Below are 61991 nucleotides of genomic sequence, written 5' to 3'. Positions count from 1 at the left end.
CTCCTCTTCTCTCCTCTTCTCTCCTCTTCTCTCCTCTTTCCTTTCTTCTCACTTCAACTCTCTCCTCTTCTCTACTCTTTCCTCACTTCGCTCTTCACTTCTCTTTGCTTCTACTCTCCACGCCTCTCCTCTCTTCTCCTCCAGAACAGTAAGTGCCTATTTGAACCATATTGAATGATTTCTCACTCTGTGTTGCTGATTAAATGAATTAGCATAGTCTACTGTACATTGACAACTGCCTAAAGCACCAGGAAGCGGAGCAGTAAGTGCCCATTGCCCAACAAACACAGGGTTAGAGGCTGACAATTAGCTTGATTCTTAGGGTAAATCAAAATATGGTAACTAATGGTTAATTTAAAAATAATTCTGTCCCAAACCAGGAGGCAGATAGCCTCAGTATTTTTGTATTTACTAGGGATCCCCGTTAGTTCCTGCCCAGGCAGCACCTACTCTTCCTCGGCTCCAAACACATTAAGGCACTTACATTACCCATAAAACAAAATATAAAATAGTACAGCATAAAACTTTATTACACCACTACATATCTACAATGCAAAATGTATAATACCACCATATAACAATATTACAATGTAATGTGTGTGTAGAGTGCATGTGCTAGCGTTTGTTTGCGTATGCATGTGTCTGTATCTGTGTGTGTCTCTTCACAGTGTAATGAATACTCAGGGAGAAAAAGGTGTAGATTCACATGCAGAGCACGGCAGGTGTTTATTTCGCCTTCGCAGAAGGCAGGAATCAGGGTCACAAACAGGCAATGTTCATACACAGGTAGACAAACAGGCAGGTGAATCAAAACTAGGACTGAAGGCTATTACTGGTTCTCACAAACGAGATAGGAAAAGGCTTGGTAGAGTCAAATTGAACAATACCTCATAAAGGCCCAAACAGAATGAACTGAACTAAATAAGGAGCTGATGAGATAGGTGAGTGTCACGCCCTGGCCTTAGTATTCTGTGTTTTCTTTATTATGTTGGTTAGGCCAGGGTATGACATGGGTGATTTATGTGTCTTGTTTTGTCTAGGGGTTTTTGTAGCCTATGGGGTTGTGTTCTAGGTAAGTCTATGGTTGCCTGGAGTGGTTCTCAATCAGAGGCAAGTGTTTATCGTTGTCTCTGATTGGGAACCATATTTAGGCAGCCATATTCTTTAGGTATCTTGTGGGTGATTGTTCCTGTCTCTGTGTTTTTGTTCACGTTTTCATCTTTCATTAAAGATGTTTATAAATAACCACGCTGCATTTTGGTCCTCCTCTCCTTCCCAGGAGGAAAGCCAGTGAGTAACCAACGCAGGTGACATCAATGAACAAAAATGAAAGACAGGGCTACATTCAAGAACACAACGAAACAGAACACAAGGTTGACTAAGAAAATAAATACAAAACCTTACACACAGAGCTCGCTGTTCCATAAGATGCATTTTTATCAGTTTTTAAAAAATCTGATTCTTCTGCTTGCATCAGTTACCAGATGTGGAATAGAGTTCTATGTTGTCATGGCTCTTTGTAGTACTGTGCGCCTCCCATTGTCTGTTCTGGACTTGGGGATTGTGAAGAGACCTCTGGTGGCATGTCTTGTGGGGTATGCATGGTTGGCCAAGCTGTGTGCTAGCAGTTTAAACACACAGCTCGGTTTTTTCCAACAGTTTACTAAGGGTTGGTAACAGACTGATTGGTCAGCTATTTTAGCCAGTAAAGGGGGTTTTACTATTCGTAGGTACCGGAATGACTTCTGCTTCCCTCCAGGCTTGAGGGCACACACTTTCTAGTAGGTGTAAATTGAAGATATGGCAAATAGGAGTGGCAATATCGTCCGCTATTATCCTCAGTCATTTTCCATCCAAATTGTCAGTGCCAGTCTGTTTGTGCCATCATGCCAAATCCTTGTCCCTCATTGTCATGCCAATGTTTGGTTTGACAATGACGGCAGTCGAGTTGGCAAGAGTACAAACAGATCTGTGGCACAGCTGTTTACCATTTAAAGACAAAATGCCCTGGTCTCAGCAATTACTATAGAACCAAATCACAATCAGTGAGTAACTCTTAAACTGTTTAGTAAGTAGACTAAAATTAGACTAAATACCCAGAAGGGACCAGAACAAAAACTAACTGTCCCAAAAACATTCTTGTCCCACAGGCATTGTTTGCTGTGACAAGATGTGACGCATTGTTTGCTGTGACAAGATGTGATGCACTCATTGTTGAACCAGACCAGTTCAGACCTCTCTTGTGGGGGAGGGAGGGCAGGCGGGCAGGCAGGGGTGGCTGTAGGAACAGTTCTGTCTAGGGTGTTCTCTTCTAGTTTCCTCATCTTCCTGAACGCCCCCTCCTCATCCCCCTTCTCTTCCCCGTTCCCACCCCATTTATGTCCAAATCAGGTCAAGTTACCAGACACATGAGACACACACAAACCCTGCCCCTTGTGCACACAGACTTCAGTAAACAGAATGGTTAACTTGGAGCACTGAATCACTGAACTTTATCATCTCAAGTGTCTGGAAGAGATTATACTGACAACTCAATATAACACTGGTTTTCTCAGATTGAGGATTAGCTCTCTATATAGTGACGGTCGTGAGTTCAGGGTGTCCCACACAGCAGGCCTGCAGGGAAATCACTGCTTCCTGTTTGTGTCACATTCATATGCCCCATGCACCTGCAGCAAGGCACATGGCCCTGGCCGTGGCTGAAAACACTTTCAGCCCAATTACTTTCTACCAGGCAGAGAGAGAAAACAAAGCAGCACATGTTGTGAAACAGTAGCATGGTGTAAAACACTCCTTGCCACTGGAGTAAATATAGTTCAACTAAACCCCATTGTACAACGCTTACAGACTGGTCCTGGTTTAATAAAAGAACGCAATGATAGTTTGTTGTGGATGGACATAAAGTACTAGGTATTTTCCACTAAAACTATAGTCTTGAGTAGCTGGCCAATGGATGCCAATATCCCTAAAACTAGGAGAGCCACATCTGTAGACTGCAGCAGCTACAAGCATAGTTTACAGTAAACTGCAATAAATCCTTGTATAGCTTACAGTAAATCACCTTCACAGACGTGAATGTAGACCCAATAGACCATTCCTATTGGGCCATCTCCAAATATACACATGGCTTCTCAGTTCTAAGCCAATTAAACACAGCTATCTTCTTGAGTTTCTATCACAATATTCTCCAACGAATATGTCTGCATGTGACATGGAAGTAACGGTGCATGATCTCCGGGAAACAGGGGCTCTCCTCCACTGGCACCTTCCATTTACCAGAAGTCCTCATTGAAAACAGACAGGAGGGGGAAACAGAGGGTGGAGGAGGTGGGCATAGTGTGTGGGGGCGTATAAAACAACCAGATTCTGCCAAAAGAGTGTATAACTTCTGGCTAGTAACTCGGTCCCTTGTCACTCTGACACAGAAAGAGCTCTGTAATCATCCATAGTGCTGTGTATGTGTGTATATATATATGTATATATATCATTATTGTCTAAAGGGAAGCTGGTTTGATGTTGATTTGTTTTCCCGTGTGCCAAATACGGCAGATATTGTTGTTGTGGGGGAAGGCCGGGGGGAGGTGCTCCTTTTGGAAGTGGGCTGTTCAATTGACAGCTCCATGGAGCAGGCCTTTGCCAAGAAGCTGCTTAAATACCAGCCCCTCGTGGCACGCTGGGATGCCTCGGGTGTAGGTGCAAGCTGGTGGCGCTGATATTTGGCAGTCTCGGCCAGGTACACAGGCTTGCAGGGCGTGGCCTCCAGTATGCGGGCCTGACAAAAAACTAGGGCAAAGCAATTGTCTAGGTACTGCTCTGTTTCAGCTGTCGTGGGCAGCCTAGCTGTTTGGACAAGGAGATTCTTTCTGTACCCTTGAGTGCCACGCATACAGGGACCTTTGAAATGTTTGGATCATTTTCTTGTCTGTGTGCATGTGTGTGTGTGTGTGTGTGTGTGTGTGTGTGTGTGTGTGTGTGTGTGTGTGTGTGTGTGTGTGTGTGTGTGTGTGTGTGTGTGTGTGAGTGTCATTCATACCAGTGTTGCATGCAGAGTGAATGTGTCAGTTGACACCCATTAGGCCTTCCGTCAGACAGTGGCTGGAGACAGAATACTTTGCAGGGTCGTTAAGTCTAACTTGTCTAACAGAGAAAGCTCCATGTTGGACCTAGTCGGGTAAAATGGGAGAGATCGGCTGCTGACTCACAGGCCACTGGGGAACTATAGGACTTACTGAAAGATTTCTGAGTCAGATAGGCACCCCTCCCTCATATCCACCAGTCTCCCCCCTCTACCCCAACTCTGATCTCACAAAGTGGTCCGTCTGTAATCCCACTTAGACAATAACAAAGCCATGCTACGCTGATGTTTGGTGACCTCGTGTTTTCTACAGTTTTTTTTTTTTTACAACAAACAAAAACATACATCAACAAAAACAATACACAACATCACATCAATGGAGGACCATCCTCAGTGAATTTCATAAAAAAAAAAAAGTAAAACATTAAAAAAAGTTATCCTTTTTAGATTAAACTTAACTAAATATAATCACGTCACCAAATAATTGATTAAACACACTATTTTGCAAAGGTCTACAGTAGCCACAACAGCACTCTGTGGGGTAGCACCATTGTGTAGCCAGAGGACAGCTAGCTTCCATCCTCCTCTGGGTACATTGACTTCAATACAAAACTTAGGAGGCTCATGGTTCTCACCTCCTTCCATAGACTTACACAGTAATTATGACAACTTCCGGAGGACATCCTCCAACCTATCAGAGCTCTTGCAGCATGAACTGACATGTTGTCCACCCAATCAATGGATCAGAGAATTAATATAGTACTGAAAGCATAAGCTACAGCTAGCTAGCACTGCAGTGTATAAAATGTGGTGAGTAGATGGCTCAAAGAGAGAGAAAGACAATAGCTAATTCATTTCTTCCAAAATGAAGGAGAAGCAAGAGAGAAATATATATATATATGAGAGAGTGATTATCATTTTTTTCACTATCAGTTTCACTTAATTAGCTAGCAAATGCAGCTAGCTAGTTTAGCCTACTGAAACACCCTGCTCAAAGAGAGGGATGCTATGTTACCTAGCTGGCTATGACTTTCCAACACAACACTGAAACTCTTCCAAGTCAATGTAAACTTTTGCATTTGCTCATTTATTGCCACTGGGGCCCACCGGTGTAACTGCTTACTGACTATACACTGTAATGTTACTGCAGGATTGTAGAAGTTTTACTAATGCGTTAGTTCTATTAGCTATGCTGACTATGACGTTACTTTAGCTAATATGGTGACAACGATGTAGGCTGTGTGTAGTGGTTAGTGGTTTTCTCACCTGGTCACAAACAGCTGATGTGTTGTGCATTGAAGTCCACAAGTGAAGGGAAGAGGTGAGAAGAGTGCATGGATGCGAGAAGGAATACAACATGGCTGTGTGTTTACGCATGATCAGGGGTGTATTCATTCCGCCGATTCTGCTTAAAAACTTTTCTTAAACGGAAGCAAACAGAACAAAACGAGGATAAACATACTTGAATAGAAACTCTCGTTTGCAACTGTTGGACAAATGATTACATCCTAGATCAGCTAGATGCAGACAAGAGTGTGCAAGGCCGTATTGAATGTGTCACTGTCTGTCCATGTGTCACTGTTTGTCACCTCAAATTTGTCTCTCGACCTGTGTGCACCTATGTTGTAAACTTTCATTCATAAGCTAGGTTGTAGAAAATTCTAGTTTCATGCAGTAGCCTAAACCTATTGCTGTTACATTGAACTGGGTGAATGGAATATGAATGATAGTCATCCACTATGCTGTAATAGAAATAAGACCATGCTAATTAAACAAAAATCCTCAGCCCTCATTTTAAACGGCACTGATCGCCACTGCATCACATATACATAAATACATTTCCACAAACATTAATGACATCACACTTGCTCAGACTTACATGCTCCCACCGCGTCCACATCCAACGCTGTTTCTAATACTTGTAAGACTCTGCCTCATATGACTTCAAAATGTATTATGTTGTTTCTGCCTGTAGACAGATATTTTTCAATATTTAAATAATAAAGCATTTTATTCTTCCATTCTCTTAATGTTGGAGAATCATGTGTTTTTTTCCCCCTGTACATTATTATTGTTATTAGGGCACATGGTTATTAACGCAATATTGTAAGTGATAATGAACAATGCAATGAGAGTTGGTGTTATGTTGGTACTATGAAGTCAGACTAATAGAGGTACAATACCATAAATTATGTGTTTCTTACTGTAAAACAAAACTTTATAAGACATTTAAAACATCAACTACAAAACATCCTGGATTCTACACTAAACCAAACAATTCAACTCCTCCAGATTTATTTTCAACCAACAGAACACAGTAAACAACATCCCTTCATCACGTAACTGAACATCAAGCATCATCAGTAATAGAAGAGGTCCATTGTGAAGTGATGAGTCCTGCCTGGGTTTCACCTGAGAGGAGAGATAGGGGGGGAAGAGAGAGAGAGGGGGGGGGAGAGAGAGATGAGAGAGAGGGGATGAAGAGAGGAAAGAGAGAGAGAGAGAGAGAGAGAGGGGATAAAGAGAGGAAAGAGAGAGAGAGAGAGAGGATAAAGAGAGGAAATAGAGAGAGAGGGGGGGGATAAAGAGAGGAAAGAGAGAGAGAGAGAGAGAGAGAGAGGGGGGATAAAGAGAGGAAAGAGAGAGAGAGGGGATAAAGAGAGGAAAGAGAGAGAGAGAGAGGGGGGGATAAAGAGAGGAAAGAGAGAGAGAGAGGGGATAAAGAGAGGAAAGAGAGAGAGAGAGGGAGAGAAAGATGAGAGAGAGAGTGGATAAAGAGAGGAAAGAGAGAGAGAGAGAGAGAGAGAGAGAGAGAGAGAGAGAGAGGGGGGATAAAGAGAGGAAAGAGAGAGAGACAGAGAGAGAGGGGATAAAGAGAGGAAAGAGAGAGAGAGAGGGGGGATAAAGAGAGGAGAGAGAGAGCGAGAGAGAGAGGGGATAAAGAGAGGAGAGAGAGAGAGAGGGGATAAAGAGAGGAAAGAGAGAGAGAGAGAGAGGGGGATAAAGAGAGGAAAGAGAGAGAGAGAGAGAGAGAGGGGATAAAGAGAGGAAAGAGAGAGAGAGATAGAGAGGGGATAAAGAGAGGAAAGAGAGAGAGAGAGGGGATGAAGAGAGGAAAGAGAGAGAGAGAGGGGGGGATAAAGAGAGGAAAGAGAGAGAGAGAGAGAGGATAAAGAGAGGAAAGAGTGAGAGAGAGAGGGGGGATAAAGAGAGGAAAGAGAGAGAGAGAGGGGATAAAGAGAGGCGAGAGAGAGAGAGGGGATAAAAAAGAGGAAACAGAGAGAGGGAGAGAGAGAGAGAGAGAGAGAGAGAGAGAGAGAGAGAGAGATGGGATAAAGAGAGGAAAGAGAGAGAGAGAGAGGGGGGATAAAGAGAGGAAAGAGAGAGAGAGGGGGGATAAAGAGAGGAAAAAGAGAGAGAGAGAGAGGGGATAAAGAGAGGAAAGAGAGAGAGAGAGAGGGAGAGAGAGAGAGAGAGAGGGGGGGATAAAGAGAGGAGAGAGAGAGGGGGGGGGATAAAGAGAGGAAAGAGAGAGAGAGAGAGAGAGAGAGAGGGGATGAAGAGAGGAAAGAGAGAGAAAGAGAGGGGATAAAGAGAGGAAAGAGAGAGAGAGAGAGAGAGATGAGAGACAGAGAGGGGATAAAGAGAGGAAAGAGAGAGAGAGAGAGAGAGAGAGAGGGGGGGGATAAAGAGAGGAAAGAGAGAGAGAGAGAGAGAGGGGGGATAAAGAGAGGAAAGAGAGAGAGAGAGAGAGAGAGAGAGAGGGGATAAAGAGAGGAAAGAGAGAGCGAGAGAGAGAGAGAGAGAGGGGATAAAGAGAGGAAAGAGAGAGAGATGAGAGAGGGAGGGGATAAAGAGAGGAAAGAGAGAGAGAGAGGGAGAGAGAGAGAGAGAGAGAGTGAGAGAGAGAGAGGGGATAAAGAGAGGAAAGAGAGAGAGAGAGAGAGAGAGAGGGGGGGGATAATGAGAGGAAAGAGAGAGAGAGATGAGAGAGAGAGGGGATAAAGAGAGGAAAGAGAGAGTGAGAGAGATGAGAGAGAGAGAGGGGATAAAGAGAGGAAAGAGAGAGAGAGAGATGAGAGAGAGAGAGGGGATAAAGAGAGGAAAGAGAGAGAGAGAGAGAGAGGGGGGATAAAGAGAGGAAAGAGAGAGAGAGATGAGAGAGAGGGGATAAAGAGAGGAAAGAGAGAGAGAGAGAGAGAGTGGGGATAAAGAGAGGAGAGAGAGAGAGAGATGAGAGACAGAGAGGGGATAAAGAGAGGAAAGAGAGAGAGAGAGAGAGAGGGGGGGGATAAAGAGAGGAAAGAGAGAGAGAGAGAGAGAGAGGGGATAAAGAGAGGAAAGAGAGAGAGAGAGAGAGAGAGAGAGAGAGAGAGAGAGAGAGAGAGAGAGAGGGGATAAAGAGAGGAAAGAGAGAGCGAGAGAGAGAGAGAGAGAGGGGATAAAGAGAGGAAAGAGAGAGAGATGAGAGAGGGAGGGGATAAAGAGAGGAAAGAGAGAGAGAGAGGGAGAGAGAGAGAGAGAGAGAGTGAGAGAGAGAGAGGGGATAAAGAGAGGAAAGAGAGAGAGAGAGAGAGGGGGGGGGATAATGAGAGGAAAGAGAGAGAGAGATGAGAGAGAGAGAGGGGATAAAGAGAGGAAAGAGAGAGTGAGAGAGATGAGAGAGAGAGAGGGGATAAAGAGAGGAAAGAGAGAGAGAGAGATGAGAGAGAGAGAGGGGATAAAGAGAGGAAAGAGAGAGAGAGAGAGAGAGGGGGGATAAAGAGAGGAAAGAGAGAGAGAGATGAGAGAGAGGGGATAAAGAGAGGAAAAAGAGAGAGAGAGAGAGTGGGGATAAAGAGAGGAGAGAGAGAGAGGTGAGAGGGGATAAAGAGGAAAGAGAGAGGGAAGAGAGATATGGGAGAGAGAGGGGAGAGGAGAGAGTGAGGGGATAAAGAGAGGAGATGGGATAAAGAGAGGGAAGGGAGATGAGAGATGGGGGAGAGGAGTGAGAGGAGAGAGAGGGGCGAGATTAGAGAGGGAGGAGAGAAGGGTGAGGGGATAAAGAGAGGGGCGAGAGGAGGGAGGAGAGAGCGGGAGAAGAGAGAAGGGTGAGAGGAGAGAGGGGATAAAGAGAGGAAAGAGGGAGGGGAGAGATTGGAGTGAGGGGATAAAGAGAGGAGAGAGGGGATAAATAGGAAAGAGAGTGGGAAGAGATATGGGAGAGAGAGGGGAGGAGTGAGAGGAGAGAGTGAGGGGATAAAGAGAGGAGAGGGGATAAAGAGAGGGAAGGGAGATGAGAGATGAGAGAGGGGGAGAGGAGCGAGAAGAGAGAGAGGGGGAGAGAGAGGCAGAGAGGGGGAGAGAGAGGAGAGAGAGAGAGAGGGAAGAGAGGGGAGAGATATGGGAGATATGAGAGAGAAGAGAGGAGAGAGAGAGAGAGAGAGAGGGAAGAGAGAGGGGAGAGATATGGGAGATATGGGAGAGAAGAGAGGCGAGAGAGAGAGAGAGAGAGAGAGAGAGAGAGAGAAATAGAGAGAGAGAGAGGGGGGGATAAAGGGAGGAGAGAGAGAGGGGGGGGAGAGAGGGAAGAGGGAAGAGGGGAGAGGTGGGAGAGAGAGGGGAGAGAGTGAGGGGATAAAGAGAGGAGAGAGGGGATAAAGGGAGGAAAGAGGGAGAGATGGGAGAGATAGGGAAGTGATGGGAGAGAGAGGGGCGAGGGGAGAGAGGGGCGAGAGAGAAGAGAGAGAAGGGTGAGAGGAGAGAGTGAGGGGATAAAGAGAGGAGAGAGGGGATAAAGAGAGAGGGGAGATAAGGGAGAGAGGGGAGTGATAGGGGAGAGATGGGAGAGAGGAGTGAGAGGAGAGAGAGAGGAGAGAGAGGGGAGAAAGAGGGGAGAGAGGAGAAGGAGAGAGAGGAGAGATAGAGGGGGAGAGAGGAGAGGGAGGGGATACAGGGAGGAGAGAGAGAGAGGAGTGTGTGGGTGGAAGCTCAATCTGAGTGTTTATGGAAGGCAGGAGTCAGTCAGTCCACTAGCTTATGATGTCAGTGTGTGTGTGTGTGTGTGTGTGTCAGTCGAGTTATATACTGCCTCTCTTTGAGGGAAGCTGTGGCCCCCGTGCCCTAGCACTGTGGGTTGAATCTAATCGAAAGGCTCCACAAGGGCCCTCACCAAGCTGAAGCCAAGCCGGAAGCCATCTCCAGCTAGCAGTGCTTTCAGGTGGCTGGCGTGAGTGTAGGTGCAGTAGAATAGAACATAGCCTATAGGCATTGCAGGCTTTGGCTATTCCTGCATGAACAATGATGTAAGACTATGATTGAGAGGCTGTAAATGAATACCACCCACAACCTGGGGCCCACACTCTGTTCTCTGTAAATCATGAAACCATCCTTATGTAATATGACTCAAATCAAATTGTATTCGTCACATGCTTTGTAAACAACAGGTCTTGACTAACGGTGAAATGCTTCCTTACCCTTCCCAACAATGCAGAGAGAGAGAAAATAGAGAAATATTAGTAAAAGTCAAAGAAGATCAGCTCCTTTGTCTTGCTGATGTTGAGGATATAGTTTGTTGTCCTGGCAACACACTGCCAGGTCTCTGACCTCCGCCCTATAGGCTCCAATTTTAAGAGGACACGCCCACTGTTGATGGAAGCGGGGAATTGCTACTAAAACATCTGTAGCTATCAGGAAAGATGTTTGTTTCTCAAGTTCCGTTGATCAACTTTCAATGGTCATGATTTATGGTGAATTTGGCATTTCAATTGATTTATGTCCAAATGATGTATCATTTTTTTATTACCAATACATTGGTAACATTTATAAACTTTCAGTTAACTTTCAGTTAATAGATTATAAAGTAAAACTAATAATCAGTAATGAAACACAAGTTGAAAATGTGTGATTGTTCATTTGGTTCTTGCCAAAATTTGTAATAATTGCATGACTGTAGTGCTTTAGTGTCCCGATCGTTTGTAGAAACGGACCAAGGCCCAGCGGATGTTGAGTTCCACATCATTTTAATGATAAAGTGAAACGTACAAAGACAAAAACAAATAAACAATAAACTAACAACGAACTGTGACTACAGAGATGCTACGTGCACTAACTCAAAACAATATCCCATAAACACAGGTGGGAAAAACAGCTACTTAAATATGATCCCCAATTAGAGACAACGATTACCTGCTGCCTCTAATTGGGAATCATACACAATCACCAACATGGAAAAACAAACATAGAACCCCACATATAAAGAACTAGACTACCCCCCCAGTCACGCCCTGATCCACTATACCATAGAAAATAAGGACTCTTTATGGTCAGGACATGACATTTTGTATTCTTTATTCTTACTGTAAAGTATTTAATGTAAAACCACAAGGTCTGAGACAATTTAGACCTACAGTACCAGTCAAACGTTTGGACACCTACTCATTCAAGGGTTTTTCTTTATTTTTACTATTTTCTACATTGTAGAATAATAGTGAAGACATAAAAACTATGAAATAACACATATAGAATTATGTAGTAACCAAAAAAGTGTTCAACAAATCAAAATGTATTTTAGATTCTTAAAAGTAGCCGCCCTTTGCCTTGATGACAGCTTTGCACGCTCTTGACATTCTCTCAAACATCTTCACCTGGAACGCTTTTCCAACAGTCTTGAAGGAGTTCCCACATGTAATGAGCACCAAATGGCAGATTTCCACTGTTCTAATGTATGTTACTCATGTTTCTTGGCGCAAGCAAGTCTCTTCTTATTATTGGTGTTCTTTAGTAGTAGTTTCTTTGCAGTAATTCGACCATGAAGGCTTGATTCATGCAGTCTCTTCTGAACAGTTGATGCTGAGATGTGTTACTTGAACTCTGTGAAGCGTTTATTTGGGCTGCAATTTCTGAGGCTGGTAACTCTAATGAACGTATCCTCTGCAGCAGAGGTAACTCTGGGTCTTCCTTTCCTGTGGTGGTCCTCCTGAGAGCCAGTTACATCATTGCGCTTGATGGTTTTTGCGACTGCACTTGAAGAAACTTTCAAAGTTCTTGAAATGTTCTTTATTGACTGATCTACTTTGAAGAATCTCAAATATATTTTGATTTGTTTTGGTTACTACATGATTCCATATGTGTTATTTCATAGTGTTGATGTATTTACTATTATTATATTTTGTAGAAAAGAGTAAAATAAAGAAAAACATTTGAATGAGTAGGTGTGTCCAAACTTTTCACTGGTACTGTATTTCACACTCCATATGGTGGACCAAAGCTGTTGGATAGCGCAAAAAACCTGGCCATGCCATATGCCTTCACACACTCCCTCTATCTCTCTAGCAAATGTCCTTTTCACTTTTTCCTTCTCACAAAACATTAGATGTAACATTATGGTCCTATGTCGTTCAAAGAGAATCGATGGCTGGCAAACTGACCAATGAGAGTGCGCTAACGTTTCGCTTTTTCTGATTCTTCACTGTGATTGGCTTACTGCCATGCAGAACGATCCGCCACTAAGCCTATTATAGGCTGTTTCACCGCTTTCTGTAAGTCATTTGAATACGGCTGGTCGTGGTCACAGTTTCAAATTACTTCTGATTCGAAGGACTGCATGGACACAATGGATGGACCATACGAATAGGAATTTCACGCTCTGAAAACACTGATCGGTAGTATTCGTATGCTTTTTGTGCACATATTTTCCGAGGAAATATGTGATTTGAAGATGAATTTCTTACATATGATATTATTTTGCAAAGACTTGGAATAGCTGTATTTGATACACATAGTCTGTTAGTTTTTTCTAGTCGGGGTAAGTTGATCACAATATGTCCATTATGAAAGTCTTATTATTTGTAACAAGGAAACATGTCGGGAACTTTCCAGACAAAAGTGTTAGGCTATGCTATGCATTCCCAATAGATTTCTAATGACAGTGCTTTCAATGGGGTTGAGGGTTGCACTTTGAATGAAGGCAAAAACGGCTTATGATGGCAGATCTTGACTTTTACAAACAATTATTTTTTGCCAAATCACTTACAAATCCCAGTCACTTATATATGATATAATTACAGCTAATTTCAGTTGTTTTGTACTTCAATTGTGTTATTGTTTTGCTTTAGTCTGCAGCATAATGCCTGCCTGTGTAATTACTTGCCTGGCATGCATTAGCCTACGTTACTCACTAGTGTTGTGACAGAGTGTGGTGACAGAGTGTGGTTCAGCTCAAGTTCTATGGAAGACTGCTTTCCACATAATACGACCGCGCGAGTCAAGAGTAATAAACAATACCAGGGGAGTGGGTTGGGTGGGTTGTGATTATCCTGCCTGTGCTACAGTACAGTACATTGGTTAGTTAGCTTGCTACAGTTAGCTGGATACTGGGCTGAGAAACAACAGGGTGAGACATGAGATTTCTTAAAAAACAATATCCATCTTATTAGATACTATGTCCAAGAGGGATTTAGTATATCTATCTTATTTTATTACTCTACATTTGCTTCTCTGTCAGATTTGAGTTCTTATCTTTTTCTAGACTAGGGAACAGGCAAAACAAGGTGGGACGTGTGGGAATGAGATATTTTATTTCCTCCATTTTATAAACAGTATCCATCTTATTGGACGTTATATCCAAGATAGATACAGTATAATGTACTGTAAATCAGTCTTATTTTCTGACTGTTGTTTTATTGGCTCCTTTATCAGATAGATTGAGTTCTTATCTGTTTCCACATAAACCTTTAAACCCATTCAACCCCAGCCAGGCTAGTTTAGTGTAAGCCTGTTGAGTCAGTCAGAGAATGTCACTTTCATTCAAATGTAGTAGGTATATCTAGTACACTGTAAAGGGGTTACTGTGAATTTGATAGTAGCTTACAGGCAGCTCGGGGGCAAGTAAAATTCTATATTTCATATTACAGTACTCCTACTTTAATACAAAGACGGTATCAAAGCAAATGCTACGTAATGACACAAGAACAATACCGTAAAATTTACTGTATTATATGGTTTTTAAAAAAGAAGTAAATGCTACCATAATTGGATTGGATGAATGAAATTCATTGAGGGGAGGGGTTTGTATTTCACAGTAATTTACTGTCAATACAAGGGATTGGTGCAAGCAGGTTGGCTCCTAGGTAAAGTGTTTTTACACATAACAGTATATTATTTAATATTTGGTGTTTTAGATCACTTGCACTTCTAGAGGCCTTAAGAACGTCTTCCAAACTGCAGCGACTACAGGGCAAAACAGACCAAAAGGACATGAAAAAAAATGCTCAAACATTACTGTTTAAGACTTGCTGCCATTCCAATCTGTCCCCTGTACAAATTGATGGGGCACTATAACCACATATGCGTTAAATTGGTACAGCATTTTCACTCACTGGTGCAACAAATATAGCCTCTTACAAGGCACTCCTCAAAATATGTCAATGAGCCAGAAACAACAATAACATGCACCCACTAGTGGTCACTGTATTATGTGGCGTGGAATACCATTACAGTACAGTACCATTCAAAATACAGCAATTATTTCCCCGTCCACAACATTTTCCCACAATGCATCATCATTTACAGTATGATACAGTATTGTTGATAATACCCAACATTACCATATCATTGACTGTTTTCCAGTTACAGCGTAGATCTAATCTTTACTGTGTGGGGGGTCCCTGTAGTAGTAATGCTGGGTGGTGATTGGTTGAATAGCTCTTGTGTTTCAGATCGTCAGCTCCTGTTGTAGCAGGTCACCTTAAAGGCCACGTTGCAAACTACGCAAACGCAGCGACGGAGTGTCGTTTTCTACGTCGTTCTATGCACTTTTGTGCGGCTCAAATATTGGAATGGACTGTATACAACGCTCCGTGGCTCTGTTCGCGTTGGGTCCTTTAGTCCTGTTTAAACAGAGTAAAGAAGAAAGCACCTTTAATCTCTTAACAGTGTTAAGGAAGCCAGCAGGGAGAATGAGATCAGGGTTAGAATGTGCCAGGATGTCGGATGAATGAGACGGTGGCATAAACAGGCTTATACCAGCATGGTGTAGACTAAAGACTCAGCAGTAGAAGGGATATGAGACAGTGACCCAGTCAGGCTTATACCAGCATGGTGTAGACTAAAGACTCAGCAGTAGAAGGGATATGAGACAGTGACCCAGTCAGGCTTATACCAGCATGGTGTAGACTAAAGACTCAGCAGTAGAAGGGATATGAGACAGTGACACAGTCAGGCTTATACCAGCATGGTGTCGACATACAGTAATAGTAACTTCACACACACTGCTAGTACTTATTACATAAGTTGTTACAGTTCGGCTTTTCTCTCTCTCTTACACACGCAAGCATGCACACACACAGACACACACAATATCTTTCTTAGGGAAATAACACTGAATTGAAACCATGAAAAATAAAGTGATCAGTTAGGAGTTTAAGAGAAGAACAACAGAGATTGAACATTGTTTTTATATTTTCACATCTCTTCAACAGGTCAACATGCCTCCCACGACACCGTATGCTGGCAAGTTCAGTACCAGCACTTATAACAACAACATTCATCTCCACAAATACCACCAGCCCATGGAAGTGAGCTACGGGGACATGTGCTACCATGACAACAGTCTTGTTTCTGGCTCCCTGGAGGCCCTAATACAACATTTAGTTCCCACAGTGGACTACTACCCTGACGTGAGTGCTATCTCTGCTCCAAGAACAACAACAACATAAAACATGAACAATGGAATCATACAAACATATTTGGGGTTATGATAGGGTAAAAACAGGCTCAATGCATTAGAAGTTCCATTCTTCAAGAACATGATGCTGTTATCTCTGGTCCAATACGATCTCTCAGGGGGACTCTAATGACAACAACAAAAACATCAATTATGGACTTTTATTATGGACAAATAGAATACAGCTATATTCTGTGTTGTGTGTACTAATGAAGTCCATAAAGCATTCATACGTTCTATCCTTCAAGAACGAATGGGTACAGTATACAGTATATCATCAGCTGATTTCACAACTGAATAGCAGGAAATGTGCCAGTATGTGCTGGCTTTATGCTGGGTTGATACTGGCTTTATGCTGGGTTGATACTGGCTTTATGCTGGGTTGATACTGGGTTTATGCTGTGTTGATACTGGGTTTATGCTGAGTTGATACTGGCTTTATGCTGGGTTGATACTGGCTTTATGCTGGGTTGATACTGGGTTTATGCTGAGTTGATACTGGCTTTATGCTGGGTTGATACTGGCTTTATGCTGGGTTGATACTGGCTTTATGCTGGGTTGATACTGGCTTTATGCTGGGTTGATACTGGCTTTATGCTGGGTTGATACTGGCTTTATGCTGGGTTGATACTGGCTTTATGCTGAGTTGATACTGGCTTTATGCTGGGTTGATACTGGCTTTATGCTGAGTTGATACTGGCTTTATGCTGGGTTGATACTGGCTTTATGCTGGGTTGATACTGGCTTTATGCTGGGTTGATACTGGCTTTATGCTGGGTTGATACTGGGTTTATGCTGGGTTGATACTGGCTTTATGCTGGGTTGATACTGGCTTTATGCTGAGTTGATACTGGCTTTATGCTGGCTTTATGCTGGGTTGATACTGGGTTTATTCTGGGTTGATACTGGGTTTATGCTGAGTTAATACTGGCTTTATGCTGGGTTGATACTGGCTTTATGCTGGGTTGATACTGGGTTTATGCTGGGTTGATACTGGCTTTATGCTGGGTTGATACTGGCTTTATGCTGAGTTGATACTGAGTTTATGCTGGGTTGATACTGAGTTTATGCTGAGTTGATACTGGGTTTATGCTGGGTTGATACTGGGTTTATGCTGGGTTGATACTGAGTTGATACTGGGTTGATACTGGGTTTATGCTGGGTTGATACTGGCTTTATGCTGTGTTGATACTGGCTTTATGCTGGGTTGATACTGGGTTGATACCGGGTTGATACTGAGTTTATGCTGGGTTGATACTGAGTTTATGCTGGGTTGATACTGGGTTTATGCTGAGTTTATGCTGAGTTGATACTGAGTTGATACTGGGTTTATGCTGAGTTGATACTGGGTTTATGCTGAGTTGATACTGAGTTGATACTGAGTTGATACTGGGTTGATACTGAGTTGATACTGGGTTTATGCTGAGTTGATACTGAGTTTATGCTGAGTTGATACTGAGTTTATGCTGGGTTTATGCTGAGTTGATACTGAGTTTATGCTGAGTTTATGCTGAGTTGATACTGAGTTTATGCTGAGTTGATACTGAGTTGATACTGGGTTTATGCTGAGTTGATACTGAGTTTATGCTGGGTTTATGCTGAGTTGATACTGGGTTTATGCTGAGTTGATACTGAGTTTATGCTGAGTTGATACTGAGTTTATGCTGGGTTTATGCTGAGTTGATACTGGGTTTATGCTGAGTTGATACTGAGTTTATGCTGAGTTTATGCTGAGTTGATACTGAGTTTATGCTGGGTTTATGCTGAGTTGATACTGGGTTTATGCTGAGTTGATACTGGCTTTATGCTGGGTTGATACTGTGTTTATGCTGGGTTGATACTGGCTTTATGCTGGGTTGATACTGGGTTGATACCGGGTTGATACTGAGTTGATACTGGGTTGATACTGGGTTTATGCTGGGTTGATACTGAGTTGATACTGGGTTGATACTGGGTTTATGCTGGGTTGATACTGGCTTTATGCTGTGTTGATACTGGGTTGATACTGGGTTTATGCTGGGTTGATACTGGGTTTATGCTGTGTTGATACTGGCTTTATGCTGGGTTGATACTGGGTTTATGCTGGGTTGATACTGAGTTTATGCTGGGTTGATACTGGGTTTATGCTGAGTTGATACTGGGTTGATACTGGGTTTATGCTGGGTTGATGCTGGGTTTATGCTGTGTTGATACTGGCTTTATGCTGGGTTGATACTGGGTTTATGCTGGGTTGATACTGAGTTTATGCTGGGTTGATACTGGCTTTATGCTGAGTTGATACTGGGTTTATGCTGTGTTGATACTGAGTTTATGCTGGGTTGATACTGGGTTTATGCTGAGTTGATACTGTGTTTATGCTGGGTTGATACTGGGTTGATACTGGGTTGATACTGGGTTGATACTGGGTTGATACTGGGTTTATGCTGTGTTGATACTGGGTTTATGCTGTGTTGATACTGTGTTTATGCTGGGTTGATACTGGGTTGATACTGGGTTGATACTGGGTTGATACTGGGTTTATGCTGGGTTGATACTGAGTTGATACTGGGTTGATACTGGGTTTATGCTGGGTTGATACTGGCTTTATGCTGGGTTGATACTGGGTTGATACCGGGTTGATACTGAGTTTATGCTGGGTTGATACTGAGTTTATGCTGGGTTGATACTGAGTTGATACTGAGTTGATACTGGGTTTATGCTGAGTTGATACTGGGTTTATGCTGGGTTGATACTGGGTTTATGCTGGGTTTATGCTGAGTTGATACTGGGTTTATGCTGGGTTTATGCTGAGTTGATACTGAGTTGATACTGAGTTGATACTGGGTTTATGCTGAGTTGATACTGAGTTTATGCTGGGTTTATGCTGAGTTGATACTGGGTTTATGCTGAGTTGATACTGAGTTTATGCTGAGTTGATACTGAGTTGATACTGAGTTGATACTGGGTTTATGCTGAGTTGATACTGAGTTTATGCTGGGTTTATGCTGAGTTGATACTGGGTTTATGCTGAGTTGATACTGAGTTTATGCTGAGTTTATGCTGAGTTGATACTGAGTTGATACTGGGTTTATGCTGAGTTGATACTGAGTTTATGCTGAGTTGATACTGAGTTGATACTGGGTTTATGCTGAGTTGATACTTAGTTTATGCTGAGTTGATACTGAGTTGATACTGAGTTGATACTGGGTTTATGCTGAGTTGATACTGAGTTTATACTGAGTTTATGCTGAGTTGATACTGAGTTGATACTGGGTTTATGCTGAGTTGATACTGAGTTTATGCTGAGTTGATACTGAGTTGATACTGGGTTTATGCTGAGTTGATACTGAGTTCATGCTGAGTTGATACTGAGTTGATACTGAGTTTATGCTGAGTTGATACTGGGTTGATACTGAGTTGATACTGAGTTTATGCTGGGTTTATGCTGAGTTGATACTGAGTTTATGCTGAGTTTATGCTGAGTTGATACTGAGTTGATACTGGGTTTATGCTGAGTTGATACTGGGTTTATGCTGAGTTGATACTGAGTTTATGCTGAGTTTATGCTGAGTTGATACTGAGTTTATGCTGGGTTTATGCTGAGTTTATGCTGGGTTGATACTGGGTTTATGCTGAGTTGATACTGGGTTTATGCTGGGTTGATACTGGGTTTATGCTGAGTTGATACTGGGTTTATGCTGGGTTGATACTGGGTTTATGCTGAGTTTATGCTGAGTTGATACTGAGTTTATGCTGGGTTTATGCTGAGTTTATGCTGGGTTGATACTGGGTTTATGCTGAGTTGATACTGGGTTTATGCTGGGTTGATACTGGGTTTATGCTGAGTTGATACTGAGTTTATGCTGGGTTTATGCTGAGTTTATGCTGGGTTGATACTGGGTTTATGCTGAGTTGATACTGGGTTTATGCTGGGTTGATACTGGGTTTATGCTGAGTTGATACTGAGTTTATGCTGGGTTTATGCTGAGTTGATACTGGGTTTATGCTGGGTTTATGCTGAGTTGATACTGGGTTTATGCTGGGTTTATGCTGAGTTGATACTGAGTTATACTGAGTTGATACTGGGTTTATGCTGAGTTGATACTGAGTTTATGCTGGGTTTATGCTGAGTTGATATTGGGTTTATGCTGGGTTTATGCTGAGTTTATGCTGAGTTGATACTGAGTTTATGCTGGGTTTATGCTGAGTTGATACTGGGTTTATGCTGAGTTGATACTGAGTTTATGCTGAGTTGATACTGAGTTTATGCTGGGTTTATGCTGAGTTGATACTGGGTTTATGCTGAGTTGATACTGAGTTTATGCTGAGTTGATACTGAGTTGATACTGAGTTGATACTGGGTTTATGCTGAGTTGATACTGAGTTTATGCTGAGTTGATACTGAGTTTATGCTGGGTTTATGCTGAGTTGATACTGGGTTTATGCTGAGTTTATGCTGAGTTGATACTGAGTTGATACTGGGTTTATGCTGAGTTGATACTGAGTTTATGCTGAGTTGATACTGAGTTGATACTGGGTTTATGCTGAGTTGATACTGGGTTTATGCTGGGTTGATACTGGGTTTATGCTGAGTTTATGCTGAGTTGATACTGAGTTTATGCTGGGTTTATGCTGAGTTTATGCTGGGTTGATACTGGGTTTATGCTGAGTTGATACTGGGTTTATGCTGGGTTGATACTGGGTTTATGCTGAGTTGATACTGAGTTTATGCTGGGTTTATGCTGAGTTTATGCTGGGTTGATACTGGGTTTATGCTGAGTTGATACTGGGTTTATGCTGAGTTGATACTGGGTTTATGCTGAGTTTATGCTGGGTTGATACTGTGTTTATGCTGGGTTGATACTGGCTTCATGCTGGGTTGATACTGGGTTGATACCGGGTTGATACTGAGTTGATACTGGGTTGATACTGGGTTTATGCTGGGTTGATACTGAGTTGATACTGGGTTGATACTGGGTTTATGCTGGGTTGATACTGGCTTTATGCTGTGTTGATACTGGGTTGATACTGGGTTTATGCTGGGTTGATACTGGGTTTATGCTGTGTTGATACTGGCTTTATGCTGGGTTGATACTGGGTTTATGCTGGGTTGATACTGAGTTTATGCTGGGTTGATACTGGGTTTATGCTGAGTTGATACTGGGTTGATACTGGGTTTATGCTGGGTTGATACTGGGTTTATGCTGTGTTGATACTGGCTTTATGCTGGGTTGATACTGGGTTTATGCTGGGTTGATACTGAGTTTATGCTGGGTTGATACTGGCTTTATGCTGAGTTGATACTGGGTTTATGCTGTGTTGATACTGAGTTTATGCTGGGTTGATACTGGGTTTATGCTGAGTTGATACTGTGTTTATGCTGGGTTGATACTGGGTTGATACTGGGTTGATACTGGGTTTATGCTGTGTTGATACTGGGTTTATGCTGTGTTGATACTGAGTTTATGCTGGGTTGATACTGGGTTTATGCTGAGTTGATACTGGGTTGATACTGGGTTTATGCTGAGTTGATACTGGGTTTATGCTGAGTTGATACTGAGTTGATACTGGGTTTATGCTGAGTTGATACTGGGTTTATGCTGGGTTGATACCGGGTTTATGCTGTGTTGATACCGGGTTTATGCTGAGTTGATACTGGGTTTATTCTGGGTTGATACTGGGTTGATACTGGCTTTATGCTGTGTTGATACTGGCTTTATGCTGTGTTGATACTGGCTTTATTCTGGGTTGATACTGGGTTTATTCTGAGGTGATACTGGGTTTATTCTGGGGTGATACTGGCTTTATGCTGTGTTGATACTGGCTTTATGCTGTGTTGATACTGGCTTTATTCTGGGTTGATACTGGGTTTATTCTGAGGTGATACTGGGTTTATGCTGTGTTGATACTGGGTTTATTCTGGGGTGATACTGGGTTTATTCTGGGGTGATACTGGCTTTATGCTGGGTTGATACTGGGTTTATTCTGGGGTGATACTGGCTTTATGCTGGGTTGATACTGGGTTTATTCTGGGGTGATACTGGCTTTATGCTGGGTTGATACTGGGTTGATGACAACATGAGTTGTTGTTGATTATATTTTGTCTTGTTCTCCATCAGAGGTCCTACGTCTTCACTTTCCTGCTGAGTTCCCGTCTCTTCCTCCACCCCTACGAGCTCATGTCTCGACTTTGTCACCTGTGTGTGGAGCAGCATCGATCTGGAGACCTGCTGCTTGATAAGGTAGCTAACAGACACACACGCATGCATACACAGACAAACACGCAGACACAACCCTGCAGGAACGCACACACAAACACACAGCGCAGACACATACACACACACACACAGTTGTTCTTAACAACCAGGAGTGGACACCACCTCTTTACAGTCTGTCTCACACTGGCATGTCTTTCTCCTTGTTGTCCTCAGATCAGAATACGGGACCTTGCTCCAAAGATCGTGCAGCTGCTGACTGAGTGGACAGAGACGTTTCCTTATGACTTCAGAGATGAGAGGATGATGCACTGCCTGAAAGAGATGAGCCATCATCTGGCCAGAGGAGATGAGGTCAGCCCCCTGACATAACCTTTAACTGACTGACTCATTAGAGATGACAATAGACGTGACATCAGACATCTAATTTGACCAGTTACAGTTGAGTTTTACATCAGACATCTAATTTGACCAGTTACAGTTGAGTTTGACATCAGACACCTTATTTAGACACCTACTCATTCAAGGGTTTTTCTTTATTTTTACAATTTTCTACATTGTAGAATAGTAGTGAAGACATCAAAACTATAAAATAACACATATGTAATCATGTAGTAACCAAAAAAGTGTTAAACAAATCAAAATATATTTTGAGGAAAAGAATCCTGCAACAACAGGAAATGTTAATTATTACGTGGATAATTAATGAACATTTTTGTAAGGGAAAATCAAGTCTGAAATTTCAAAGTGGAAATTACAAACTTCAGAAGCCTTTTAAAACCTCAAATACACTACAAGTTTTAAATGTCACGCCCTGGCCGTAGAGAGCCTTTTTATTTCTCTATTTGGTTAGGTCGGGGTGTGATTTGGGTGGACATTCTAGTTTTTCTATTTCTTTGTTGGCCAGTATGGGTCCCAATCAGAGGCAGCTGTCTATTGTTGTCTCTGATTGGGGATCATACTTAGGCAGCCTTTTTTCCCCACCTTAGTTTGTGGGATCTTGTTTATGCATCGTTGCCGTCTAGCCCTGCAGAACTTTACGTTCGGTTTTGTATTTTGTTGTTTTGTCGGAGTTCAGTATTAAAAATCATGAACACTTTCCACGCTGCGCTTTGGTCTCATTCATCTAACATTAAGATCTTACATCTAAGTATATGATATCTATAGATATTGATTTTCCTTCCTGTTTGTGCTGAACTAGAATATGTAGAAATATATTATTATATTTTACATTTCATATCCTCTTTCCGTTGTGTTCAGTACATAACTTGAGCTCCTCTTTACGTTGTTATATCAGTATGCGTACAGTACAGTCTCAATTGGCAGTTTATTATGTACACCCATCTAGTACTGGGTCAGACCCCCCTTTGCCTCCAAAACAGCCTGAATTCTTTGGGGCATGAATTCTATAAGGTGTGGCGTTCAAACGTTGCTCAATTGGTATCAAGGGCCTGTGTGTGGAGCAGCATCATGCTGCTTACGCCAAATCCTGACTCTGCCATCGGCATGACGCATCAGGAACCAGGATTCATTGGACCAGGCTATGTTTTTCCACTCCTCAATTGTCCAGTGTTGTTGATCGCGTGCCAACTGGAGCCGCATCTTGTTTTTAGCTGATAGGAGTGGAACCCGGTGTGGTCGTCTGCTGCAATATCCCATCTGTGATAAGGACCGACGAGTTGTGTGTTCCAAGATTCTATTCTGCACACCACTGTTGTACTGCACCGTTATTGCCTGTTTGTGGCAGGCCTGTTAGCTTGCAAGATTCTTGCTATTCTCTTTAGACTTCTCATCAACGAGCTGTTTTCGCCCACAGGACTGCCACTGACTGGATGTTTTTTGTTTGTTTCACCATTCTCTGTAAACCGTAGACACTTGTGTGTGAAAAGCCCAGGAAGCAATCGAACAGTAACTGAATACCTTGATGCCTGTCTGCCTGCTTTATATAGCAAGCCACGGGCCATGTGACTCACTGTCTGTAGGAGCAAACCATTTTCATGATCTGGGGGGTGTAACTAATAAACTGGCCACTGAGTGTAGGTAGATTAACTCTACCTACATGTACATACTACCTCAACTAACCGGTGCCCCCACACATTGACTCTGTACCGGCAACCCCTGTATATATTGTTATTTTTTTTACTGCTGCTCTTTAATTACTTGTTACTTTTATCTCTTATTCTTATCCGTATTTTTTTTTAAACTGCACTGTCGGTTAGGGGCTTGTAAGTAAGCATTTCACTGTAAGGTCTAAAACAGTTGTATTCTGCGCATGTGACTAATAACATTTGATTTGATTTCTCTCTTGATGATGTTTTATATCAGTACTCATCTCTCTCTATGATGTTTTATATCAGTACTCTTCTCTCTATGATGTTTTATATCAGTACTCATATCTCTATGATGTTTTATATCAGTACTCATCTCTCTCTATGATGTTTTATATCAGTACTCATATCTCTATGATGTTTTATATCAGTACTCATCTCTCTATGATGTTTTATATCAGTACTCATCTCTCTATGTTTTATATCAGTACTCATATCTCTATGATGTTTTATATCAGTACTCATATCTCTATGATGTTTTATATCAGTACTCATCTCTCTCTATGATGTTTTATATCAGTACTCATCTCTCTATGATGTTTTATATCAGTACTCATATCTCTATGATGTTTTATATCAGTACTCATCTCTCTATGATGTTTTATATCAGTACTCATCTCTCTGATGTTTATATCAGTACTCATATCTCTCTATGATGTTTTATATCAGTACTCATCTCTCTATGATGTTTTATATCAGTACTCATATCTCTATGATGTTTTATATCAGTACTCATCTCTCTCTATGATGTTTTATATCAGTACTCATATCTCTATGATGTTTTATATCAGTACTCATATCTCTATGATGTTTTATATCAGTACTCATCTCTCTCTATGATGTTTTATATCAGTACTCATCTCTCTATGATGTTTTATATCAGTACTCATCTCTCTATGATGTTTTATATCAGTACTCATATCTCTATGATGTTTTATATCAGTACTCATATCTCTATGATGTTTTATATCAGTACTCATATCTCTATGATGTTTTATATCAGTACTCATATCTCTCTATGATGTTTTATATCAGTACTCATATCTCTATGATGTTTTATATCAGTACGCATATCTCTGATGTTTATATCAGTACTCATATCTCTATGATGGTTTATATCAGTACTCATATCTCTATGATGTTTATATCAGTACTCACATCTCAATGATGGTGTATATCAGTACTCATATCTCTCTATGATGTTTTATATCAGTACTCATATCTCTCTATGATGTTTTATATCAGTACTCATATCTCTCTATGATGTTTTATATCAGTACTCATATCTCTCTATGATGTTTTATATCAGTACTCATATCTCTATGATGTTTTATATCAGTACTCATCTCTCTATGATGTTTTATATCAGTACTCATATCTCTCTATGATGTTTTATATCAGTACTCATATCTCTCTATGATGTTTTATATCAGTACTCATATCTCTCTATGATGTTTTATATCAGTACTCATGGCGGGCCATGCAGCAGATGACTCAGCGGTTGATCCAGAGATTGGCGGCTCTGGGTCAGTATGAGGAGGCGATCGCCACGCTCAACGCCTCCGCAGCAGAGAGACCCACCGCTCTGAAGGCCAAGCAGCAGAACGGACATCGGAATGATGTCCTCAGTATCTGTGATGATGCCTTTATACTAGCCCAGCAGCTCACACACATTGAACTGGTGAGGAGAGATTATATTGTACCTTCTAGACATGTGGTGTTCAGAGAAGTTGAAACTGAATGGCATTTCTGTTTGAATTAGAAGTTATTGTTAACTTAAAAAAGTAACGTGAATGTAAGAATATTGAGTTTATACCTTATGATTTTTCCAATTCCAGGACAGACTGAGTTTTATTGGACCAGAGGAGTTCATCCAAGCCTTTGGTGTGAAAGATCCCCTGGTTAACCATAAGGTAGGCCTGGTCCACTACCGTGTACATAACATAGTCCACTACCGTGTACATAACATGGTCCACTATCATGTACATAACATGGTCCACTACCTTCCACTGGTTGCATAAGAGACCATATGTCAGTCATTAGGGGGAGGTTACCGAATGTGTTGTGGCTGACTATCATTGTGTTAGCCTGTTAACAATCATCAACAGAGTACATCACAACAAGTAGCCAAGAACTGACTGAGAGAAACAACTCTAGACCACATTAATTTTACAAGAAAATTAACAGAATTCACTGGATTGCTCCCACAGCAGTTTAATGTTGTAATTCAGCTAGATAATAAGTTGAAAAGTAACCATGAACTTTCTTTCCCCCTCAGAGTTTCTTCCGAAAACGCAAGACTACTAACCTGGAGGCCTATGTAGCTTGGTTTAACAGACTCAGCTACCTGGTGGCTACTGAAATTTGCATGGTGAGTGCTCTCTGTCTTTCTTACTTACGTTCTGTCTCTCTCTCTTGCTCTCGCTCTTTAGCTCTCTGTCTCTGTCTCTCTCCCCACAACCATTCTCTTTCTGTCATCCATTCTTTGTGACTCTGTTCCCATGGTTTTGTGTTTTTCTTCCTTCCAGCCTGTAAAGAAGAAGCATAGAGCCCGGGCCTTGGAGTTCTTCATAGATGTGGCTAGAGAATGCTATAACATCGGCAACTTCAACTCACTCATGGCCATCATCAGTAAGTTACAATACAGGGCTCTAGAATAATTTCTATATTCTGCAATAGTATGCTAAGAATTGGAATTTCAGTTTACTTCCTGAATTTCCTGAATTGAAATGGAATTGATCCCCAAACCCTGAATTTAAATGGAATTGATCCCCAAACCCTGGTCTCTTCTCCCCATAGGCGGAATGAACATGAGTCCTGTGTCCCGACTGAAGAAGACCTGGAGCAAAGTCAACACAGACAAGTTTGACATACTGGAGCACCAAATGGACCCTTCCAGTAACTTCAGCAACTACCGTACTGCCCTGCGAGGAGCCACCCAGAGGTCTATTACAGCACACAGCAACCAGGAGAAAATAGTCATTCCATTCTTCAGCCTTCTCATCAAGGACATCTACTTCCTCAATGAGGGATGTGCCAGCCGACTACCCAACGGTCATGTGAACTTTGAGGTGAGTCTTACTGTAATGTACGAGATGCATTATTGTTGGGGTTATTGATAATGACAATACTAATCTTCTACTATGCTTTTAGTAGTGGGCAAAAGGGTGTTGTTGTCAATATTGTTCATTTCCTGTTTCTCTATAGAAACTGTGGGACCTGGCGAAGCAGGTCAGTGAGTTCCTGGTGTGGCGTCAGGTGATGTGTCCCTTTGAGAGAGACAGGAAGATCCTCCAATACCTGGTCACTACACCTGTCTTTACCGAGGATGAGCTGCACTTGGCCTCCTATGAGACCGAAGGTCCAGAGAACCACCTGGAAAAGGACAGTCGAAGGTCTCTCAGGTGTGTAACTTTACTTTAGTTCACTTTACTAACTTAATGTCAACTTCAATCAAGGTTTTGCACTCATACACGGCACAGTTTTTATTTAAATAATACCATTGTGTGATGTGTCCTGTGTTTCAGGACATCCCTACTGCATAGAGAGCATCGTTGAGTGACGGTCATGAGTGTGACACTGGGCGATCCTCTTTTGCTACGAGAGGCTCACAGTTGACAGGGTCTGGAAGATTAAGATTTTCACAAAGGATGGGGAGAATAACTGTTTCAAGCACTCAGATTAATGATGCCTCCTATGGCTGGAGAACTGAAAATCCTGCCTCTCGCACTGTACATTAACAGATGATTCATTTGTAACTTGTCTACCCACACAGTATTACAGTTCTTTTACAGATGATTCATTTGTAACATGTCTACCCACACAGTATGACAGTTATTTTTTATACCAATGGGTCGAAATGGTTACTGGTGATTTTCTAAGCTTTTCTGAAGTGGCATGAGCTTGTTGCTGGTTGGCTTGCTCAGTGTTCTTAAAATGTAATCTATTTTTCTTTTATGTTTTTGTTCTTAGTAAATTATGTGATTGGAATGTCATAAATTACTTAAATATTTGTGCTGAACATAAAAAAATGCTCATCTTTGGTGAAAGGAATATGACCCAATAGCCTGTGAATAGTTAACTCTGTTTTTAAATGTTTTTGTATCATGTGTTTGTTTACCTTACAGAAATGACTTTTTATAAATATTTTATTTTTATGTATTCTCATCTTTTTTTTTACGGTTTGGTTTTGTATCGTGTATATTTTGTTTGCCCCCCCCCCCCCCCCCCCCCCCCATGTGTTACTTATCAGGGTACTCTATATGAAGTTCTTATGAAATAATAGGTATATTTTTCTTTCAAAATAAAATTGAAAAATTGAAGCGAGTTTTTTTTCTGTCCCTGTAAATAGCTCTCTGGCACCATCTAGTGTTCGCAACTGACCTTACAATCAAGTCATAACACCTCAAATATTGCAATTTGTGTGGAACACAAGCATTTGATGTAAAAGAATGGAAAAATATATGGCATTCAAAAAATGACACATTTTACAGAATTCTGAGAAAATGTCATCGTCTTGATAATTTACATTATTATAATTAACATCGTTTGTTTTAGTTCTCCAATTAGTATCTTCATCAATATGATGACACATTCAAATATCAAGATCTTACCAATGATAATAACTAATTGAACTGAACTCATGTGTGAGAGGTCAAGTGTCCCGCAAGGTGATGGCGTTGTCTGAAGACCTCGTAGATGCATGACTTGAGCCTCTCCTCTCTCGCCCTTGCTGCTGTTGTTTCACCCCAGACCCTGACTCTGTGGCGTCCACCGCCCTCTTGTGGTGGGACCTCATTGTTGCACCAGGTCTGAGGTCAGGCGGAAGGAGACGTTGCATTTGGCACACCAGTTCTGAGCCGTCAGGCAGAGGGGCGAGAGCCGTGAGAAGGAGGGGGACAGGAGCACCGGGGATAGGGTAATCTGGGGGTGGGATCAGCCTGTGGTCCTGGTCCAGAGAGCTGCTGGGCTGTATAGAGGGCGCCTCTGTTTCGAAACACCCTGGGTCGGTGGAGATCAGTAGTAAAGGGAGTGATTGAAGTTTAAGCCCTCCCAAGCAGGGGGGTACTCTGGGGAAAGAAAACAGAGCGTGGGGGCTGGGAGAAGTTACTCCTCCTGTTCTCAGACAGAGACCTGGCTGAAGGCAGAGGTGACAGTCACTACCGGGCTGGATGCTCTGGTTCCTTAGGCTGGATGAAGATCTGAGGTCTTCAGGCCAAGAACCGTGTAAGTGTAGTTGGGTTGCTCTGTCTTTGGTGATGTTGTTCTTGTTGATGTTACTGGACAGGTGACGGGAGACTGGGCTGGGTTGTCTTTTCATGGTCAAAGTACAGTATCCTGTGTCCAGTGGATCCTGCGTTATCACCAGATGCTGGCTCACTGCACCTGTCCTCCTCTACCTCTGTGCGTTTCCCTATGAGGGAACCTCTAGTCTCAGAGTCCCTGGTGCTGGAAGACCCTGTCTTAATATTATCCATATCCCGGGCTAAGTTATGGAAGTCTGTTGCAGGTTTGCTATCCAGTGGACTTGTTTCTGGACGGCTCTGTTTGAAGGCAGGAGCAGGAAGGGAGTCAGGTTTCGCATGGTCAGTGTTGCTTTGACCAGGTTTGGTGCTGTGGCTGTTTGGTTGTCTCTGTGTGCAGAACTCAGTCTCAAAGCATTGGTTACAGTTGGCACATGTGTACGGACCAGTACCTGGTTATAGAGATGGATATGGATTAATATCACTTTATTCTGACAATATTGCTTGACATAAACCTTTGCCAATACTGTTTAAATTGTACAAATGTAATGAATAAATATAGTTTGATGTCCTTATTTATGTATAATTGCAGTCAGTATTAAAATCATGAAAATTGATATGAACAATGTGTATCTACAATGTAATAGATCATATTTTATTACTATGTAATAACACATTCATAGAGTATGTAGACACACCTTTGCTTTGTATCTGCAGTGGGTTTAGGAGAAGAAGCTTGGCCAGGTCTTTCCCGTACCACACCAACCGCTCCTCTTCCTTCTGGGTCGTCCTGAGGGCCCTAAAGAATAGGTGTCCGTTCTTCACATAGTGCTCCAGGTTCTGTTCTTCAGCGCTCCAGGCTGACTGGACCAGCCGCAGCCACATTGGACCATCAATGCGCTGAGGCGTCTGCCTGTGTAGCCAAATAGAAACGGGTCTCTGTCATACAAAAACAAGTAAAATACACAACTTTACTACCTGAAAGGTTCGAGGCATTTCAAACAATGATGCGGGCATGAGAAACTTGCCAACCATTGGTTTGGAACACATTATTTTCAGACGCACGGATTTGGTACGTGTTCTCACCCTCAAAATGTATGGTGCCGTTCTTCGGTCCATAGACTTGAGAGCAGTGAAGGCGATGCTGTCATAAACGGATGTGTGTTTCAGCTCATACGGTCCAAAAACGGCGTTCTCGGGAACGTCGTAGGAGTACGGACGCGCGTAAAAATGTCAGTTATCCATCGTTGCTGAGCTCTCGCCTCTGCGTTCCAAAATAGTTTCGACAGAATATCTGCCTCCAGGGTCTCCTGATAAACATTTAATTTATATTATTAGGCTAACAATTGAGAATACATCATTTTAAAATGAGTTTGGCAAACGCCAAAGAAACCGTGCGTAAACCACTCTAAATCCAAAACAATACAAAAAAATCGACGATAAGGTTTGCTCTTCACCTATTTGCACTGTCCTTGCGTTTATTATACAGCGCGCGGTTTCTTGTAGATGCCCACCAACACCTGCAATGGGACTGGTCTACTGGAGGAGCTGGTTTTGTAATCTAGTCTAATCTGTACAATGAGATTTGACAGTTCTCCGCTCCTCCTTTATCCTCTTGTTAGCTAGGTTACATGAATGATCTCTGACAATCGGAGAGTGTCGGTGGACAGTCTAAAGAGGTCATGGGTGTCAGGGGCCAGTGTAGAAGAAGTCAATTTCGATTGGATATTGAATTCATGACATTTGGTAAATAGGGACGAAATATAGTGTATTTAGGTGACGGTGGGTGATGTTCTGGTGTGCATGCCCCGAGGCCACGACGACAAACGCGTGTGTGTGCCATAAACGCGCTTTTCTGCTACCTCAGGCGATAGAGAAACCCTGGTTTTTGATGGATCACGCCAACGTTGGAATTCACTCTACACAGTATTCTAATGAGTGATGTCCATATTGTCACGTCCACAATGGCATGGACATTAGAATCAGTCGAATTGAAGTTTTCAAACGAAACAATGTTTTTGTTCAGTGTGTGGAATGAAATAAAAAGTTATATCCACGTCTTTCTATGGTTTGGCTATAATTAATTTGGTATCAAGCTTCAAATAAAGTTTGGTTGATGAACTGAAATAGTTACCTAAATTGTTAATTTAACAAAACATGTTGTCACCTGCTGTCTCCCCAACGCTGGTGAGCGAGCGATAGAGGTAAAAAATAAAGGTAAAAAAAGAAATAGGGTTCGAAGTGTCCGGATATCTTGCGCATGCCCACTTCAGATGGGATGGTACAGTATCCGCGGTGATGCGACCGGCCAAATCATTTTATTCTCTCAATTCAGACAATGTATAGTTAACAACTATGCGAGTGGCAAGGACAATCATCGGTATTTACAAAGACATATGCTAGTAACATGTCGCGTAAAAGTAATGTCAGTTTCTTGTCCATTTTTTCGTTGGAAAATCAGTCAGTCTTGAGCCTTGATTTATCTTGTTTAACATACAAGGAAGCGCATGTAAGGTAGACAGTGAAATGTGCAAAATATAATTGAGAAAATATGATTTTTATCAAGGCAATGATCCTCAACGGACAAGGGATTGTATTTCTTCTTTCCTTTCTAATAAACACATTATTTTGTCAAAGCGAAGAGGCATCTTGCCATGGAGCTTTTGATATTTATTTCGTTTTAGATAGGTAAGTAGCCTAGCCTCTAAACTAAATGGAAGATGTCGTTGATATGAACGTGACTTCTTGTTCTATTTTTTTTATGTTGAAGTATCTTGTATCAACATAATTCAATAGCATCTATCAGGTGTCAGAGTGCACGCATCAAACATTTTATTATCATTTTATGTGTGTGAAAAAAAACAAATGTGTAACAAGCAGTCAAAATGCTAATGTGAATGGTATTAAAATGACTAATGTTCTTTTTCAGTCTGTATAGTCCTCGTATGGGTTTGTTTGGTTCAGAGAGTTTCATTGTGTGCTCTACAGGTCTGGTAGTGTGTATGATAACTGGGGAGAGATCTATGAGTTTGTGGAGCAGCTCACCAACCGCTTTGTGAGGTAAACTGTCTATGCTCTCAGGTCAAGCTCTCTATGAAGTTAAATGTGCCTTGAACATGTCACTATCCATCAGGACAAAACCCACACAACTCTCTCTCTCCCTTTCTCTCATGATACAAGTTTTCAGTATATTGATTGAATGAGCCCCTTTTATCAATGATTTACCAAGGGCATGTTTTCACAGCTGGAATCAATAGATAAACTGTAGTAAACACGGTCCTGTGAAAGTGGGGCATATCTTTATCGAACAGAAGCCTAGGCATTTAACATTAAGTAGGTCCACCGAACACTAGGATACTGCATGCCTGGGATTATTTTTAAACTTAATAATGGGGTACTAAATTTAACTCCACAAAACATTCGGCACATCTGGCTGTGGTGGCAACTGGTGTATAATTGTAGGCTAATGTAGAAAAAAATGGTTAGCCCCAAAGGGTGTGGGGAATAGGGCTAAGTAAAGCTACTGTTACTGTAGTCTTTTAAATACAAAATGACCAGTCATTGCTGGAGTTAATCTGCTTCTGCATCTTCTTGGGTGTTTAATCCCGTTTATCCCCTTGTGTATCTGTGTTTGTTCTAGTCCAAAGATGAGAGTTTCCTTCATAGTTTTCTCATCTAGAGCGGAGGTGATTCTACCACTAACTGGAGACAGGTACTACAACAGTAAACATATTTCACCTAACGAGACAGCACACACACTCTCTCGCGGTACACATCATCGCTCAGATAATACAGGACCTAAAATGCATATTTCTTGTTCCTTTGTAGGTATGAAATAGAGGAAGGCTTGAAAAAGTTAAGTGAAATCAGACCAGCTGGTGAAACATACATGCACGAAGGAATGAAAGTGGTATGAGGTTTTGATTCATAGCAGTTATATATATTTTTGTAGTTGTACTGTATGTGTTGTCCATTAAAACATGGCTTCCTACATGTAGGCTTCAGAGCAGATAAAGGCCCAGGTCACACGGTCATCCAGCATCATCATCGCTCTGACTGATGGGAAACTGGAGGTCTATCCCTATGAACTGACAGTAGAGGAGGTAATGTCATTATAAGAGACTGTGATGAGCAATAACATAGTACTTACTTTGCTTTGAGTTCTTACTAGTACACAGCTATTTTCCATAAATTCATCTATTGGTCCTCTCTTTTTGTTTCAGGCTAACGCGGCCAGGGAGTTTGGTGCTAGAGTGTACTGTGTCGGTGTGAAGGACTTTGATGAGAGACAGGTATGATTTTGAAGTCTCACTTTATCAATGGTAGGCTGGAGAAGCAGTCACAAACTGCACACAGCCATGCACAAACAGTATCCCTGCTGAAATATTTGTTTACATTGAAATCTGTTGGATAAGCATGCACAATGCTGTAACAGCTGATTGATATTGATAACATAGTGAAAGGAAAATGAGAGTACCAGTTTAATGATTTGATCGTCTGTCCCTCTCAGCGAGCGTTAGCAGTCTGGACAGGAAGTCCGTTGTACTGTAATCATCTAATAAGATCACGATCGTGCCAGCCCTGCTTCCTGTTATAGTTTCATTACATTAGATGAGAGCCTTGGAAACCAGGCAGGAAAACATCAACAGAGAGACAGAGTAATGTACTGACAATGAGGGAGAGAGTGCTATGTCGTACGTTAGATGTGGGAAGGCAACCTCTCAGATGTTGTGTAACATCATAGAGTATGCTTGCATTCTTATCTCTACAGCTTGTTGACATTGCAGACAGCAAAGACCAAGTATTCCCAGTGCTGGCTGGATTTCATGCACTCAAAACCATTGTGAATTCGGTGAGGTCAGAATAATTACATAGAGCAATATGTCAGAATAAACTTTAAGACACAAACCATGTAATTTACATCATCGTTATTTATATTTTTCACAGATTTTGAAGAAATCCTGCACAGAAATATTCAGTATAGAGCCCACTAATGTTTGTGTGAACGGTATGTTGCAAAGATTTAGTTTGTCGTTATACTAATTAAATGTGATCAATATTGGTTAACATTATTATTAGTTTGTTCCCGAAAATTCTAACATTGTGACCCTCCATAACATTCCAGAATCTTTTAACATTGTGCTGAGAGGATATGATTTCACCCGTGGGAGGAGCCAGGAGGGAGTGATCTGTGTTCTCACAGTCAACCAGAAGACCTACAGTTAGTATACCCTACCACAAGCTCCATAATGCATCACATTCTGCATTCCAATATTGACACACCAACCTACTGTAAGAGTGCAAATTGACAATAACACCCCCTAACCGCTTGTTACATCACATTCATTCATGTATATTACCAGATGCCACAGTCCTTTGTAGTTGTACACCAAACAATGCACTTCAATGCCATTCCTCAGGATTCAATCAATTTCATCATGGAAAGATGTTGGTAACCCTGTTCATTCTGTAGCCATACTAATAGAGTAATGAGGCCATAGAGTGAATGTTGGGGCTCACTATTTTCCCAAACCGGAGAGAACAGAACAGTGTCTTATTTAGTAGCTAGAGAACAGAGACGTCATTCTGTAGCCAGCTGAGTGCATGGAGCTGGTCTCTGTCTCATTGCTTAATATAGAACATAACAAACCATGTCTCTTCACTGAGAGGGCATAGAGATCACACACCCCTCCCTTTCACACTTTCTCTCGCTCCCCACAACCCCTCCCTCTCGCTCTCTCTCTCTTTCCCTCTCCCAGATGAGAGCCCTAGTGTGGTGCAGGATGGCTATCTGTTGTGTCCAGCACCAGTGCTGCATGAAGCCGGACAGTAAGTGCTGCACTTGATTCTCTCCTCGTGGAACTTCCTGTAGCCATAAATGGCCAGTGAGCTACTGAGCGCGTTCAGATGGCCAGATCAAAGGAATGGCATGTTGTCTGTTGGTTGCCGTGAGAGAAGAACCATGCTGAAACCCAAGCTCCACTGTCGAAGACTACACACACTTTCATTCAGGGTGGGCAGTTGGTTCCACGGGTAATGGATCGATTGCTTTATAAAAGCAACAAAATAAAATAATTAAAGTATAAAAATAGAATAGAAGTTTGGTGGAGATTGGAGAATAAATGTGGTTCAGTCCTATTCCATTACAGTTACCTGCCTGGTTTCTTAATAAAATATACAACTAATAGGCTGAACCAATGTGTAGTGGTGAGACACACCAAAATGGTTTGGCATCTTGTCAATTAAACAGTTTTGTACAGGTTGATGTTTTTGTGAGACTTTGTGACCCTGTTAGTGTTTACCCACTGGGCAAAACGCATCGTATCAACTTTGTTTCCACGTCATTTCAACCCCCAAAATCTATGTGATAACGTTGAATCAACGTGTCAATCTGATTGGAAAAGCACAGAAAAAGTAATCAACATGAGGGCAATTTTCTCCCAACTTTTACCCTAAATCCAATGACATGGTGACACTTGTTGTTGATTTCACTTTGAATTCACGTTAGTTGACAACTCAACCAAATGTTAATGAAAACTAGATGTTGAACCGACGTCTGTACCCAGTGGGTACCCACCGTTGACCATGTAATAGTGTTTACCCTGCCACCAGCATGCCTGTTTGCTATGGCACAGTGCCCTGGCATTTCGACGTTTGGTCTGCCAGGCCGATTCATCAATTAAGTTCGACTTGACCTACTTTGTTAGTCTCTATCTCTCTCAGCAATAACATAGAAATGGTCTGGATTTCCTTTCTCTCTCAATAGATCGATAGATGTGCTGATCAGCTTGAACAAGGGTCAGTCCTACATCTCAAGTCCATTCACTATCTACGCTACAGAATGTGTGAGTATCAGTATTACAGACAACGCCAACACTCAAAACAAACAGCCTCACTCCATTGACATTCAGTTTGGTCTGATTTGGTCAGTTTGATAAACCACAGCCTTCAGCCAATCAGCATTCAGGGCTTGAAACACCCAGTTTATCAAGTAGTATATATTATATTTATGTTTGGTATAAAGTAATCTGTTGAAGTCTGTGTTGCGTACCAGGCTGCTTTGTTTACCATTCAGACTCAATGAGGGATTCAGATCAAATTTATATTCCACAAGAGGGAAATGAACTTGGTCATGTGCTTAAAAAGATGGTACATAAAACATGAAAACACACAAACTACACAATAGAATTCATTCAGAGTGCTATAGCTACACATTTAAAGTGACAGTGTCTCCTGATGCAGTCTGATGGGACAGTGGTGCTGGTGCTGGTCTTGGTCCTCCTCCTGTTACTGGCTCTGGTTCTGCTGTGGTGGTTCTGGCCGCTCTGCTGCACTATTGTGAGTGGTTCAACACAGCACTTTTCCCATTGAAAAATAGAAACAGTATGAGTGAATCAGTTCAAATGGTTGTTGGTTGATAGTATATAGTAATAGAAGAAGGCTTCTATTTTACAGGTGATCAAGGACCCCCCTCCCTGTCGCCCCCCTCCTCCCCCTCCTCCACCAGTACCTGTGAGTGAACTGCTTAGATCCTTAAGACTGTTGTTTAAATCAACATGAATGTCAGTTCATTCAGCTCTTCACAGGGTTAATGCAGTGGTTTCGCTGTGTCTCCTCCAATAGGAGCCTGAGGAGGACCCTCTACCCAAGAGGAAGTGGCCCATGGTGGATGCATCCTATTATGGGGGAAGAGGTATCGGAGGAATGAAACGCATGGAGGTACGTCAGAATGAGTATTACCCCATTCAACCCCATCTATTCGGGCTGCACTATATCTTGACTGTGAGTTGTGTTACTTTATTTTGAGTGATGTTAGTAACTCTAAAGGTCTGAATGGTTATTTTGTGCTACAAAAAAATACATAAACAGTATAAAATGCAAGGTGAACTGTATAAAAGAACCTAATGTAAAGTGTGTATTAGGTTCGATGGGGAGAGAAGGGTTCCACGGAGGAAGGTGCACGGCTAGAGAAAGCTAAGAACGCAGTGGTCACAATGGTGGAAGAGGAGGTGGATGAAACCATTGGAAGAAAACCAATGCCTCAGAGTCCACACCCCACCTATCACATCCCAGAACAGTCCAGATGGTACACACCCATCAAGGTCAGTTCGGATGCTTTCAAACCCAGTTGACAATGGCAGTCAGTAACTGACTTGATATCTTTAATATTTTTTACTGGTTTCATCATATCTTTGTTTAGACTGGTTTCATCACCACAATTCTCATTGTTTCTTTCTCTCAGGGGCGTTTTGATGCTCTAGTAGCATTACTCAGGCGCCAGTATGATCGAGTTGCTGTCATGAGACCAACAGCACAGGACAGGGTAAGGTACCCCCTTTGTTTTCAGATTACTTCCTGAATTGACTGAATTGAAATGGAATTGACCAAACCCTGACTGCAACAAAAGAAAGAGAAAGGAAGAGAGAGAAAGAGAGAGAAGAAGAGAAAGAGAGAGAACAGAAGAGAAAGAGAGAGAAGAGAAAGAGAGAGAACAGAAGAGAAAGAGAGAGAACAGAAGAGAAAGAGAACGAGAGAAAGAGAAAGAGAGAAAGAGAAAGAGAGAGAAAAGAGAAAGAGAGAACAGAAGAGAAAGAGAACGAGAGAAAGAGAAAGAGAGAAAGAGAAAGAGAGAGAAAAGAGAAAGAGAGAGAACAGAAGAGAAAGAGAATGAGAGAAAGAGAACGAGAGAAAGAGAAAGAAAAGAGAAAGAGAGAGAACAGAAGAGAAAGAGAACGAGAGAAAGAGAAAGAGAGAAAGAGAAAGAGAGAGAAAAGAGAAAGAGAGAAAAGAAGACTGAGCTCTCTGTTTGGTCATTGTCATTCAGTTTTCACACGTTAGTAACCTTGTCTAGCTCATCAGTGGTGAGGGGTAGTAAAGGGAGAGAAAGAAAACCTAGAAGGTTAGTTATGACTCTCCACTGAGAGAAGAGGATGGATGTCCATGTTGGTGTGACTGGCCACCCTGACCCTTAATGTCTACAGTGCATTAGGAAAGTATTCGTTCCACTTGACTTTTTCCACATTGTTACGTTACAACGTTGTTCTAAAATGGATTAATTAAAAATATATATTTTGTGAAGCGCACCAGTCCCTCCTGCAGCAAAGCACCCCCACAACATCATGCTGCCACCCCTGTGCTTCACGGTTGGGATGGCGTTCTTCGGCTTGCAAGCCTCCCCCTTTTCCTCCAAACATAACGATGGTCATTATGGCCAAAGAGTTCTATTTTTGTTTCATCAAACCAGAGGACATTTCTCCAAAAAGTACGATCTTTGTCCCCATGTGCAGTTGCAAACTGTAGTCAGGCTTTTTTATGGTGGTTTAGGAGCAGTGGCTTCTTCCTTGCTGAGCGGCCTTCAGGTTATGTCGATATAAGACTCGTTTTACTGTGTAAAACTGTATACCTTTGTACCTGTTTCCTCCAGCATCTTCACAAGGTCCTTTGCTGTTGTTCTGGGATTGATTTTCACTTTTCGCACCAAAGTACGTTCACCTCTAACAGACAGAATGCATCTCCTTCCTGAGTGGTATGACAGCTGCGTGGTCCCATGGTGTTTATACTTGCGTGCTATTGTTTGTACAGATGAACGTGATACCTTCAGGCGTTTGGAAATTGCTCCCAAGGATGAACCAGACTTGTGGAGGTCTACAATTTTCTTTCTGAGGTCTTGGCTGATTTCTTTTGATTTTCCCATGATGTCAAGCAAAGAGGCACTGAGTTTGAAGGTAGGCCTTGAAATACATCCATAGGTACATCTCCAATTGACTCAAATGATGTCAATTTGCTTACCAGAAGCTTCTAAAGCCATGACATCATTTTCTGGAATTTATCCAAGCTGTTTAATGGCACAGTCAACTTAGTGTATGTAGACTTCTGACCCACTGGAATTGCGATACAGTGAATTATAAGTGAAATAATCTGTCTGTAAACAATTGTTGGAAAAATGACTTGTGTCATGCACAAAGTAGATGTCGTAACTGACTTGCCAAAACTATAGTTTGTTAACAAGACATTTGTGGAGTGGTTGAAAAACAAGTTTTAATGACTCCAACCTAAGTGTATGTAAACTTCCGACTTCAACTGTATGAAGAGCAGGTAATCAAGGAGGTGATGGAGTCCAGGTGAGTCTCATTATGCATGTAACGCTGTAACGCTTATGTAACGCTTATGCACGTGACAGGTGTGCGCCCTAACGAGCAGCCTGGTGACCTAGAGGCCGGAGAGGGAGCACACGTGACAGACTGTATTTGGGGAGTTTCTCCCATTCTTCTCTGCAGATCCTCTCAAGCTCTGTCAGGTTGTTTGGGGAGCGTCGCTGCACAGCTATTTTCAGGTCTCTCCAGAGATGTTAGATAGGGTTCGGGCTTTGGCTCGGCCACTCAAGGACATTCAGAGACTTGTCCCGAAGCCACTCCTGCATTGTCTTGGTTGTGTGCTTTGGGTTGTTGTCATATTGGAAGGTGAACCTTTGCCCCAGTCTGAGGTCCTGATTGCTCTGTAGCAGATTTTCATCAAGGATCTCTCTTTACTTTGCTCCATTAATCTTTCCCTCGATCCTGACTAGTCTCCCAGTCCTTGACTCTGAAAAACATCCCCACAGCATGATGCTACCACCACCACCACCGTGCCAGGTTTCCTCCAGATGTACCACTTGGCATTCTGGCCAAAGAGTTCAATCTTGGTTTCATCTGACCAGAGAATCTTGTTTGTCATGGTCTGAGAGTCCTTTAGGTGCGTTTTGGCAAACTCCAAGCGGGCTGTCATGTGCCTTTTACTGAGGAGTGGCTTCTGATGTCCACTCTCCCAATTACTCAGTTTGGCCAGGTGACCAGCTCTCGGAAGAGTCTTGGTGGTTCCAAACTTCTTCATTTTTATGAATGAAGGAGGGCACTGTGTTGTTGGAGTCCTTCAATGCTGCAGACATTTTTTGTTACCCTTCCCAAGATCTGTGCCTCGACACAATCCTGTCTCGGAGCTCTACGGACAATTCCTTCAACCTCATGGCTTGGTTTTTGTTCTGACACTGTCAACTGTGTGCCTTTCCAAATCCAATAAATTGAATTTACCACAGGTGGACTCCAATCAAGTTGAAGAAAAATATCAAAGGATGATCAGTGGAAACAGGATGCACCTCAATTTCAAGTCTCATAGCAAAGTGTGTTAACATTTATGTAAATAAGGTATCTGTTTTTTATTTTTAATAAATTTGCAAACATTTCTAAAAACCTGTTTTCACTTCGTCATTATGAAGTATTGTGTATAAATTGATGAGGAAAAACAATTATTTAATCAATTTTATAATAAGGCTGTAAAGTATCAAAATGTGGAAAAAGTCAAGGGGTCTGAATACTTTCCGAATGCATTGTATTATCACTATTATGTGAGGCCTCTGCCCTGTCACAGTTAGTAAACGAAGATGGGAGGATGTCATACTGTGTTATTATACTCTGTCACGCTGTGTTCGTGTACTCTGTCACGCTGTGTTCGTGTACTCTGTCACGCTGTGTTCGTGTACTCTGTCACGCTGTGTTTGTGTACTCTGTCACGCTGTGTTCGTGTACTCTGTCACACCGTGTTCGTGTACTCTGTCACACCGTGTTCGTGTACTCTGTCACGCTGTGTTCGTGTACTCTGTCATGCTGTGTTCGTGTAATACGTGTTAATTAAGACACTGGTCATTCATACTATTGTCCTGTCATTATAGACCAGACACTCTAGGTAAGTGCAGGATGCTGGTCATCGTCTTTCCATTAGTAAGGGAGGTAGGGTCTGTCTGGGGTGTCAGTTCATGTGATAATACTATACTGAATTTATTCTGAATTACTACACTACATTTACTATAACAACCTTTTGAAATAAATGTTTTATTTCATGGTTATGGTTTTGTAAGTTACAGGTCATTTGAGGTCAAATGTAACTTATTATTATGGTGCCAGATTTAGGTTTCAACTTAAAACTGCAACCAAAATGTACTATTTCAAGCAAAACTCCGTAAAACATCTTGGCTTCAATAAGTAATTGATAAATGTGAACACTGAACAGCCATACTAGCTGTAAGCATGCGTTTAACCATGCACCAATTCCTTTTCCTGGTGTGTGGCTATAGGAGGGCTGGTACTTACAGTGGCTTGCGAAAGTATTCAACCCGCTTGGCATTTTTCCTATTTTGTTGCCTTACAACCTGGAATTAAAATGGATTTTGGGGGGGTTTGTATCATTTGATTTCCACAACATGCCTAATACTTTGATGATGCTAAATATTTTGGATTGTGAAACAAACAAGAAATAAGACAGAAAAACAGAAAACTTGAGTGTGCGAAACTATTCAACCCCCCAAAGTCAATACTTTGTAGAGCCACCTTTTGCAGCAATTACAGCTGCAAGTCTCTTGGGGTATGTCTCTATAAGCTTGGCACATCTAGCCACTGGGATTTTTGCCCATTCTTCAAGGCAAAACTGCTCCAGCTCCTTCAAGTTGGATGGGTTCCGCAGGTGTACAGCAATCTTTAAGTCATACCACAGATTCTCAATTGGATTGAGGTCTGGGCTTTGACTAGGCCATTCCAAGACATTTAAAAGTTTACCTTAAACCACTCAAGTGTTGCTTTTGCAGTATGCTTAGGGTCATTGTCCTGCTGGAAGGTGAACCTCCGTCCCAGTCTCATATCTCTGGAAGACTGAAACATGTTTCCCTCAAGAATTTCCCTCTATTTAGCACCATCCATCATTCCTTAAATTCTGACCAGTTTCCCAGTCCCTACCGATGAAAACATCCCCACAGAATGATGCTGCCACCACCATGCTTCACTCTGGGGATGGTGTTCTCGGGGTGCTGCTGGTACACTCTGTTTATCAAATATACATAGTCACTTTAACTATACATTCATGTACATAGTACCTAAATTGGGACGACCAACCAGTGCTCCCACACATTGGCTAACCGGGCTGCATTGTGTCCCGCCACCCACCAACCCCTCTTTTATACCTCTGCTACTCTCTGTTCATCATATATGCATTGTCACTTTAACCATATCTACATGTACGGTACATACTACCTCAATCAGCCTGACTAACCAGTGTCTGTATGTATTCTCGCTGCTTTTATAGCCTCGCTACTGTATATAGCCTGTCTTTTTACTGTTGTTTTATTTCTTTACTTACCTATTGTTCACCTAACACCTTTTTTGCACTATTGGTTAGAGCCTGTAAGTAAGCATTTCACTGTAAGGTCCACTGTAAGGTCCTGTTGTATTCGGCGCACGTGACAAATAAACTTTGATTTGATGAAAGGTGTTGGGGTTTGCGCCAGACATAGCGTTTTCCTTGATAGCCAAAAAGCTCAATTTTAGTCTCATCTGACCAGAGTACCTTCTTCCATATGTTTGGGGAGTCTCCCACGTGCCTTTTGGCGAACACCAAATGTGTTTGCTATTTTTTTTCCTTTAATCAATGGCTTTTTTCTGGACACTCTTCTGTAAAGCCCAGCTCTGTGGAGTGTACTGGCTTAACGGGGTCCAATGGACAGATACTCCAATCTCCGCTGTGGAGCTTTGCAGCTCCTTCACGGTTATCTTTGGTCTCTTTGTTGCCTCTCTGATTAATGCCCTCTTTGCCTGGTCTGTGAGTTTTGGCATGTTTGTTGTGGTGCCATATTCTTTCCATTTTTTAATAATCGATTTAATGGTGCTCTGTGGGATGTTCAAAGTCTCCTTTGTCTTCATGGTGCCACTTGCTTGGTGGTGCCCCTTGCTTAGTGTTGTTGCAGACTCTAGGGCCTTTCAGTGTATATATACTGAGGTGTATATAGGTGTATATATACAGGTGTATATATACTGAGATCATGTGACAGATCATGTGACACTTAGATTGCACACAGGTGGACTTTATTTAACTAATTATGTGATTTTTGAAGGTAATTGGTTGCACCAGATCTTATTTAGGGGCTTCACAGCAAAGGGGGTGAATACATATGCACGCATCACTTTTCCGTTTTTTAATTTTTTTTTTATTTTAAACAAGTTATAATTTTTTTCATTTCACTTCACCAATTTGGACTATTTTGTGTATGTCCATTACATGAAATCCAAATAAAAATCCATTTAAATTACAGGTTGTAATGCAAGAAAATAGGAAAAACACCAAGGGGGAAGAATACTTTTGCATGGCACTGTACCTGCTCTATACTCGCCTGGGATAACGATGGGGGCTCCCTTCTTGACCGAATGGGAGTGGCTGTCTGTTCAGCCAGTTATGCTCTCGTGCTTGATTGGCTAAAATTGATGTTGTGTCAATGCGCCGGCCCATTCACCATCTCCTCCTTACCCATTACGGGCTGCCTCAATTGAGTTTAATTATGATATATTATTGTAATTACCAACTCTGCATTGTTCAAAAATGTCCATGATATGCCACGTATATAGCGACTCCCATTAGGATCTCATTTTGTAACTGATGTACCTTATTTATCTGAGAAACAAGTCCATGCATGGTGGGGAGAATGGGTAGATGCAGCCATGCACTATTATGAGGATTGGGCTGATATGGAGGTGGTGCTGGGGAGGTGTATGCTAAGGAAGTACTGCTGTACATTTTCTAATAAGTGTAGAATACAATAGGTACATTTAAGCCTAACTGCTCTCTATTGTAAAAAATGATGTGTTCTTAATACTTAAGAACTTACTTACCTGGTAAAGTGAAAGGTTTAAATGGAATAAATAATCTGCATTTTGTTTTGTTTCAGGGGCGCTGTATGAATTTCACCCGAGTTCCCAATCATTAGGTCAAACACACCATAATCTGTGGACTATGAGGCTATGGAGAGAACAGGAGCCCGTAGCCGTGGGAAGAATGGGTGCTGAGGGTGCTCTCGGTCCCCTGACAAAAAAAAATATATAAAACATTTATTAATACATATTTTATGTTTATTTATATATATATTTTTAAACTTCACAAAAGTAGTACACTGGGGCTTTACTAGTCCTGGATTTGCGGACCGATATAGCCGTCTGTATCAGCACCCTCAAACTACTTCCTGCGGCTATGCAGGAGCCTATGGACAACATACCTAAAACATCCAACTGCAAATGTGCCTCTCCTAGGACTTATTATTTAACATGTATTTATCTGGGATAAAACAAGGCTGTTCAGTAGCATTCAACAATGTTAGCTTGCTTACTTGCTATAAAATCCTCATGTCACCGTTTCATTTATTGTCAGGAGTCATTCAAGTTCATGTCTGTTTATTGGTCATATAAACATGATATACGTGGATATACAATTAAATACTTAACTTACAGTTTCACCTCGACAATAAAACAATCGTAAGTAATTAAGTGAATAAAAGAGTACTAAAAATAAAGCTCAGTGAATTTAAAAAAATTGGATACAAAATGTTGAATTTTTTTGTACACAGTGTATTTCTCTTATTTTTTATTCAAGCTCTGCTGTTTCAAATGTGGTTTTCTAAATAAAGATATTTTTCAACATTCTGTGGAAAGATTGTAAGGGTTTCACTTTCTAGTAAAACTACAACAGGGTCATATTTTTCACAAGCTGCAGGCCTAATCTCATTCATGTTGCTAAATGCTATAATACAAATCACATTGTTTATCTAATCCCCTTGACCTAATGCTTATTGTACATAAACACCCTGCTTCGGTTTCCAGGCCCCGAGGACAAACAGAACAAGAGAGAATAATGTCAGATCTGCATTTTATTTTCTAGAGGAGGTATTTAGGGGAAAGACTATTATAATTGCAGAATGCAATGGGCTTGATACACATCATTTGCATGTAAAATCCAATGGGAATCCCAAAATAATTGATTTACATGATAAAATGTACATAAATAAACAGTACACCTACTCCTACATTTTCATCAGTCTATGTGGCTACTTATTTTCCCTGCCTATGATGTGATCATAAAATCTGGTGAATTTGCTTATCTACAGTACCAGTCGAAAGTTTGGACACACCTCAAGGGTTTTCCTTTATTTTTACTATTTTCTACATTGTAGAATAATAGCAAATACATCAAAACTATGAAATAACACATACGGAATCATGTAGTAACCCAAAAAAGTGTCTTAACAAATCAAAATATATTTAAAATGTTAGATTTTTCAAAGTAGCCACCCTTTGCCTTGATGACAGCTTTGAACACTCTTGGCATTCTCTCAACCAGCTTCATGAGGAATGCTTTTCCAATAGTCTTGAAGGAGTTCCCACATATGCTGGGCACCTGATGACTGATTTTCCTTCACTCTGCGGTCCAACTCATCCCAAACATCTCAATTGCGTTGCGGTCGGGTGATTGGGGAGGCCAGGTCATCTGATGCAGCACTCCATCACTCTCCTTCTTGGTCAAATAGCCCTTACACAGCCTGGAGATTTGTTGGGACATTGTCGTGTTGAAAAACAAATGATAGTCCCACTAAGCGCAAACCAGAAGGGATGGCGTATCGCTGCAGAATGCTGTGGGAGCCATGCTGGTTAAGTGTGCCTTGAATTCTAAAAATATCACTGACAGTGGCACCCGCAAAGCACACCCACACCAGCACAACTCCTCCTCCATGCTTCACGGTGGAAACCACACATGCAGAGATCATCCGTTCACCTACTCTGCATCTCACAAAGACACAGCGGTTGGAACCAAAAATCTCCAATTTGGACTCACCAGACCAAAGGACAGATGTCCAAATCAAATCAAATGTATTTATATAGCCCTTCGTACATCAGCTGATATCTCAAAGTGCTGTACAGAAACCCAGCCTAAAACCCCAAACAGCAAGCAATGCAGGTGTAGAAGCACGGTGGCTAGGAAAAACGCCCTAGAAAGGCCAAAACCTAGGAAGAAACCTAGAGCGGAACCAGACTATGAGGGGTGGCCAGTTCTCTTCTGGCTGTGCCAGGTGGAGATTATAACAGAACATGGCCAAGATGTTCAAATGTTCATAAATGACCAGCATGGTCAAATAATAATAATCACAGTAGTTGTCGAGGGTGCAGCAAGTCAGCACCTCAGGAGTAAATTTCAGTTGGCTTTTCGTAGCCGATCATTAAAAGTATTTCTACCACTCCTGCTGTCTCTAGAGAGTTGAAAATAGCAGGTCTGGGACAGGTAGCAGGTCCGGTGAACAGGTCAGGATTCCATAGCCGCAGGCAGAACAGTTGAAACTGGAGCAGCAGCACGACCAGGTGGACTGGGGACAGCGAGGAGTCATCATGCCAGGTAGTCCTGAGGCATGGTCCTAGGGCTCAGGTCCTCCTCCGAGAGAGAAAGAGAATTAGTGAGGGCATACTTAAATTCACACAGGACACCGGATAAGACAGGAAAAGTTCTCCAGATATAATAAACTGAGCCTAGCCCCCCGACACAAACTACTGCAGCATAAATACTGGAGGCTGAGACAGGAGGGGTCAGGAGACACTGTGGCCCCATCCGATGATACCCCCGGACAGGGCCAAACAGGAAGGATATAACCCCACCCACTTTGCCAAAGCACAGCCCCCACACCACTAAAGGGATATCTTCAACCACCAACTTACCGTCCTGAGACAAGGCTGAGTATAGCCCACAAAGATCTCCGGCACGGCACAACCCAGGGGGGGGGCGCCAACCCAGACAGGAAGATCACATCAGTGACTAATTTTTGGACAGAAAGTTTCAGATTTTTGCAATGTTACGTAGATGGAAAAAAGCTGTCCTTGAAACAGTCTTGATATGTTCGCTAAAAGTGAGATCAGGGTCCAGAGTAACGCCGAGGTCCTCACAGTTTTATTTGAGACGACTGTACAACCATTAAGATTAATTGTCAGATTCAACAGAAGATCTCTTTGTTTCTTGGGACCTAGAACAAGCATCTCTGTTTTGTCCGAGTTTAAAAGTAGAAAGTTTGCAGCCATCCACTTCCTTATGTCTGAAACACATGCTTCTAGCAAGGGCAATTTTGGGGCTTCACCATGTTTCATTGAAATGTACAGCTGTGTGTCATCCGCTGTTACGAATCCCTTTTGGCCCAACAGTCTAGGGGGGATGGTAATGTGACCCGTAACATAACTCATGCAAATTATAATAGTGAAAAAGTAAAAGTGAGAACGAAATAACCACGACAACTGAAATCTACCGCCAAACTCGTGGTTTATTGCAAAACACACGGTAATGGGGGGAGCAGGAAAAGGGGCTGAGCTGGACCCAAGGAAAGAAACAATACGTATTCAAAAACACCCCTAAGCTAGACTAGCCTACTTTAACAACAGCTAACTAACTAACCAAAAAAATACAGTGGGTGGTCCGCCCAGTTCTAACTAGTGTATTTTAACAAAGTTTACCTACGGGTAGTGTATGCCCATGGGCGACTTGTCTTGTTTCCCCCTTTTCCCACCAGCAAACAAACACCATAACCAAAAACAATACTCACAGGTGATGACAAAGTGATATGGAGGTGCTTAAAGAAAAGACAGCTCAATACATAAAAGAGAGAGAGTGAAACAGAGCGATCTACAGACATGGCATTTACAGAGAGATTGAGCTCCACAGCAAACAACTGACAGGGTTTTTAAACAAAGGGAAAGGAACGGTGATTGGGTAGGAAACAGGAGGAGGTGTGTCTTCTGATTGATGATTGGTGACTGATTGGGGAGTGATGATTTTCACCTGTGAGGGGAGAAGGAGAGAAAAGAAACACACACACAGGATACACACACAGGATACTTGTATCCATAACACTCCCACCCATAAAAGAGCAACCCTAGGGATTGCGACCACAGTATTACAATGAATACTCACAAGATCAACAACAAAGTCAACCTTACAAAACATACAAAAATCATCATTACACACGAGACAAAGCATCTGCTAATACATTATCAGAACCCTTTTTGTGGCGGATCTCCAAATTATAATTTTGTACAATCAGCGCCCAACGCATAAGCCGCTGGTTCTGGTTGTACATCCGGTGGAGAAACACCAAGGGGTTATGGTCAGTATATACAATCACTGGTAGGGCACTGGAACCAATGGATACTTCAAAGTACTGCAGAGCCAACAACAAAGCAAGAGCTTCTTGTTCTATTGTCGCATAGTTTGTTTGACATTTATTAAATTTATGGGAAAAATAACAAACAGGATGATCCACTCCACTCTTGTCCTGCTGCAGTAGAACAGCACCAGCACCTCTGGCACTAGCATCTACCTCAAGTTTGAATGGTTGTTCAAAATCCGGAGCAGCAAGTACAGGGGTACTACATAAGAGTGCTTTCGCAGATTCAAAAGCGCTCTTACAATCAGGGGACCACACAAATGATCTTGCAGGACTGAGCAAATCGGTCAACGGAGCAACTACCGCAGATACATTTTTACAGAAGCTATGGTAGTAGCCAACCATCCCTAAAAAAGCGGCGTAGCTCTCATCTGGTGGTAGGTGCAGGGAATGCAGTTATAGCCAAGATCTTGGCATCAACAGGGCGCACCTGTCCATGGCCAACCTCTTTACCGAGATAGGTAACAGTAGCCTTCCCAAACTCGCACTTTGCCAAGTTCAGGGTTAGAGAAGCAGCTGCCAACCGTTCACATACTACCCTTAGAGAGTCAACATGATTTGACCACTCAGACGAATAAATCACTAGGTCATCAAGGTATGCACTACAATTAGGAACGCCAGCTAATACGGAGTATCAAAAATAAACTTTGGTTTGTTCTTATTTTTCTCAATTAAGTTGGAAAAATAGGATGATCGAGCAGCAGTAAGGGCTCTTCGACACGGTACTGTCTTTCCAAGCTAGTCAGAAGACTTCCAGTTTGGTGAGGCGCCATTTCTGTTCCAATTTTCTGGAAGCTTGCTTCAGAGCTCGGGTATTTTCTGTATACCAGGGAGCTAGTTTCTTATGAGAAATGTTTTTAGTTTTTAGGGGTGCAACTGCATCTAGGGTATTGCGCAAGGTTAAATTGATTTCCTCAGTTAGGCGGTTAACTGATTTTTGTCCTCTGACGTCCTTGGGTAGACAGAGGGAGTCTGGAAGGGCATCAAGGAATCTTTGTGTTGTCTGTGAATTTATAGCACAACTTTTGATGCTCCTTGGTTGGGGTCTGAGCAGATTATTTGTTGCAATTGCAAACGTAATAAAATGGTGGTCCGATAGTCCAGGATTATGAGGAAAAACATTAAGATCCACAACATTTATTCCATGGGACAAAAATAGGTCCAGAGTATGACTGTGACAGTGACTAGGTCCAGAGACATGTTGGACAAAACCCACTGAGTCGATGATGGCTCCGAAAGCCTTTTGGAGTGGGTCTGTGGACTTTTCCATGTGAATATTAAAGTCACCAAAAATTTGAATATTATCTGCTATGACTACAAGGTCCAATAGGAATTCAGGGAACTCAATGAGGAACGCTGTATATGGCCCAGGAGGCCTGTAAACAATAGCTATAAAAAGTGATTGAGTAGGCTGCATAGATTTCATGACTAGAAGCTCAGCTTGTAAATTGAAATTTGCTATCGTAAATGTTAGCAACACCTCCGCCTTTGCGGGATGCACAGGGGATATGGTCACTAGTGTAACCAGGAGGTGAGGCCTCATTTAACACAGAACATTCATCAGGCTTAAGCCATGTTTCAGTCAGGCCAATCACATCAAGATTATGATCAGTGATTAGTTCATTGACTATAATTGCCTTTTGAAGTAAGGGATCTAACATTAAGTAGCCCTATTTTGAGATGTGAGGTATCACGATCTCTTTCAATAATGACAGGAACGGAGGTCTTAATCCTAGTGAGATTGCTAAGGCGAACACCGCCATGTTTAGTTTTGCCCAACCCAGGTCGAGGCACAGACACAATCTCAATGGGGATAGCTGAGCTGACTACACTGACTGTGCTAGTGGCAGACTCCACTAAGCTGGCAGGCTGGCTAACAGCCTGCTGCCTGGCCTGCACCCTATTTCATTGTGGAGCTAGAGGAGTTAGAGCCCTGTCTATGTTGGTAGATAAGATGAGAGCACCCCTCCAACTAGGATGGAGTCGGTCACTCCTCAGCAGGCCAGGCTTGGTCCTGTTTGTGGGTGAATCCCAGAAAGAGGGCCAATTATCTACAAATTCTATCTTTTGGGAGGGGCAGAAAACAGTTTTCAACCAGCGATTGAGTTGTGAGACTGCTGTAGAGCTCATCACTCCCCCTAACTGGGAGGGGGCCAGAGACAATTACTCGATGCCGACACATCTTTCTAGTTGATTTACACGCTGAAGCTATGTTGCGCTTGGTGACCTCTGACTGTTTCATCCTAACATCGTTGGTGCCGACGTGGATAACAATATCCCTATACTCTCTACATTCGCCAGTTTTAGCTTTAGCCAGCACCACCTTCAGATTAGCCTTAACGTCGGTAGCCCTGCCCCCTGGTAAACAGTGTATGATCGCTGGATGATTCGTTTTAAGTCTAATACTGCGGGTAATGGAGTCGCCAATGACTAGAGTTTTCAATTTGTCAGAGCTAATGGTGGGAAGCTTCGGTGTGTCTGACCCCGTAACGGGAGGAGTAGAGACAAGAGAAGGCTCGGCCTCAGACTCCTACTTGCTGCTTCATGGGGAAAACCGGTTGAAAGTTTCTGTCGGCTGAATGAGCGACACCACAGCATTTCCCTCCAGAAACCATGAGAAAGTTGTCCGGCTGCGGGGACCGTGCGAGGGGATTTATACTAATGTTACTATCTGTACTTACTGGTGGCACAGACAATGTTTCATACTTTCGTTCACTAAAATTACCCTTGCCTAACGATTGCGTCTGAAGCTGGGCTTGTAGCACAGCTATCCTCGCCGTAAGGCGATCGTTCTCCTGTATGTTATGAGTACAGCGACTGCAATTAGAAGACATCGTGTTAATGTTACTACTTAGATTCGGCTGTTGGAGGTCCTGACGAACCACGTCCAGATAAAGCATCTGGAGTGAAAAAGTTTAATGAAAAAAAGTTGAGTGAGGGAAAAACCAAAAATATAAATTATAATTAAAAAGTAAAAACCGTAAAGTTGTCAGGTAGCAAAGTAAGGTTGGCAACAAAACGCACAGCAACACGTAAACAAGTCTGCAAGTTCCACTAGTCTAATGTCCATTGCTCGTGTTTCTTTGCCCAAGCAAGTCTCTTCTTCTTATTGGTGTGCTTTAGTAGTGGTTTCTTTGAAGCAAATCGACCATGAAGGCCTGATTCACGCAGTCTCCACTGAACAGTTGATGCTCAGAGGAAGCCCTAAAAATTGTCAGACTCCAGTCACCCTAGTCATAAACTGTTCTCTCTGCTACCGCATGGCAAGCGGTACCGGAGTGCCAAGTCTAGGTCCAAAAGGCTTCTCAACAGATTCTACTCCCAAGCCATAAGACTCCTCAACATCTAATCAAATGGCTACCCAGACTATTTGCATTGCCCCCCCCTCTCCTACTCTTTTACGCTGCTGCTATTCTGTTTATTATCTATGCATAGTCACTTTAACTCTACCCACATGTACATATTACCTCAATTATCTCGACTAACCAGTGCCCCTGCACATTGACTCTGTACCGGTACCCCCTGTATATAGCCTCACTACTGTTATTTTACTGCTGCTCATGAATTATTTGTTACTTTTATTTCTTATTTTTTTACTTAACAGCTATTTTTCTTCATACTGCATTGTTGGTTAAAAGGGCTTGTAAGTAAGCATTTCACTCTAAGGTCTACCTACACCTGTTGTATTAGGCGCATGTGACAAATGCAAGTTGATTTGTTTTGATGTGTCTGTTACTTGAACTCTGTGAAACATTTACTAGGGCAGCAATCTGAGATGCAGTTAATTGCTGATTTCTGAGGCTGGTAACTCTAATGAACTTATCCTCTGCAGCAGAGGTAACTCTGGGGCTTCCTTTCCTGTGGCGGTCCTCATGAGAGACAGTTACATCATTGTGCTTGATGGTTTTAACGACTGCGCTTGAAGAAACTTTCAAAGTTCTTGAAATTTTCCAGAATGACTGATCTTCATGTCTTAAAGTAATGATGGACTATCATTTCTCTTTGCTTATTTGAGCTGTTCTTGCCATAATATGGACTTGCTCTTTTACCAAATAGTGCCATCTTATGTATGGCAACCCTACCTTGTCACAACATAACTGATTGGCTCTAACACATTAAGAAGGAAAGAAATTCCACAAATTAACTTTTAACAAGGCACACTTGTTAATTGAAATGCTTTCCAGGTGATTACCTCATGAAGCTGGTTGAGAGAATGCCAAGTGTGCAAAGCTGTCATTATTTACCTTTATTTAACTAGGCAAGTCAGTTAAGAACAAATTCTTAAATTATGCCTATTAACAGTGGGTTAACTGCCTTGTTCAGGGGTAGGACTCCAGATTTTTTTTTACCTTGTCAGCTCAGGGTTCGACCTTGCAACCTTTCGGTTTAGTCCAAGGCAAAGGGTGGCAACTTTGAAGAATCTCAAATATTTAACACATTTTTGGTTACTACATGATTCCATATGTGTTATTTCATAGTTTTGATGTATTAACTATTATTCTACGATGTAGAAAATAGTAAAATAAAGAAAACTCTTGAATGAGTAGGTGTGTCCAAACTTTTGACTGGTACTGTAGGTCATTTCCATCATGTCCAGATGATCATATCCAGATGGGCAATAAAAATACATTTCATTTCTGGACACAGACTTCTTCAACTGCGGTTCATGAAATCGTATTTTATTCAAGCAGTTTATAAAGTATAGAAGGGGGGGGGGGGGTCCATGGGGTCCATGGGCACGTCTGTCGCAGGGCTATTGTGTAACTTCAGAACGCCGATTTTTGGTTTCGTTTATGGACTAGCTAGCATGAGCTGCTGGGCTAGCCAGCTGCTTAGCATTGTGTAGTGTGTATTTGATTTAGCTATAGTCAATGAATTAAAAGCTTGCTAGATCACTAAGTAAGGTGTACTGTAGCTAAATGACACCACGTAGACATCGATAGCATGCAACAAAAGGTAATTTTATATCTGCGTGCCAGCATGGAAGCTATAACGTTAGCTAGTTCGCTAGCTAGCATGCCCGGCTAAATTTTCAGTTGAACTTCATGTTATGAGAGGAATGCATATATTTCGATCAATCGCTTAGCTCTGATTTATTCCTAGAAACTAATTTAGCTATAGCCAAAAGCATATTGACTTTCTGATTTTATTAGTCATGTCTTCAGATCCTCTGTTAAATCTGCTATCAGCAGAATAGTACCTTGTTGAACTACAAAAGCGCTCCATCTTTGTCAAATTTAGATTGCAATGAAACCGTAGTGCCACGCTATAACATTACCCTGTTGTGTGCCCCTTTCATCGTTTCAGCCTTAAAACGGTGCCAGAACTCTGAAATCTGATGGTCCAAAATGCCTCAAAAACTTAAATTACACAGGAGTAGTCACTACATTGAGCTGGGGAGTTACCAGTACTGGCCAGTTCTGGTGCCTCGGGGAATCCGCCTGTACACATTTGAACAGATCCCGTTATTCTTGAAAGAAAACCCATACATTACAGATGGATACAGAGCACACTTGACATCAAAACTATGTTTAAAAAGGTACGTGAAATCAAGAGAATAAGCCTAGTTGTTGTAGCTTGAGTTGTAGTAATATATAGATAGTTGTTGTGTAGCCTGGTCCCGGATCTATACTGTCTTGCCAACTCATATGGTCCTCGTCACACCTAACAAAATGACCATAGCAGTTGGCAAAACAGCACAAACAGATCTGGAACCAGGCTAGTTGTTGTGTATTGTTTTCCACCCCTCTAGCATCTTTGTGCTGTCCAATGAAACAGTCAACATATGGACTCATCTGTTGGGATTCCTCCTGTTCTTCCTACTGGGGGTGAATGACATGTCTACAGTCCTGCCGGCTTCAGGTGCCAACAGAGAAGACTATGTCATCTACTGCATAGGACTCTTCTGCTTTCAGGTGTGTGTGTGTGTACTTTGCTTTTGTGCCTACACACCTGTAATGTTCCATTCTGCAGCTCTGCATTTAGTGCTGTTGTAGTATTGCTACCTGTTGTTTTTCTAGGTGTGTATGCTGTGTTCAGTGGGGTATCACCTCTTTTCCTGCCACCGCTCAGAGAAGACGTGTCACCGCTGGTTGGCGCTGGACTATGCTGGAATCTCTGTGGGAATCCTGGGCTGTTACATTCCAGGGGTCTTCTATGCCTTCTACTGCAACATTGTATGTTGGACAATATAATAGCCATTTCAGCCCATTGTTTTTATTTGACCCATACTGGTATATATTTATTTTTTTCTCCCATAAAATATATAAATATATAGCCTTGTGAAACCAGACTGATCTGCTAATAAAGATAACGTGTTAAAACTCACTGTGAAGATATACCTACATAAACTGTCTCTGTAATGTAATCCCTTCTCCTGCTCTGCTCTTTATTCTTGTTTTCCAACTCCCCCCTCCCTCACCCAGTTCTGGAGACAGGTGTACTTGGTGATTGTTCTAGCGTTGATATTGGCCATATTCTCGGCTCAGATCCACCCTCACTACCTCTCTAAGGAGTGGCAACACCTGCGGACCGTCATCTTCTGCTCTGTGGCTGGCTACGGGGTCATCCCAGCTGTCCACTGGGTCTGGCTCAATGGAGGCTTCAGCTCCGCTGTCGTCCAGGTGAAACTGCAGAATTGTTATACAATTATTACAAAGATGAAATGCATACAAAGATTTATAAATGCAAATATTACAATGCAGGAAAATATTCTGCACAGGAGTGAAGTATTTCTTACCGTATTGCAGTTGTTCCTCCCTCGTGTGATTGTGATGTATTTGATAGCTGGAGCTGCGTTCCTCTTTTACATCTCTAAAATCCCAGAACGCTGCTTCCCAGGTGAGCCTTCATGCTTGACACATCTATTCCACAATAGTACAAATGACCTTGTATAGCAAATAACCACTCATGTGATTAAGATGAGTAATTGTGCACCTTGCTTTCCCAGGTGAGCCTTCATGCTTGACACATCTATTCCACAATAGTACAAATGACCTTGTATAGCAAATAACCACTCATGTGATTAAGATGAGTAATTGTGCACCTTGCTTTCCCAGGTGAGCCTTCATGACTTCATGCTTTTGACCCATTTATAAGACATGTATAACATAATACTCTTTCCATTTGTTACTGTACACTGAGTGTACAAGATATTAGCAACACCTGCTCTTTCCATGACAGAGTGACCAGGTGAAAGCTGTGATCCCTTGAATGGGGTATGGTAGTAGGTGCCAGGTGCACCGGTTTGAGTGTATCAAGAACTGCAAACCTGCTGGGTTTTTCACGCTCAACAGTTTCCCGTTTGTATCAAGAACGGTCCACCACCCAAAGGACATCCAGCTAACTTGACACAACTACGGGAAACATTGGAGTCAACATGGGCCAGCATCACTGTGGAACGCTTTCGACACCTTGTAGAATCCATGCTGTTCTGAATGCAGAATGGGGTGAAACACAATATTAGGGTGTTCCTAATGTTTTGTACACTGTATATTTCAGTCACCTTTTTTTTGCCAACTTTTGATTGGCCAAATAGCCTCTGTCTTCCATTTCCTTATTTCAAGCTCAAAAAACTTTGAACACTTAATATTTGAAGTGACCTTTTGATGACCATGTGATGCATTTTGTCCTCCACAGGTCAGCTGAACTATCTGGGTGCCAGCCACCAGGTGTGGCATGTCCTGGTAGTGTTTATGTTCTACTGGTGGCACCAGACTGCTGTGTATATAATGAACTTCAGACACAACCAGCCATGCCCTCCTCTCTACACCAATAGTGGCTAGCTGGAGCCACACAGACTAGCATCCAGCCACCAAGCAACCACAGCCTGTACTGTAGCCACTCAATGCAATCAAACCAGACTACAGACCTCCTATATAAGCCTATTCTACAGATGCCCAGTCAAGACCCATATCCAAGAATACCCATGACAGTACTGTTAAACCTTGTAGAAAGCTTGAAACCATCTCTGGTTTTAAGGTTTGCTATTGGTGGTATGCAATCGTATCTGCTTTCTGCTGAGACTTCTGTAAGGCCAAGTTATAAGAGATGGAAAGACAGGTCAATCATAGCCTGATCGCAGGTCTGGGAAGCAAGATGGCACAAACAGATCTGGGACCAGGCAGGGTAAGTCACTAGACACACTGTACACAATACATATACCACTACAGCTGAACATTTTCTGTGATTCTCCAATTATCTTTTCATATTCAAGATTTTTTTAACCTGATTTGTATCTATTCATTTGCATGTAAGCTACTGTTTGAATGTTACATGCTGTGAAATACTTCTCTGCTGCCTTGAGCAAATGGGACCTTCCAAAGGGTTATGTGCAATCTACCTACCTACTATCCTATGGAAATGGAACAACAACAAAAAAGTTATTTTTGCTTGAGTAGTTTTATCTGTATTCATCAATACTTGAATTGTTTGTGTGTTGTATTATTGCCTCTGGCACAAACTTCATTGGGTTCTATGGTGGGGTTGAGTAGTTATCTTACTGTTTTTCATTAATGGTGGGGTTGAGTAGTTATCTTACTGTTTTTCATTAATGGTGGGGCTGAGTAGTTATCTTACTGTTTTTCATTAATGGTGGGGTTGAGTAGTTATCTTACTGTTTTTCATTAATGGTGGGGTTGAGTAGTTATCTTACTGTTTTTCATTAATGGTGGGATTGAGTAGTTATTTTACTGTATTTCATTAATTGTGGGTTACTTTTAGTATTAGTGGTCAACTGACCTCCTTCCTCTCACAATCCACTTGAATCTAAGGGCTGATTCAAGAACTGTTTAGAGAAATGTAACCAACTAAACATAAACCCAATAAAATAGATTGGGATTAAATTCCACTCGCCTTAATTTGTTAGTGTCCCTGTGTCACTCACGGGTGTGAACAACTGCATAAGAACAAAAGTCCTAATGGCCAGTATTATCGATTGTATGTTATACACCACAATAGTGTAGTACACTTGAATTCAGGTTAGGTCAAATTACTACCCAGTCTCTCTCTATGCAACAATATACTGTACATCTCCTGCCATTTTAATCCAGTTCCCAGTCATTTAATTAAAGGAAATGTATCCAGCAATGCAATGACATTTTGGTCACACGTTTTTAGATTGTCTCCAGCTGACATACTTAGCCTCTAGTCAGATAAAGATGCTCTGTCAGAGTCGTGTGTATAGGTGGCAGGGAAGTCGTGACATGCTCAGAACATATCACAGCCTGTAATGACTGGAAATGTAGCAGACTGTTTGTTTGCCTTGTAAATTCACTTTTGATTTTAAGTATGACTTTCATTATTTACTGTGTAATTACTGTATTATTTTACCTGTCTGTCTTGTTTGTTACATTGTTCAACATTTGTTTTTAATTTATTTTGGCATGGTTGATGGACCTTTACTTTTGAATACTGGCACTAAAAGGGGCACATTATTTTAATCTATCTGTTATATGACATGTTTCTCTTTGATTACTATCAATAAATAAAGAATGCCTCAAGAAATATCATTGTTGAAGTTATGAAATGAGAATATTAAATTAATTTGCAATGACATTTACTTTTACTTGTAGCTACAGTTTTCAGAAAGTGCACTCATCCTCAAAGTTGACTATATCTTCATCTTCTTGCAATCAAACGTCTTCCAGAACATAGGCTAATTTTGGCATATGAGAATTATATTTTCTCTAAACTCATTCTACAATATAACCTCCCAGCGTAAATTGAGGGATTATAATCTACAGCCATTGTTATTTTCTTGCAGCCACTAATTAGAATTTTGTAAGGGTTTGAGTTGTCAGATACTCCCAACCTGGATTACAAATCTCCAGCCTTGCTGTCACGACTTCCGCCGGAGTCGGCCCCTCCTTGTTCGAGCGGCGTTCGGTGGTCGACGTCACCGGCCTTCTAGCCATCACCGATCCACTTTTCATTTTCCATTTGTTTTGTCTTTGTTTTTTACACACCTGGTTTAAATTCCCCCATTTACATGTTCATTATTTAACCCTCTGGTTTCCCCCATGTTTGCGTGCGTGTTTGTTTTATTGTAAGGCTGTATCTGACGGCTGGTATATTTGTTGCTGGGTTTTGTTATTTACAGCCGTTTATTTCGTGGTACCGGTATTTTTCCAGCACCATAGTATTGTGTTTATACTGGTGTTTTCTTGAATTAAATACCTTGTCCACGCATCTCAGCTCTCCTGCGCCTGACTCCTTTCACCAGTTACCAACAGCCTTGACAGAAACACGCACCCCTTCGGAATAGAGTCAGCAGGAGCAGGTGCCCCTGCAGTAGGGGTTGAGGAGCGAGTCCAGCAGCACGCTGCTATGCTGCAGCATCTCGGCAGCGCCATGGATCGCGTTCTACAAACCATGGAGCGCTGGGAGAGAAGAAAGAGTCCCTCCAGCGTCTCCACCAGCACCACCAGTCTCACCATCACTCACCCCTCCTTCACCCGGACCCAGTGGGATTCGGCTCGCCCTCCCGAGGGAGTATGATGGAACGGTGGCAGGTTGTCAGGGGTTCTTGCTCCAGCTAGAGTTCTACCTGGTAACCGTCCACCCGGCTCCTTCGGGCCGAGAGAGCGTGGCCACCCTCGTCTCCTGCCTCTCAATGAAAGCCCTGGATTGGGCCGTATGGGGGGAAGAAGAAGCGGTGTTGGACCACTTCGAGGATTTCACCCGCTGCTTCCGAGCAGTCTTTGACCATCCGCCTGAGGGTAGAGCGGCGGGGGAACGTCTCGTCCACCTGAGGCAGGGGACGAGGAGCGCACCGGAGTTCGCGTTGAAATTCCGGACCCTGGCCGCAGGAGCGGGATGGAAAGACAGGGCCCTGATCGATCACTACCGGAGCAGTCTGCGCGAGGACGTCCGTTGGGAGTTGGCCTGCAGGGACACCACTCTCACAATTGACCAGCTGGTGGACCTGTCCATCCGGCTGGATAACCTGTCTGCTACCCACGGACGTCCAGATCGGGACGTCTCCGAATCTCTGGTGCAGGGATACATTCGGCCCTCCACTTCACCTGCCTCCTCAAGTTTCTTGTTTGTGAAGAAGGATGGAGGTCTGCGCCCGTGTATTGACTATCGAGGCATCAACCAAATCACTGTGAGGTACAGTTACCTGTACAGTACAGTTTCAGTTGCCTCTCATAGCCAGTGTGATCAAGTCAATGCACTGGGCGCGCTTCTTCACAAAATTGGATCTCAGGAGCGTCCTGCTGTCTCCTCCCTTTACCCGGTCTCCCTACGGCCCTACAGACTGTGGAGGCCCTGTTCACACACGTCTTCTGTCACTACGGGGTGCCTGAGGACATAGTATCTGATCGAGGTCCCCAGTTCACGCCAAGGGTCTGGAGGGCGTTCATGGAACGTCTGGGGGTCTCAGTCAGCCTTACCTCAGGTTTTCACCCCGAGAGCAACGGGTGTGGAGAGAGTAAATCAGGAAGTGGGTAGGTTTCTGCGGTCTTATTTCCAGGACCGGCCGGGGGAGTGGGCAGCGTTCATACCCTGGGCAGAGATGGCCCAGAACTCACTCCGCCACTCCTCTACCAACCTCTCCCCTTTCCAGTGCGTACTGGGGTACCAGCTGGTTCTGGCGCTGTGGCATCAGAGCCAGATCGAAGCTCTTGCGGTGGACGAATGGTTTAAGCGCATGGAGGAGACGTGGGACGCCGCTCATGTGCACCTTCAGAGGGCCGTGAGGCATCAGAAAGCCAGCGCAGAACGCCACCACTGTGAGACTTGTGAGGGTTTGACTATCGACCCGAAACCTGCCCCTCTGCCTGCCCTGCCGGAAGCTGGGTCCGCGGTTTGTGGGGCCATTTAAAGTCCTGAGGAGAGTGAACGAGGTCTGTTACAGTTTACAGCTTCCCCCAGATTACCTTATTAACTCCTCGCTCCATGTGTCTCGCCTCAGGCGGGAGGTTCCTCCGCCCCCTCTGGACATCGAGGGGGCCCCGGCGTATGCAGTCTGATCCATACTGGTCACGAGGCGTCGGGCGAGGGGCCTTCAGTGCCACGTGGAGCAAAGAGAAAGTTAGACGCACAGATATCATATCGTCCAAAAGATGCTAACTTCCCCTGTTATTGTAATGGTGAGAGGTTCGCATGTCTTAGGGGTATGATATTTGTGTGTCTAACTTTCTCACTCATTATTCACGATTCATTCAGGACTATCCGTAATTATGGGAGAAACTCTCAGATTCAAGTCCAGGCTTTGGCTGGGACACTTAAGGACATCCCAGAAATGTTCCATACTCACAAAATTAGAATTTCTCACAAATATGCCCAAATTTGTTTAGTGGGCATTTAGGCTTTGCCAAGATAATCCATCCACCTGACAGATGTGGCATATTAAGAAGCTGATTAAACAGCATGATCATTACACAGGTACACCTTGTGCTGGGGCAATAAAATATCACAAAAAATGTGAAGTTTTGTCACACAACACAATGCCACAGATGTTTAAGATTGAGGGAGCGTGCAATTGGCATGCTGAATGCAGTAATATCCACCAGAGCTGTTGCCAGAGAATTTAATTAATTTCTCTACCATAAGCCGTTTTAGAGAGTTTTTATCAGTACATCGAACCGGCCTCACAAACACAGACCACGTGTATCGTGTCGTGTGGGCGAGTGGTTCACTGATGTTAACGTTGTAAACAGTGCCCCATGGTGGCGGTGGGGTTACGGCATAAGCTACGGACAATGAACACAATTGCATTTTATCGATGGCAATATGAATGCAGAGAGATACCATGATCCTGAGGCCCATTGTCGTCCGCCGCCATCACCGTGTTTCAGCATGATAATGCACAGCCCCATGTCACAATGATCTGTACACAATTCCTGGAAGCAGAATGGCCTGTATATGCTCCAGAGATGTCACCCATTGAGGATGTTTGGGATCCTCTGGATTGACGTGTACAACAGCGTGTTCCTCTTCCCGCCAATATCCAGCAACTTCACACAGCCATTGAAGAGGAGTGTGACAACATTCCACAGGCCACAATCAACAGCCTGATCAACTCTATGCATAGTCACTTTAACTATACACTCATGTACATACTACCTCAATTGGGCTGACCAACCAGTGCTCCCGCACATTGGCTAACCGGGCTATCTGCATTGTGTCCCACCACCCACCAACCCCTCTTTTACGCTACTGCTACTCTCTGGTCATCATATATGCATAGTCACTTTAACCATATCTACATGTACATACTACCTCAATCCGCCTGACTAACCGGTGTCTGTATGTAGCCTCGCTACTTTTATAGCCTCACTACTGTATATAGCCTGTCTTTTTACTGTTGTTTTATTTCTTTACTTACCTATTGTTCACCTAACACCTTTTTTGCACTATTGGTTAGAGCCTGTAAGTAAGCATTTCACTGTAAGGTCGACACCTGTTGTATTCGGCGCACGTGACAAATAAACTTTGATTTGAGATGTGTTCCGCTGCATGAGACAAATGGTGGTCACCCCAAATACTGACTGGTTTTCTGAACCACGCCCCTACCTTTTCTTAAAGGTATCTGTGACCAACAGATGCATATCTGTATTCCCAGATCATGTGAAATCCATAGATTTAGGGCATTAATGAATTTATTTAAATTGACTGATTTC

General features: G+C 42.4%; 4 protein-coding genes across 9 annotated transcripts; 3 read left to right on the top strand and 1 right to left on the bottom strand.

The window, feature by feature from the left end:
• The first annotated feature begins 12605 nt into the window (after positions 1-12605).
• LOC110537000 (ras-GEF domain-containing family member 1B-B) lies at positions 12606-28400 on the top strand. Of its 2 annotated transcripts, none has more exons than XM_036936975.1 (11): positions 12606-12717; positions 15535-15732; positions 21878-22000; positions 22190-22327; positions 25547-25762; positions 25920-25994; positions 26360-26452; positions 26610-26712; positions 26881-27152; positions 27289-27485; positions 27609-28400. In XM_036936975.1, exons 2-11 carry the CDS (start codon positions 15541-15543, stop codon positions 27637-27639), a joined length of 1440 nt encoding a protein of 479 aa, XP_036792870.1. In that variant the 5' UTR covers positions 12606-12717; positions 15535-15540; the 3' UTR covers positions 27640-28400. The 2 variants fall into 2 exon arrangements, with proteins under 2 accessions (XP_036792870.1, XP_036792871.1); XM_036936976.1 differs by having other exon boundaries at positions 12617-12860.
• On the bottom strand, positions 28304-31265 carry LOC110536999 (PR domain zinc finger protein 8). Of its 2 annotated transcripts, none has more exons than XM_036936978.1 (3): positions 30411-31265; positions 30023-30263; positions 28304-29776 (listed from the first exon to the last, which is right to left on the bottom strand). In XM_036936978.1, the coding sequence occupies exons 1-3, from the start codon at positions 30441-30443 to the stop codon at positions 29358-29360; spliced, it is 693 nt and encodes a 230-aa protein (XP_036792873.1). In that variant the 5' UTR covers positions 30444-31265; the 3' UTR covers positions 28304-29357. The 2 variants fall into 2 exon arrangements, with proteins under 2 accessions (XP_036792873.1, XP_021478367.1); XM_021622692.2 differs by having other exon boundaries at positions 30023-30237; positions 30411-31260.
• Positions 31266-31570: 305 nt separating this feature from the next.
• Positions 31571-45369, top strand: LOC110536997 (ANTXR cell adhesion molecule 2b). The gene is made up of 17 exons (XM_021622689.2): positions 31571-32012; positions 32313-32384; positions 32965-33036; positions 33153-33234; positions 33323-33427; positions 33548-33616; positions 34096-34176; positions 34272-34332; positions 34450-34545; positions 35084-35153; positions 36091-36169; positions 36567-36662; positions 36780-36836; positions 36948-37043; positions 37247-37426; positions 37567-37647; positions 44065-45369. The coding sequence occupies exons 1-17, from the start codon at positions 31876-31878 to the stop codon at positions 44101-44103; spliced, it is 1473 nt and encodes a 490-aa protein (XP_021478364.1). The 5' UTR covers positions 31571-31875; the 3' UTR covers positions 44104-45369.
• Positions 45370-53069: 7700 nt separating this feature from the next.
• On the top strand, positions 53070-57867 carry paqr3b (progestin and adipoQ receptor family member IIIb). Of its 4 annotated transcripts, none has more exons than XR_005034882.1 (7): positions 53070-53319; positions 53671-53902; positions 54116-54278; positions 54384-54539; positions 54789-54986; positions 55113-55312; positions 55422-55600. XR_005034882.1 is itself a non-coding variant. In XM_021622687.2 (7 exons), exons 2-7 carry the CDS (start codon positions 53712-53714, stop codon positions 56145-56147), a joined length of 945 nt encoding a protein of 314 aa, XP_021478362.1. In that variant the 5' UTR covers positions 53070-53319; positions 53671-53711; the 3' UTR covers positions 56148-57867. The 4 variants fall into 4 exon arrangements, 3 of the variants coding, with proteins under 3 accessions (XP_021478362.1, XP_036792869.1, XP_021478363.1); XM_021622687.2 differs by lacking the exon at positions 55422-55600 and adding an exon at positions 56002-57867 and having other exon boundaries at positions 55113-55203; XM_036936974.1 differs by having other exon boundaries at positions 55113-55203; positions 55313-55599.
• The last annotated feature ends 4124 nt before the right edge of the window (positions 57868-61991 follow it).

The sequence above is a fragment of the Oncorhynchus mykiss genome, chromosome 12, assembly GCF_013265735.2.
Source record: "Oncorhynchus mykiss isolate Arlee chromosome 12, USDA_OmykA_1.1, whole genome shotgun sequence".
NCBI lineage: Eukaryota > Metazoa > Chordata > Actinopteri > Salmoniformes > Salmonidae > Oncorhynchus > Oncorhynchus mykiss.
The sequence above is the reverse complement of the archived record's forward strand: the minus strand, read 5'-3'. Positions and strand labels throughout refer to the sequence as shown.

Excerpts from the sequence above, each read along its gene's own strand:
- LOC110536997 (XM_021622689.2), top strand. The coding sequence starts at position 31,876 with ATGATTTTTATCAAGGCAATGATCCTCAACGGACAAGGGATTGTATTT. Across the intron at positions 33,428-33,547 it reads ATGAACTGACAGTAGAGGAG|GCTAACGCGGCCAGGGAGTT; the intron begins GTAATGTCATTA and ends TTTTTGTTTCAG. Across the intron at positions 35,154-36,090 it reads GTGCTGCATGAAGCCGGACA|ATCGATAGATGTGCTGATCA; the intron begins GTAAGTGCTGCA and ends CTCTCTCAATAG.
- paqr3b (XM_021622687.2), top strand. The coding sequence starts at position 53,712 with ATGCCTCAAAAACTTAAATTACACAGGAGTAGTCACTACATTGAGCTG. Across the intron at positions 53,903-54,115 it reads TCAAAACTATGTTTAAAAAG|CATCTTTGTGCTGTCCAATG; the intron begins GTACGTGAAATC and ends CCACCCCTCTAG. Across the intron at positions 54,279-54,383 it reads TAGGACTCTTCTGCTTTCAG|GTGTGTATGCTGTGTTCAGT; the intron begins GTGTGTGTGTGT and ends TTGTTTTTCTAG.
- LOC110537000 (XM_036936975.1), top strand. The coding sequence starts at position 15,541 with ATGCCTCCCACGACACCGTATGCTGGCAAGTTCAGTACCAGCACTTAT. Across the intron at positions 27,153-27,288 it reads ACGGTCATGTGAACTTTGAG|AAACTGTGGGACCTGGCGAA; the intron begins GTGAGTCTTACT and ends GTTTCTCTATAG. Across the intron at positions 27,486-27,608 it reads GACAGTCGAAGGTCTCTCAG|GACATCCCTACTGCATAGAG; the intron begins GTGTGTAACTTT and ends CCTGTGTTTCAG.
- LOC110536999 (XM_036936978.1), bottom strand. The coding sequence starts at position 30,443 with ATGGACCGAAGAACGGCACCATACATTTTGAGG. Across the intron at positions 30,264-30,410 it reads CGGCACCATACATTTTGAGG|AGACCCGTTTCTATTTGGCT; the intron begins GTGAGAACACGT and ends TTTGTATGACAG. Across the intron at positions 29,777-30,022 it reads ACTGCAGATACAAAGCAAAG|GTACTGGTCCGTACACATGT; the intron begins GTGTGTCTACAT and ends CTCTATAACCAG.